The sequence below is a fragment of the Hordeum vulgare genome, chromosome 7H (genome assembly GCF_904849725.1).
Source record: "Hordeum vulgare subsp. vulgare chromosome 7H, MorexV3_pseudomolecules_assembly, whole genome shotgun sequence".
Lineage (NCBI taxonomy): Eukaryota > Viridiplantae > Streptophyta > Magnoliopsida > Poales > Poaceae > Hordeum > Hordeum vulgare.
In genome coordinates this window covers 11,227,637-11,298,942 of record NC_058524.1, presented here as the reverse complement: position 1 = coordinate 11,298,942, position 71,306 = coordinate 11,227,637, and the positions used below count along the sequence as shown (strand labels likewise).

Here is a 71,306-nt window from a genome sequence, read left to right as displayed (position 1 = left end):
TAAATTTCAGCGTAGCGGAAGATAAGAAGAAGAAAGTCGAGGAGTGGGCTTTGAAGAAGATGGCCACACAATTCCAGAGGTGGAAGAAAGACTTGTGGAAGAAATATAAGGACGAAGATCCAGTTTTCACTGGGCACCTAGTGAAGATAAGAGACCCTTGGCCTGATTTTAAGGCATACAAGAAATCGGGTGTCTTTACATCCCGATCAGCCACAAATACGGAGAATGCGAAGAAGAAGAAATATCACCATATTTTGGGGTCAGGTGGCTACATGACTGCCCTGCCTAGGTGGCGACGCTATGAAGATGCGCTTCTGAAAAGAAATATCATTCCACAGACACATGACTCGCCCGATAGGTCCAAGTTCTGGTTGTTCGCGCATGGGGCAACGTTGGACACTGAGACTGGGATGATTGTTGCGGAGGGACCATGGTCGGAAAAAATAACACAAGTCGTATCAGATCTAGAGAAGGCAATAGAAACTTTTGTTCCCGATAGAGAGAACGACGAGTTGACGAAGGCACTCGGGAACCCCGAAAAGTGGGGACGAACACGAGGCTTTGGAGCCACTACCCCGTGGAACCAAGGGTTTCCGGCGGACCTTGGCACTTACAGAAGCCGTGGTAGAAGCAAGAGGAAGGCGCTGGAACGGATATCGACATTAGAAGAAAAGGTGGCGTTTCTCTTGAAGAAAGGGGGACACCCTGTACCTGACACTGAAGAGGAGGAAGAAGATCCTGCACCTGACGCTGATCAGCAGCAATTAGAAGACGATCCTGTAGCAGATGCCGTCCCATCTCAGCATAGAAGCAGCGTAGGTTCCACGTAGCTGCAGCTAGAAGACGGTCCTGCAGTCGAACCGTCGGCGCCTCACTACCCCATGGATGATGTCACGGAGAAGACAAACTGTGAGATACATATGCCAATGGGGAACATATCCTTCATGGTGGCGTCAGGCTATGCTTTACCGAATCAACCTGGAGCAACCTACCATGGTGGTCAGATTCCAGCATCCCATGCTCGTGTCAGGTTGTCAACAATTACGCCGGGATGCCAGTCAATTGAGCTTGATATTCCTGGAGGTGAAGGCGAGAAGACACTGGGAGAAATGGAGCTTGGTATCATCTTGTGGAAGAAGAAACACATCGTGTTTCCTAACGCGGCGCCAAGGCCACCGACTCCTCCAGGTACAAATGCACCACCTCCAACAATTACTGAATGTTGCACCACATGTAAGCCTATTTTTAATAGTTTTTTCACTTTCGTACAGAGAATGCACGACCTCCAAGTCCACCCCCCAACGCACCTCCAAGTCCACCCCACAACGAAGATAGGGAGCCCGAGGCCGAGAGTCCATCGCCCGTGCACTCCAGTGAGCCGACGGATGCGCCCATTACGGGTACGGCAAAGCGGAAGCTGCAGTTCAGAAGAAACGGGACTCCTCCCAAGAAGAGAGAAAGGAAACCCAATAAAGTCAAGACTCCCCCGAAGTTACCAGGCCTGATGACTCCGGAGGAACTAGACGAGGCCGTGAAAGCCAAAAACAAAGCATGGTTCGCACGGTTTCCCCTGAAGCCCCCTCCAGACATCTGGAAGGAAACTCTGAAGAACGTACCAAAGTGGAAAATTGAGCGCACCATCGACAACTTATATTATCCTGAACCGCCGCCACCGCCGCCCCTTTCAGACTATGAACGGTTCATTGAAAAGATGCACACCGCACAGATGAAGCAGGCGGAGCAGACGAAATGCGGGAAACAAGTTCCCCAGCTCGGACAACAAGAAGCACAGTCAATTGCCCCGCTCAAGGTGTTATCTGACCAGGCTTCAGTGTCCGGTCCACGCATGGGCGACGTAGGTTACGCTATTGCTGATGTGGTATATAAATATAAGCCCGAGCACCCTCTGGTCAAAAATCCTAGTGCTCTAACAACCCAACTATGGAATTTACATGGTTGGTACTTGGAGGCCGCAAGGCAAAAGAGAGACTGTATCATGGCGGCAGTTCAGGATCAACACTACTTCGGAGAGTACGGTGTGGAGGTTGGGTTCGATGATTTTTTCCAGATGTACAATCAACGTGCCCTCGACAAAGCTATCGTCAGCTGCTACTGTTTGTAAGTGATTTATTTGTGTAATTTAATTATTTAGTTAAGCTCGCATTCATTGCCCGTATAATTATCACTCACGAGACATTCTTTTTGTACGCTACTATGCAGAATGAAGATTCGTGAATGCAGGCTGGCAGGAATCTGGGACTTTGGGTTCATTGACCCGTATTCGTTTCATCAAGAGACAATAGAAAAGTTCAATAAGGATACACCGGATGATTTGCTAAGGTTTTTGAAGCGACAAAGTACCAAAAAAGAAATACTTTGGCCCTACGGATTCAAGTGAGTGTTACTGTCTTGTACACATTCCATTTTGCTTACCTGATGTTAAGTATAATTGATGAGTATGCATGACTGCGTGTGTACACGTGCGCAGGTCCCACTTCATATTGTTCATCATTAGAATCGATCAAGGACAAGTTGAAGTCTGGGACCACTTAACCTGGGACGCTGACAAATGGAAGAGCGCGCGTCAGATGCTTCAAAGGTATATATATCGGCCTCTTTCGTTCATCGGCCTCTTTTTCGTTCATTTTCTGATATCAAGTAAGTAATAATTAACTCTTGTATTCATTTTTCTTTGTCGGCCAGGGTTTGGCAAATGTTCATCAAGGAAGAACCCGGTACATGGGCAGACAAGCTCCACTTTCAGATTAACAAAGTAAGTAGTACTACGTACCCTGGTTTCAATACCATTACCATTCTCTTGATTATTATTAATTTGACTGAATTATGTCCTCGTATATAGGGCGTCCCGCAACAACCACAGGGCACTGATTATTGTGGATACTACGTTTGCGAGTACATTCACAGGATTATCAATGAGAAATCCCGTACTTCCAGAAATCTAGAGGTACGTAACCGGATCTTCACAACTTTATTTATGTTGCCATCAATTATGTTAGTTTTGTTCATAACTTAATTGTTTTCATCTACTTCTTTTAAAGCTGCAACGAAAGCGGGCGATGCTCAGACCAATCCAACGTTGCAAGGCAGTTGCAGAGGAATTGGCAGGATTTCTCCTCACGCAAGTCATAGATGAAGGCGGAGAATTTTTCCATCCTATGAACCAATAGCTAGCTCCCTTCTCTATGCAAGTATACAGCTATAGGAAACGAACTTCAAATTATGTAATGATAATCGGTCCAGTACTTCGTGTTACATGTATATATGTACTTTTATTTGGTGCATCAACATTTAACCGCAAACACGGAATCGGAAATACTTAACCGCAAACACGGAATCGGTGTTTCCGAATACGTGTTTCCGATTACGTGTTTCCAATTCCGTGTTCGTAAAAAACGGAACACGGACACACGGAATCGGAAACACGGAATCGGAAAGACGTAAACGGAAATACGGAACCGGAAACACGTAAACGAAAACCCTGAAAATACGGAACACGGAAACACCGAAATACGGAATCGGAAACCCTGAAAAGAAAAGGAAAAAAAAGAAAAAAAAAGCATTAGGACCGGTTGGTGTTACCAACCGGTTCTAAAGGTCCTCCGCCTGCGCACACTCTTCGGCGTCCACGTGGAGGCGTTTAGCACCGGTTTGTAAGAGACCGGTGCTAAAGGGGGGGGCCTTTAGTCCCGGATACGTAGCACCGGATGTGTATCCGGGTCCAAAGGCCCTTACCAACCGGTTCTAATACCCCTTTCTCCACTAGTGCTCGGATCCAGTTCTTCAGGCGAAAACCTTAGGCCCGGTTGGGTCGGACGACGGCGTCGGCATCGTCGCTTCCTCCTTGGGAGCGTCGTCTTGAAGAGTTTTGGATCTCGTTTGCACTCACTAGGGGTTGGACGCTCGTGACATTGCGGTCGGCTGGGGCTCGTCCGGCAATGTGGATGATCTGCGCAACTTCTTGTGTGGCAACGATGGCCCCTTCAAGCGGAGTAGGATTTGTTGTTGGGTTCTAGTAGTCGGTCTCATCCGACGTATTCGAGGGGTTACCGTGCCTCTCTTGTCTTCTGAAGTCGGAGCTGTTTGAGGAGGAACCTTACGGCGACGATGACGTGAAGACGGGTGGTCGGTTCTGACGCTAGCTCGGCGCAGGTCAAGTGCTTTTTATCCTACAATGCTCGTCGGCTGAGTCGCGAAGCTACCTTGTCGCCGGCGCGTGTGGTGGACTGTTTGACGGTGTCCGACGCAGGCCTCTACGCTCGTCTGCGGTGGAGGCTACATCAGTGGTCGTCGATGGTGAAGTCGGAGTCGCCCTCGCGGAGGCGTGATAACGATGCCGCCGGATTACAACCTCGACGGAGCTCTTCCCCTTGGCGGCGTGTGTGCGTTCTTGTGTAGGTTGATAGGTCGCCCTGTGCGCCTTGTTGTGGCGGGCGCATTATAACGGTTTTAGCCCAGTTTTTTCCGATTATTAACCGGGCAACTCTCTTCGACCTTTTTAATGAGGTCGGTACCTAAGGGACCGCATTTCAAAAAAAAAGAGTATATATGTTAATCTTCTTTTGGTTGAAGCTCAACTGTTCTCCTTATTTGAAAGGAGAGCACTGCACCTGTGTGCACATCACTTCTAGCACTGTGTTGAACTAAAGGTGTTTTATGGATGGCTACATTTTAAGAATTTAAGCATATGCACATACAGTGCATGTGTTGTATTTTGATCATGGGGATCAATATCATGAATAATTACAAGGGTTTCTGAAGCACCCGCTATTAAGCACTAAGGGTATATTCAGATACAGAACATCCTGACAAGGAACTCGCTGTTGATTTTCCATAACACAGATATCATGTTCATGCTGACCCGAAATATGATTGTTGGTAACTTGAGATGAATTATGTGGAAGGGTCTCGAGATTTTTCCTCCATTTTTCTCTGATGGATGACATGAATGCATCTCTAAAACAATTAATTTAGAAGATGTGACATTCTTCCTTTGTCAGAAGTCTGTTATTGATGAGGAGCCGCGGAAAAACATGTGTTCTGGGATGACCCGTAAGATTCCAGGTGTGAGGTGATTAGTGAATGGACATGGATAAATAATATCGCCGTAACTAATACTACCAATAAGATGCAGGGACCACAAATCTGTCAAAGGTAGATAGCTAACTAGCCAAGTCATACTGATAATGAAGGGCAGCAATCATGAGTGTCGAGCAACCACAGGTCTCAAACCTCAGTAGTGATTATGTAAATGTCTTATTACTTAATAGTTAATAGTGAGACACAGCCAGAACATACAGGCAATACCCACTTCACATCTTGTTTCATTAGCGGAAGCAACATCAGAACAAACAAATAAAACAATTTTACTTGCCTAACGCTGGCAATCAAAGCCAGACAGCTCAAGATGAGAACGCTTTGGATGACGCTTAATTAAGATCGAGGCCATGGATACAAAAGATAATCTGGTTTAGATTTGGTGAAGTTAGAAGTTCAAATTCTGCCCATGTTCTATGGACTGCACAAAATGGGCACGTATATCTGCATTGACCTCGCTAAGATATTGACAAGAGAACTAGGAACAAAACCAAATTAAGGGTAACACACCTGTGACTTGTAGATGTAGAGCCGGCCTGATTTGGACTTGGTGTGTCCTCCTTGTGCGCTTCAAGATCTAAAACATCAAAGCTGGGTCATGGCATATATGGTGAATGGGGTATGCTAGTCTTGCTGAAGCCATCAACAACAAGACAGAGAACCTGCAAGTCAAGGATATGCTTGGCTTGCTGAGTGGGGGTTGCTAACTTGTTTGTAAAGCAATCAAGAACCAGACAGAGAACCAGCAAGTATAGTACGTATATGCTAATCTCTTGTGAGACGGAGGAAGTATATGCTAATCCTCTTGCGGCTGAATTTCAATTATTTTCTTCATTTGAAAGCAGGGTACCTGAGCCTGTGTGCACACCACTTCTAACAAGCACTGTGATGAATTAAAGGATTCCATATATAATATACTAAAAGCAATATCCCTACTTCAGTATTCTGCATGTAGCACATCACAGCCACATGATGCTGGATGTTCCTTATGGGGCCCTCTTTTTTTTCTTTTACAAAGGTATCTTCTGGGAGAAAATTTAGCCATTCTGAAACTTCTAAAACTGAGCAGCTAACTAAGCTATATGCATACATATACAGAGAAGAAAATTACTTTGACAGAACACCCTCAAACAAAACGGAACAGATAGAACACAAGTTTGGTGGAAATATGTTTCAAGAGACTGAAACTCAGTGTTCATTTGCCATCACACAAACAAAATGTTCGCTTGCATCAGAATTTTGACTGGACAGCTAGGTCATGCTGGCCCGAGAAACCAGTATGGGTTTATGAACATTGCTTGTTGATATTCTAATGTTCCTTTTTATCCTCCATGATTCTTGAACCACAAGGGGTTCAATGTGTCTGATTGCTGGGTAGGCTTGCTATGCTGCAGGTACAGGTTTTCTCATAATTTATTGCGTCAAGCAGAATAGCAGAAGTAATTCTAATTCCAGTGGATAAAATGGCCCAAAATTGCTAGGTGTTTACCTTTGTAGCCAAATCAGGTTTTTAGTTTCTGTAGCAATCTGTCAACCTTAGTCAGGGCAGCATGGTGTGTGGAATCTATATAGGAAGTTTATGAATACTTTACGTATTTCCGGTGCAGACATCAATTTTCTCTCAAGATATTTCCAAAACACTCAATTTTGGTTGTTTGCTTCAATATACTTGTCACAAGATTGCTCGCTGTTGGTATGCTTCAGCAATCTGTTTTCGTATGATGCTCCTGGTAATTTTGTTTCTACAGAAGTATATTTATCTTTTGAGTGTTAAAGTGTTGCTGATTATTACCATATCTGTGTATTAGGACAATTTTTTTTTCTTTGCTACCTGAACAATTATCTTCTGACACATTATCAGTCGGCTACTTTGACGCTGCAATATAATATAATTTTTACCTAGTTTCGATTCTAAAACAAAGTTCATTTTGTCTTTGCAGGTGCTGTTAGTGCATCACAAGGAAAATGGGAAGCAGAGCAGGTGGTGAACCCATAAACGAGCAAGTGGTTGCAAATACTTATGCTAACATGCGCACTGAAATGAACCAGCTCTACACCAAGATCACGGAGCTGGAAAAGGAAGTCAGCTAGCACTCTCTTGTTATTGGCGCCATAGAGCCCTTGGACCCCTCGAGGCGTTGCTACAGGATGATTGGTGGAGTCTTGGTCGAGAGGACCATCAAGGAAGTGCTTCCCGCGGTGCACCGGAATAAGGAGGGCCTTGAAGAGGTGGTGGCTCGCATGAAGGAGGCCCTGGAGAGTAAGAAGAAAGAGATGACCGAGTTTGAGCTCAAGTACAAGATCAGGATCCGGAAGGGGGGCGGCGGCGGTGCCGATGAAGAAGGCAGCATGAAGGAAGCCTCTGCGCAGGGTGTTCTTGTTGGCCCTGCTAGCCAGTAGAGCAGAATGAAACGACTTGCATAGTTCTTTATCAAAGCCAAATTGCTGTGTACCAACCTGACTGACAGTTTTCTCGTGCAGTTTATCATGCTACACTTATGCAGTAGTCGTGTGTAAAACTAGCTAGAGATTATGCTAGCTATATCAGGTCTTTGCTGGTAACTGCAGATTTTACGCAGGTTGTGGCATAATCTTGTGTCATGGTTCTATATTTTGTGCTTGAGAATTTTCATCCGTCGATGACTTGTTTTGGTTGGCGATATCAGATGTTTGGATTTGTTGTCTAAATGACAGGATAGATGATTTTTCTAGATCAGAGTTGAATAGGGACCCGATGAGGCTTTCCATGTAAGTCGTACCGCTCCTGAACTATGAACTTTAGTTCTCAAGCCCGTGCCTGGCCCAAAGCCTGAAATACAAATAAAATAAGCCCGAGCCCGGCCCGAACTACCTTTCAGGCTGCAAAACATGGCCCGAGCCCGGCCCAGGTTTTTCGGGCCGGGCTGCCCATGCCCGGGTATTAGCCAACCGGTCGACAGAACTGCTACTGAAAAGTATTATGCACATGTACCATTAGTATTCTTCTCAGCGCTTATTACAAGGACCACAACAGACCTTGTGGAGAAACAGATATATTTGGGCAAATTACAACTGTTATTAGGGCCCCTTACCAAACAAATGAACAAATCGAGCAAACAGAGTCAAAAGGCCCTGCGCTCATCGTGAGCCTTTTGCTACGATCCGGCGCTGTATCTCAGAAAATTCCTTCACATCTTCTCCCCACAGCCTAAAATGATCGACATCAGTAATAATCAGTTAGTCAGACGGCCAGCCACCGAACCAGATATTCAATACTCTCCTTTTTTTCGATAAATTAAATACCCGATACTACTGAAACACGATATCTGCACAGGGAAGAAACCACAATGTACAAAAGAAAATTGCATACCAGCACTCGAGTCCAATAGCGTTAGCACCCGCCTTGTCTGCAGTTTCATCATCTCCTACATGTACTGCATTGCTGGCTTCCACGCCAATTTGTTCTGCAACACATGAATATGAGAACCAGTTACATAATTTAGCCCTAACAAGCACACTGCATGCTGAAACTTCTTGTTTGTGGCTCAAACCTTAAAGCACAAACGTGTATCCAGAATCAGGCTTACAATTGTTACACTTCAAATACGTATGTAAAACTTAGCTTGAACAAAGTAAACTCTGCAATACCTAATGCTATTTTGAAGATCTCTGGAGCAGGTTTCTCATATCCAACCTCCGATGATACCACAATGGCATCAAACCTGGACAACTCAAGACCTTTTAGCGCATGGCCATTACTCATAGAAAAACAAAACCAATCATAATGAACCAGGATAGAGGTATTCAGACAGTAGTGGTGAGCACTTACATGTTGGAGACGTTGAGGTCCTTGAGCAATTTCCTTAGCCGTGTGTCAAAGTTAGATACAACAGCTAGCTTAACTGAAACCGAGACATTATTATTAACATGAGACATCCGTACAGATTAATTAGGGTCATACAAGAGTCTCAACAAACTACTGAATATCATAAAACGAAAAAGAAGAAGATACATGGGCTGTATGACCTCCAGCATCCTTTAAATCACGCAGTGTTCTGTAAGCTCCATCAGGCAGACGCCATGCATCTCCATGTGCATAGTACTAACAGATACGAACAATTCAATGTTAGCTAGTACATTATACAAGCAGCAGAGTCCAGAGGAAACAATACCGGTCTTGAGATACCTGATATACTTCTTCAAAATAATCACTGTTTGTGCAGTCAGTTGCTTCCGCCACGACAATCCTCCAGAACGGTCGCCCATCACCCTGCCATGACAAGCCAGTCCAGCATATCGTCCCCTCAACAACAATCAATCCACAGTTCTGCAGTCCAATATATGTATGCAACATTGCTATTTTATGATGCAATTATATTCCGTACACGGGGGTTACCTGGTACCTAAGCGTCTTGGGCCATGGTGCTGAGAAAGCCCGCTTGAATCCTTGCATGATATACTCTTTGGACTTCATCACACCTGGAGAAGAACGGCGAACAGCACAGGACCTTAGCACACACCATGTGTTCGATGAAATGGTCGAGCGAGATACATGTGAAAACAAAGCCGGTTTTTCCGGGGGATGTCCGAACCGTATGGACGGCCGAGGGTTGCATACGTCTCAGCGACTGGCTGCGCCAACTGCAGCAGCGTGCCACCGGCGTCGAGCAGCAGCCCACGATACGCCGGTGATCGCCCCTGGCTCCCACCCCCCGCGGCTCTGCGCACAGACCGCATGCCGGAGGAGGAGAAGGAGCGTCGGAGGGCGGCCGCCGGGTGCCGCCTGAGGAGGAGGGGGCAGCGCACCACCGCGGCGGGCATCTCGAGAAGTTCTTGCCGGAGAGACGAAGGTCGTGTTTGGTTGATCTGTGAATTCCCACAAATCTGCTGTGAGCTGAGAACTGCAGGAAAGCTAGAAGTTATTTGGCTGTGACCACTGTGGTAGGAATTGTCTGTAATACCACTAAGGCGTGAAAAAAATGTTTAGATGCTAATTGGCCACAAAGCAGTAGTAATTTGTACACCAGTTGACATTTCAATGACCATTTTGAACAGGAAAAAAGCATGTTCAACAACCATTTTTTTAAATGCTGCACACATATAAATTATATAAATCAGCATTATATATTATCGCAAGAGAAATGGATCACGCAAAATACATGTGGTTCACATGATGATGTCCTCCATCAACACAGCTAACATATCTTCCTCTCGCAGAACAAGCATCAGCTACTCTAATACATCATCACTCACAAAACTAAAGAGCATAAAAAATGTTAAACAGGGGAGACGAGCATCACAATAGTAAAATTACAGAGTATAACAGTTAGCCAAAGAATCGGCTGAACTTTGTTTCGGCAGCATCGTTCTGACGATAAGCAACGAACCATACTCGGAGAAGGCTGTAAGAAACAGATCTCTTGTTTAGGCCACACAAGCTGCACAGGCTTGTTCAATTTTTGGTCTTGTTTTTGCACAGGTATCTATCTTATCCTATAGTACTGAACAGCATAGGAGCATCATCAGTATAACGACCACGAAATTCATTTGCTAGACGCATTAAGAAGAACACAAAGTTGTGGATCTATCCTGGTTTAGCAATACAGAGTTTGGCAATTTCAACATGTGCTGTATGTTACAAGGTAGTTTTTCAGTGCTGGCTCGAACACAGTAGTCATTGGCATATGCAGTACTCACAGACAACTCCATCAGTAAAAATTAAAAATCAGGACAAAAAAAAAGAGAGAGAAGATAACAGAACAGAGCATGCCGCGGGAGGGGAGGGAGGGAGGAGGGCGGGCCGGACGAGGGAGGAGCGGCTGGCGCTGCCGGACTCGTGGGCGAGCCCGTTGGAGCGGGAGCTGCTGGGCGACAAGGGCAGGCTCGGTTCCTCCTCGGCCCCAGTCCCGTCCCCAAGAAGAGGGGGGAGGGAGGGAGCGTGTGGCGCGGCGTGGCTCCGGCGGCGGCTTGGGGTTAGGCGGGAGCGGCTGCTCCAGGGAGAGAGTCGCTGCTGGGCGGGAGGGGATGGTCCAAGGTGGCGGCGTCGGTGCTAGAGGCTCCGGCCGGATGGGTGGCGCCGGCGGCGGAGGCTACGAACCCTCCCCTGTTCGTTAGAAAAAATGATAAGGAGCGAACAGTAGGCGGAAACGGTTCCTAGAGAGAACACTCCATAGCACGGTGATTTGCTGCGATTTTTAATTTTTTACACAGTAATAGACACGAGCGCTCATATACACGTACATACACTCATCCCTATGAATGTATACATGCACATCCTATTCCCATGAGTATCTTTAAAAGACTGAGCCAACATATCATCTTAAGATTTACAAAGTCGCCATAGGCATCTCATCGTCAACTGGAACGTCTCCTTCCACTGAAAACGTATTGCCGAAAATCCTAAAATAAATTCAGGATTAATACAAGCAACAGAAATTAAACCCTTGTGGGTTAAGGATATCACTTTTCGTTTAATCATTCAATCACAGCTTGGTTTGCTATTGCCGCAATTTCTGTAGACGTACCATCTACCATGCATTAGTGCTATGAGCGTTGGAACTAAATAAGCTTTATAGCTCGCGGACCACTCCCACGATGTACTATAGGACCATCTGCAGTCGGAACCCTCGTACGCGTCTCAAACGTTCGAACAGACCCTCTGGTCGCTGGTCACGAAATTTTGACCCAATTGGATGCCTCAAACGGGTCTCAAAATGCTCAGGCTGACGAGCACCCCTGATCATATCCAGCCCAAATATAAAGTGGATATGGAGGAGCCAGTGCGCGCCCGGACACGCCCACCACGTTGATCTGGGTCACGCCGGCCCGCATCAACCACACATATATCCTCTATCCAAGCTAACCTCCAACCACCTTTGGCCTTCTTCGGCATGGCGGGTAGCAGATCCGAGTCCTTCAACTCCAGATCCATCGATCATGAGCTCATCCCACGCGGGCCCAAGGAGGAGACGGTCGTCCGACTTGTGCTCGGCCGCTACTGGGAGGCAACCGCCTGACGGCAGCACTCGGATTTGTAGCTTCGGGAACCCATTGCATCGGCACAACTGGTGCTTCGATCCATCGTCGCTGCCTCATCGGAGGCGGTGCGGTCTGTCTGGCGTCCAAACGGCATGGCGGACACACAACCCCTTTGTTGGCGCGTCGAGGACGCACCATGGGCATCGTCGGATGCTAACATGGCGCGGCGTGACCGTCGTGCGAGGCAATGCGCTCGAGGCGACGGAGGCCCTCGCGGCAGTGGACGTTGGAGAGGCAGAGTCACACTCTTTGGCGCCCCATATAATGCAAAGGTGCAGGCCCAGCAACCGCATCGTGGTGGACATTTTCTCTGCCGAGGAAGGATCCATCATCGACGTGACGTCCACCGGCACTGTCAGGGTTATGGGATCCGACGAGGAAGAGTACGGAATGGGAGACGGGGGGGGGGGGGGGGGGGGGGCTCGCCTTCCCTGAGCCGAATAGTGTCTCATGTCCTACTCTATCTTGCTGGTGACCAGACCGACACTACGAGGGGCGCAGCCTGCCGTCGGACATGGGGACAATGGAGCTGGACGAGCTTCGCTTGTATTAGGTTTATGTTGCTTGTAATAATATGTATTCGAAGTTTCTAACTTGAGGTGTCTCATAGTAGAATTGATTATTTAAGGCGTGACTAATCAGTGTTCGCGAAAGCGCCCGGGCGCGTCCCCGGGCGTTTGAGGGATAGGATTTATCAAGTACGGCTGTAGACGTTATAAGGGAAGCCCATAAGGAGGACCTTTTGGCTTAGAGCACCTACAAACGGATTTGGCAAATCCGACGCCCTATATGCCCGCGGGCGCGTTCGGGTGCGTCCGCAGACGGCGGCTGACGCTCTCTTAAATGTTGGGTCGTACATTTACATATCAAATGCAATTCTCAAATCCATGCAATCCATGCACGTTGATCATCCGATACAAATTGTCTGAATTCAGCAGTTCCAACCAAGCAAATCAAATCACAGTTCAACAAACCGGACATGCCAAAATAAAATCAATGTTCGAGCGAGAAAGGGTGTTTGTCGGATCACTGGTCAGACGCGGTCATCCATGCCTCCTTCTCATGCAGTTTGTCCTACTCCGCCTGGGCAGCCAGATCCACCTGCATCTAGGGTGTGTGCTTCGCATGCATCCTAGCCGCATGATCCGCTTCCGCAGTAGCCCTTGTCGCATCTTGCGCCCTAAGGTCATTGATCTCATGCTTCTTCTTTGCAATTCACTTCTACGCATTCTCATCTAAGAGTGTTTCGTTCGTGACCCGTGCGAGTTGCGACCTCTCCTTCTTCGTCTCGATCTCTCTAAATGTCTTGGCCTTCTTGAGTTCCCATTTCATCGCCGCCTCTTGCTTCTCCAACTTGATCGTCTACCTTTTCCAGCCTCTTCTCCATCCTCATCCGATCCCACTCCATCCTCTCCTTTTATGCATCCAATATGAGCTTGTACATCTCCTCTTTCTTGTTCTCCCATGTCAAAAAAATGATTGTCCATGTGCACTACATTTTTGTAGCCGTGGCATCACGGGAGAACCTTGCCTTCTTACACTTGTTTTCCGTGACTTGTCAGTTATCCTTTGTCACGGTAGCTCTTCCATTCGTGATGTGACAACATCGTCATCTTCATCGTCCAACCCAATGGATTGGTGGTAGCTTTAGCCATCATTCCTCTCCTTGCCGGCTTTGAGATCGGTCATAACTTGTGTTCACTTTAGCTTGCCATTGAATATGACCCAACAATGGCTAAAAGAAAATATGTTCTTCTCGAGCTCGTGATACATAGTAGTCGTCACCTCTGTCTAGCAAGCAACATACGTACATGTGAGCACAAGAATGCAAACACAAGAATCATATTCTAATGACAACGAGATGAGGCAATTGAGCTTATGTGAATTGTCACTCCCGTCCCACTTTGAGGGCGTTTTATCACTTCCATCCGAGCCTAATCATTGTGTGGGGCATCTCACAAGCATATCGAAGCTATAAAATATGTGCACAATGTTGCATGTGAAGACATGCCTTTATTTGTCTCGGAGTTGTAGAAAACTACATCTGGGCCGTTCAACGGACCAAATTAGGACCACCGACCACGTTGAATGACAAACTACATCCGGACAGCTTAGTGCAGACACTTACGGGAGATTTGAGGGTCCGCTTTGAAGATGCCCTTGTGGACAAGTTTTTTGCGTACACCTAGTGTGGATGTCTTTCTGTTGTGTGTTCACCAAAATATTCTCTAGAAGAAGTTTTAGAGATTCGGAAGGTTTGGAAATGACAAGGACTACAACATTTTTAGAATTTAAACATATGTACATATAGTGTGCATGGGTTACCATGGAATCTTACAAGGGTTTTTAGACACTCACTGTTAGTTAATACTCCCTCCATTCCTAAATAATTGTAGTTGGGGAGAAATAACACTAGTTGAGGGAGTCGAGGAATCTGGGGTCCTCGGGTGGTCGGCTAATCAATATCGAGTGGCCCACCGGGCCGCATTGTAGAAGACCGGGCCTTATAACGACCTCTACTCGGAAAGGAATATCTCGAGGATTGGCGTGTACCCCAAGCTTGGAAGGACTAGATCGGCTCATCTATCCCCTCGCGGTAGTCAGTAACTTGTAAAACCCTAGGGTCCCTGGTGTCTATGTAAACCGGGAACCCCAATCTGTGTAGTAGAGGCTGAATCATCTAGGGTTTTAGCATATACAATCTCAAGGTAGAACCACTCTGTAATCATCTTCATCAATATAACCGAGAAGGACGTAGGGTATTACCTCCACAGGAGGGCCCAAATGTGGGTAAAACCACCGTGTCCCCTTCTTCCTGCAACCCATTGATCCTAGATCCACAATTCGGGACCACCTACCCGAGATCCGTCGGTTTTGACACCGACATTGGTTCTTTCATTGAGAGTTCTACTGTTGGATCGCCAAACCGATCGATTGGTTGTGTAATCGTCACAATAGGATCAACAAGAGGGACATCTTCGTCTCCGGACAAGTCCTTTCGTTCTGCAGCATCACACTGGATGCAAACTTAAGGCCACCCATTAGTCCTGGCCGGAGTCACCAACCGGAACTTAAGGGTGGGGTATATAACCGCCCGCCGCCCTCCCCCCACCAATCTTCCTCCACTCCCGCGACGCCAAACCTACGCACGCCGCCACCTTGCTGTCGGAGGACATCGCCGCCATCTCCACTCCTCCCCCCAACCCCGCCGCCGCCATCTCCACTCCTCCCCCCAACCCTGTCGCCGCCATCTCCACTCCTCCCCCAACCCCGCCGCCGCCATCGCTGCTCCTCTCATCTCCGACCCCGACGCCGTCATCGCGGCTCCTCTCATCTCCGACCTCAACACCACCGTCGCCGCTCCTCCCCCCGACCCACTCCATCGACCCCGATGCCAGCCACCAGGAACCTCCATCAACTCCGCCGCCTCCTCCCACGGTGTGCCTCCGCCTCCCCCTCTCTGTTTGCTCCCTCACCGTGTGCGGCGGTTCCTCCTAGATATCAAAACAATGAACGATTTTTTGTTTGGAGAATTTTAATGTGATATCATGTTCATGTGTTGTCATTTACTTAACTCTAAATGTTTACCAAATGTTAATATTTGGTGAAGCCATAATGTAAGATCCAAATTTTATTTGGAGAATGTTCATAATATGTCATTTCCACTATGGATATCAGCTTATTGTTTACTGAGTGAGATGCTATGATGTGAATATTCAAAAATGAACTTTTTATTAGATAACATGTTTGCCGGTCATTTTGGATTACATCATATTTGATGTTTTACGATAATGTTGGCTATTAGTGTATTAAATAAGGTTGCTGGTCATTTTGTGATTCGAAGTTTCTTGAATCAAACAAGAATTTTTTTATTAGAGATTCATTTGTGAAATCCAGTGTGAATTAGTGAAAAAATTCAGTGCAAACCATAAACTCCAGAAAAATCAGTGAATAAAATTCAGTAGAAGTGTTGTTGTAGAACTGTTTCCGCTCGTAATGTCTTGGAAATTGATTCAGAAGTTTGCAATGTTGTAATCTGATTAATTGAACTGCGAGAAAATGATGCATAGTCCATGAGTAAATGTCAAGATCCAAGATACTTGTATGCATGCCTTCTTGGCTATAGTTTATTTTCCTTTCTTTAGTTTGTTTCGGTTGTAAATAAAGAAAGCATAATTGTAATAAAATAATAGCTAGTTATCTCACTGAATCTAAGAATAGGCAGTTAGACTATAGTTTCTTTTCCTTCCTTTAGTTTGTTTTGATTGTAAATAAAGAGAGCATAATTCTGTTTTTTCATTAAATACACATATGTTAATCTTAGAATCAATGAGCATTAAAAAAAAAGTTGCCGTCGATTTTTAATCTTATATAGAATCCTGAACATGGGAAATGGCGTGGTCCGACGATGATAGGATCCCTTCATGCTATTTGTGTTGGGATGACATGGGTATATGCGACCGTTATCCTCACCTAGACAACGGTTCGTCCTTCACCGCCAAGCTAACGGATCACTTTGATATTATTACGGTATGTAAAGACGGCATGTATTTTTTTATTAGTGAAATATGATGTATGCTTTTTTGCTTTAGTTAACCTTTAATTTTCTTTTGTACATTTCGACTAGTGCGTTCCCTACCATGCAAGATTTGCTGTCTTGGACAAGTTTTATTTTAAAGAGAAGGAGAGTAAAGAGCCTAAGATAGCTCACCTAAGAACGGAACGTTTCCCTTTCGTTGTGAAGGTAAAAAATGAAGAAGATGACACATATTTTGGTCGTTCTAATTGTAGAGCATTATGCAAGGCACATGGGTTGAATAAGGACATGAACATTAACTTCGATCTTGGTATGATGATGTCATGATAATAATATAGAAATTTGGGTACATGTGGAGGATGACTTGATTCCAGTTCTACCTGAGGTGCGTTTGTCAACAGATTTGTTAGGTAATTTATATTGATTATTGAAAAGTATCTGGTACTCATCCCGACTAAATTTCTTTATTTTCAATTATTAGCGTATTTTCGTGTTACAAGAACTACACGACAGATAATAGATCGGACCTACTACAGTTATTGCTCCGAGCTTACTTGGTTGGAGAAAAATCATCTCATCTCATTTATTCATGATGTTGACTATCGTGCTAAAAATTACATGACTGACAATGTTTATCATGGATATGTGCCACTAGTGCACTAGTTGAGCCCTTATAACATCACTTCAGACAACTTTGTAAGCATTTTTTTACCATTGCGTCACTAGTCCATCTTTTTTATAAATCGTTCTTAAGAAAAACCAGTTTGCTAACTATATTATTATTACTAATGTTCTTCAACAGGTACTGCCGCCAGCGACCGTGCCTAAATGGATGTATAGAAATGGTGATTCGCAAATGGTTAGCTTACGACCAATCCTGATTAATTACCATGGTAAATGCTCCCTCCGTTTCTAAATATAAGTCTTTTTAGAGGTTTCACTAGAGGACTACATACGGATGTATATAGACATATTTTAAAGTGTTGATTCACTCATTTTAATCCGTATGTAGACCCTTAGTGCAATCTCTTAAAAGACTTATATTTAGGAACGGAGAGAGTACATGATATCTCAAAGTGAAGAAAAAAAACAAAGGATGGAGAAATGCAATACAAGCATCCACGATACCGCTTGAAGAGGAATACTTGCGCATCCCAGAAGTTGGAGATAGATTGATCTGTTTTCTTCAATGGGAAGATGTCGGAGTTCGCCTTTATTATGCTTTTTTTTTACCTAAGAGAGAGCAATAATTAGTGTTTCAACCTTGTGATAACTTGGTAACTTGCTGATATGATAACAACCAGAGTGATGAGGAGTTTACCTTTTTATGATATTTTACCTAGAACGATGACGAGTTTTTTCACTAGTATAATAACAAATGCAGTGATGAGGAGTTGATTAAGATGATGATGAGTTGTTGGACGTTGAATGATGATGATGAGTTGTTATATGACATGTACCAGTACAAATTAGATAGATGCAATAGACCAAGTTGAATTAGAGGAAAATCCGATGTTGCGATTGCGGACTTCGGTGAGGATGAAATATGCAAGTACACAAGGATGAAATACCTTAAGATGCGATCTGTGCAAAAAGAACAAATTCATGGACTTTTGGGATGAATAGTATCATGTGTTAAAATGTCATAAATTTGTCTTTCTTGCATATACCTCATTTCAACGTTTTTTGTTCTAAAAATTTACACACATGTGTGTTATGCCTCTATGTATATTCATATTTATTTTCAAAAAAATTTAAAAATTAAAAATACAAATTTTGATGAATTTTGGATTTTTCAAAAATAGGGCTCCATGGAGCCCGAGCTCCAAAATGCCCCACTCCATGAACCAGTTATATGAAGTTGCCACATCATATATAGCTACTATATATAGTCCACTTGTATAATAGTTAGCTATAGACATTTACTACTTTATCACTTGACCTACTTTTTTCTCTCGTAAAGTTTTTTGGAGCTCGTGCTGCAGCTGACTATTAATCTATGGTCTGCCTTAAAAAGAAAAGAAAAAGGTGTAGTTACTTTGGAAGGGCCGTGAGTTTATTCTCCGGAAACTTGGTTTTAAGAAAATTAGGGTTGTTGTCTTCTTAGCGAATTATCGTAGAGCTGAGGGGACGAACCATGTGTTGGTTGCATCACTCACTGTACCTTGTTACTATCATAGATGAATACGACTGTATGCTTTCCCTTGCAAAAAAAGCAAACAAATGATAAAAGGGGGATGTGATAAATGAAACTATTGATGGAAATAACGAGTGATCATGTATTGAAGGTCACATTTATTGAATGGATATGCATGCTATAAGGATAGAGTTAATAACGTCCAAAGAAACAAAAAAATAATCAGTGCACATGGCGCTATATATTGACATAGCTGCTATGGCAAATTGGCAAGAACAATACAAGGACAAATAAAAAACTAGCAAAATACTCGAGTACTCCTTATGGCGCCTATCAAGAACAGCGTGCAGGCTATGTGCCTGATGGCTGTTGTTGTCATGTCTATCACTTTCTTGCCCTCTCATGGGTATATTTATTCCGTCTTCTTTCGTGTTAATATTTGCATACACCGTTGGATGTTATTAATTGGGAAGTTGTTGTTGTGATCCTCGTCCTTTACGTGCAGATACGATGGGCACGACGGTCCGCACGTCGTGTGTTGTTATGAAACACTGCACAATCGGTCAATGCCAGAAGAATTGTTCAGCGCGTGGATATGATAAGGATAAAAGCAGTTGTGTATCCTTTGAAGATAACAATTGTTGTTGTTTCAGTAAGGGAATACCGCCACCAAGATGACTTACAAACCAGCCTTGCTAATGTCAAATAAGAATATTTTACGTAATTGATGTGGTAGATTCAATGAACTTTAAACTTACTCTGTGAATGCAAGGTTTAAAAGGAAATTCATCGATGCATATAAAAGTTCATGCTCATTCAGTGATAGGCATGCATATGTCTCGGCGGAGTTGCCACGACTGCCTCTCTGGAACCGTTGTCGACATCCTCCCCTCCTTTATGAAGGTTACCGAGGCAGAAAACAGCGAACAAAATGTCAATGTATACATGTTTGTTGATGATTTTCGATGCCCACATGGATGTTTGTTGATAATTGTTGTTATAAACATGTTCGTGATTCTATTGAAAAAACAAAACGATGCCATTTGCTTCCTATCTGCAATGCAGTTTTTTTTATAGCATTCAAGTTCTATTGAACAAATTCCTCCATACAAAATTTATGTCTATTGAATTTAACTCCATCGATTAATGGATTGTCAATTAATGCAGTTAATAGGATGAATCACCAATTAATTGTTAGTTTCAAGACGAGCGAGCAACTACCAGTTGATGATTTCCTCAACGTTTGTTGCAAGTAATGCAATTTAATGCACGGTTTTGCTTCTACGAGAGGCACGATTTTGCTTTCACGAGAGGTACAACCGTGCCTCTCAGAAAGAAAAAAAATATGATTTTTTTTTCTTTTGCAAGAGGCACGGTTTTGCTTTCGCGAAAGACGCGATTTTGTCTTTAAGAGTTCTGTTTTTCTATCGCTAGAGGCATGGTTTTTTCATCCGATTTTTGTCTGGTTTTTTTCGTGAAAAAAAGTTCTTCAAAAGCTATCAACATGGGATCTAATCTTAAAGACCTCGACAACGTGAAAACTGTTCGAATTTGGACGCACGGTTTATAAGATAAAATGTTTTAAAAATACGTATTTATGAAAAAGAGAGAACTTCCAAGTTGCAACAAGTGACACACATACAGCGCGTCACTTGTTGCACCTAGAAAGATGGGAAAGGAGTACTCCTTAATTAGTGATTTCGCAGCAAGACCAGCGTTCCTAAACCCAATTGGCCCATTCTTTTTTGTGTTGTTGGTAAGGTGAGCCACATGTTTCAATCTCTTTAAAATTTTAATAAAGGTCTTTATATTTCTCCAGAAAAAACTTTATATTAGAATAAATATTAACTTGAAGTTCCTTCCGGACAATGGATCTCGGAACCGTAGTTGGACAGTCTGCGCTGGTACTCTATGAATTCTATTCAAGACTACATGGGCACAATTGTATCAAAGATATTGAAAATATGAGCAATTTACCATAGGATTTTATTAAAAAAAAACTAGAATAAACATAACCACCATGATAAAGACGGAAGAAGGCATGCAATGTAGAGATGAGATGACAAAAGACATATATGCACATATGATCTAGAAAATAAACATATGTGTAACCGTTCTATATAGACAAGGTATCATATGAAGTGATGAGCAGAAACGGAACATATCTAGAAGAGATACTATAGCAAAAAGTTGCGGTAGGAACTGAAAGAAGAAGAACATGAGTACGTACTGAGTTGCAGCAGCAGTAGGATTGGTGTTGGCGTTGTCGTTGGCCATGTTACCAGAGAGGTGGTCGACGTTGGGGAAGTAGTCGTCATTCGGGAAGAAATCGTCGGTGTCCGCGATGGAAGCCAGTAGTCGCGCTGAGCGCTCCCCAAAAACCTTATCGCCCTTCTCCCGTACAGGACTCGAAGAGACGGAGTTTCGGAGCCTACTGTCCCGACGAACGATGCAAGCCGCAAGACGGGATGGGGAAGAACGTAGCAGTAGCACAGGAAAAGGAACTAGTGGCGAAGGGAACTTCTGATGCATAAGCTGCGTGGCAAAAATTTAGTTCGGCTCATTCCCGCAACCCACGTCGTGACGAGGCGGGCGACGGAGGAGGAGCGCGCGTGTATGTCTCTCTTGTTCTCAAGCTCATACATATGTGGAAACATCCTCCCTTATAAGAAGGTCCAACTCCCACTAAACTAGCAATGTGCGACTAAACATTTCCACCTCTTGCCTTGCATAAATGGGCTGCATGGGCCTCTAGGATTTATTAGTAATTTTCTGAAATTATATATATTAGGCTGACCCATATTTGAACAAAATTCCAGCAAAAGATTCATACATGACCTACAGACTAAGCAACATAGAGCTCCGATCTGTTTTCTAGGAAAGTAAGAAGATTTGTGGTTTGTCTGGTAGGTGCTAGTTACAATGCGCGCCCATGCACCATGGTTCTGTGTGTGCTTCCGACTCAATTTTCCAATACATCCCATTCACCCTAGTGCATGTCATGTTGTGTGACAGGCAGTGCCATTCACCCAACTCCTTATTGGTGCTCACCTCCCATGCTTTGCCATCCTCTACCAGTCTCCTAAAGTGATCCATCTATATGGGAAATAAGCTAGCTATTTATAGGAGGTCACGGATTGATCAACCATGTGTGTGGCCAGGAAATCATCATTGCTTCACCAAATATCTCATTCCAACAATTGTTATTGTTGCTGACATTCATACCACTCATGGCATTTCTAAACATGAGAGCCCTTCTTGTGTGAACTATCAACGTGACTATGATTTATTTCCTCACGAGGACAAACACACTACGGCAGTGGCGGATCCAGGTTTTGAAGTTACCCAGGGCGAACTTTACAGAAAACTTGGGCATGATCTGTATACACAGTGACTTCTCCATCTAGCGGCACTGCGTCAGCTGTTGGACTTGGGCAGTAGCGGCGAGCCGACGTGTGCCGAGACGTAATTATTTTCTTTTTGGAGCAAAACGTGATAGATCGAGTGTGGGTTGGATTAGGAATTGGAAACGTTCAGACTCAAAGGCCTACAGAGAATAACGGGCATTTATCTAATTGGGCCTTTACTACCGATTTACAGTCACTTTATAACTGGCCCATCTCTAAGCATAACGAAATGTTTTCTTCTCTTTCTCGTCGTTCTTCTCGAGTCAAACCTCACAGGCTATGGCTGAAACAGATCCCACGTCTAGCTGCCATGACATGGGCATCAGTCAAGTAGTAAGACGTACCTAGGTACGAAAATTTTACCCGAGGCGGCCGCCCCTACACGACCCCACGCTGGCGCCGCCCCTGCAGAATGCCAAGCAGAGAATCAATTGAGGTAGCAAGGGAAAGGGGAAAACTAGCGTTCAGATGAGAGTGTAGAGGAACAACGTGAATATGAGATTATGAAGGGCGAGGATGCTAGAACTCTTTTTTGGCATGTCAGTATATATAAACTATAGAAAACCCGCTAGTTATACTGATGAACGAGAAGCCGATGAATGAGGGGCTAACGGTGTCCAACGAGATCCACATACCATTTTATATTTTTATGCAGAGACCATAGTGCTTCCTCCGTTTCTTTATATGAAGTGTATTTGTTTTTTTATGAAATTTCATAATGTAAGGTGCATTTCTTATAATTCCTCGTAAATTTTCTTTTAGCCCCTACGAAAAAAAAGGAAGTATCTCTCGTTCGATTGCTTGTATCTTTCTTTGTAGAGAAAAAAAAAGGAAAATATTATTGTCCCGTTTATGTGTACTCGTCCTTTCCTAGACTGAAAGATTTACTTAACTCTAATAAATGATTTAGCCGAGGTTAATTTTGTCCTAAATTATGTATAATTATGTGCCTTGGTCATCGTGTCGAAAATAATAACCTTACACGAAGAAATAAAGGAAGTGCATGCTAGGGTTGTAACCAAACTAGTCAAGGGAAGGCGAAATGTTGCTTCTTCTCAAAACCTACTCGACCAATCAATCAGTCGGCCAGTCCCACCCATTCTAGGATTCTTCAATTACACCGAGGTGAGAGAGGATGAAATCAGGCAATGTGATTCAGATATCTCTCCCCCGAGGACAAACACACGATGGGGTACCAAACAAAGAACAGATGGATGTATGTATGGAGGAAGGGGAGGCGGAAACCATGGTTCAGGTGAGTGTGCAAAGGAACTGCGTGAACCTTGTAGAGCGAGTCTGCGGCGGCGATGTTGATAGAGAGGCGGGCTGATGCGGTGCTCGACGATGGCTTTGTGTTGCTATTCTCTGCTCTTCCCCTCTGCTGCTACTTTAGAACTATATTTTCTCTAATAGAAAAAAAATGGTTTGGATGGGCACCATTTACCAGGTTGCTCCATACAAATCGGGCTGAGCTCAAACATAAACACTTGCTGGTACGATAAAGTAGCTCGACCGGATACATATTGACGACCAGCCTCTACGGTAAAGTAGCTCGATTGGATACATATTGTTGACCAACCTCTTTTTTTTCCTTCTGGGAAGGTGAGCAATGGATTAAATTCTAAACTAGTCCAATCTTTGAAATCATTGTTTTAACTTGAAATAAAAGGTTAATCCTAACCAACTACGGCCAATATTACGAAATAGATCGATGAGCTGCGGTAGTATATGGTATTGTCCGATAAATTAGGAGATGTGGTGGTAAACAAATGTGATAAACAAATGTTTATTTGTAAATATTGACTTCATGTCACTGAGTGGATAGATCATACGCTCATGTGGTTGAATTACGTCGTGTCACTGCTATTCTGCTAATACCTGACATGTCTATAAATCACGGGAGATCATCCACGATTATGAGCACGATGATGTAGAAGACAGAGGCGTCATTAGATCCACTCTTATGCAACTTGACTGATGCAATCTACGTACATTTGATAACACAAAGTCACATTTGATAACACAAAGTCACATACATTTGATCGCATACATTTGATAACACAAAGTCACATTTTGTTTGCCTGTACAGCGATAAGAGCTTTAAATGGTTCAGTCCCTTCTAGTTACACGCATCATGAAATTATGCTTCTATATGTGCCACTACCTCTAATTCCCAATGCATCTCATTCTCCACCAGACTGTGCTATCTAACTGGTGGTGCCATTCACCCCGCTCGTGATTGGTGCTCTCCTCCCACGCTTCTCATCCTCTGCGAGTCTATCAACTAAATGTGATCCGTTTACATGGGGAATAAGCTATTTTATACAGCAGGTCACATAATCGGGACATCAATATTGCTTCACCAAACATCACATGCCAACTGTTGTGGTCATTTAATTCTACTATGAGTTGTGTAGTTTCCGACATTTATAACACTCGTGGCATATCTAAATACAAGAAACCCTAAGTTGAATGTTCCTAGTGAACCATGGGAATGAAGTTGTCCTGAACTCAAGCTATTATAAAGGATTAGGGTTTGATGAACCATGTATACAACCCTGTAGGAGTTATTATATAGTATATTACTCAATACAACTTTTTTCAATCATGTTTAGTTATTTTTAAATATGTGATTTAATTGCCTTGATCTCCAAAACTTGTATACTTCAAGAGGGATATGGCAATCTTAAACATGTGAGGTAGTAACCACACCATTTCAACAATCCCTCAACCATACTTATTTAAGTAAAAGACTGCTGAATTAAATTCTATAGGAATTTATTTGCATTAGCATTTACAAATTAACTCCGTAAACTAAACGTATTGTTCTAGTGAAGTGACTGACAAAACTGCTCAACAAATTGTTTTATACATATAATATTTATATACAAAAAAATCATGAGTCCAATAATTAAACCTATTTTGGAATAGTAGCTGCCTTCGTTAGGTATTCAGAGAGACGTGGTTAGAGTCTTGAGAGAAACATATGATTAGATCATTTCACTAACTGAGTTATAACTATGCAACATCACAGCTACACAATTTCCTAGCAATGAAATCAATATGCAGATTCAGTTACTTGGATAGATGGATGTTCTTTGTTTATAAGATGATTTCCCAATTCACACAAGTTTATCTCGGTTTCTAGCTTTCAAGTGCGCTCTCGCATGTCTCAGTCATTTTCTCCTTGTTGTGAATACTTATGTGATTGCGTAGAGTCAAATATGAAGCCACAGATGTACTTATCCAACTGCACAGTTCATTCATGTGCCCTTTTCTTTTGATACTTGAACACCATTGTCATTGTGAGCACAATATGTCACATTTGATTGAAATGTGATAGTTATGCATGGAAACTGATGCAGGTTTACTGCTCGAGCACTAGTACTTTTTTCTCGATAAAAGACAATATGTTAATATCAAATTGAAACAATGCAATGTCAAAATCTAGCTGAGACATGACAACTAGAAATCCCCATTTCCCCCACCATTTCAAATGTTCTTTGGTAACGATGGAAAAAACACTATGGAAAAATAAGAAAGAATATGTCCATGACGTGTGGTTGGCAAAACTATGGAAAAAAACACTTTCTATACTAACTATGAAAAAATGTGTCCATGACGTGTGGTTGGCAAATTTATGGAAAAAAACACTTTGTATACTATTCAATTCAGCTTCGTAAGGTGTGTGTGTGCGCGCGCGCGCGTGGGCGCGTGCGTGCGTGTGTGTGTGTTTGAACCATCGACCGTGCTAGAACCTTGGGGACGGTTTCCTTATTCTCATTCTTCTCTTTCTTTACTTGAAGATCAAGCCCTTTGTCTTCCTTGTCGCGGGAGGAAAAACAAACTTTGGAAAGCTCTTTGCTATCCTCTTCATATTCTAAATTTTCCAAAAATCTCATAAAAACGAAATTAGCAAGTAAAAAATGTGAGAAGGTCAAGCATATAGTAATAATATCATGCATCAAAGGTACTTACAACATACTAAAATCAACATGCAAGCTCATTTTCTAAGTCAACAATAGCAGCAAAAATAGCATGATGTAGAGCATTATTCAAAACAAAAGTAATTGGATAAATGGAGGAGTCACATACCTCCAACCGAATTTGAAAATAGTGTGAGGAGCAAGCAGATCAAAATGGCGCATCAAAGCACCAGGAAAATTTTGATAATTTATTTGGAATATTGTAAGACGGTAGGGTACATATTTTTCCTCGGGGGTATTTTTCTCACCATGTTTTCCTAAGGATACGTAGTAACATAGTTGTTTCCTTACAGTTTTAAGAGTATTCATTAGGACCCCGCAAAAATAAAGAGCATTCCTTGGGGCCTTTTTCATTCAAAGGATTTTTGGAGGATTATAATCCTTAGAAATTTTCCTACGCTGGTCATCTAATCCAATAGAAACTTTCTCTGAAGTATCATTTGTAGTACATATCATAGAAAAAACAACGTCCACTTAAAATTCTTGAAATAAAGCCTTTGATGGAATCAAACAAATGCAAATCATGTAGGTTTCAAATGCGCCTTTACAATCCTGGAATATCCTGACACCGTATATCGTGGAGGCTCGTCCCTTCAGAGTCTTCTCTGTTGGCTTGGCATATCATGCTTTGTGCCAAAGGCCGTCTATGGCCTGGACATCGCCGTTGTGGAAAACACCCTTACCATTGAAAATTAAAGAAAATGATTGCCAATTGTTGAGAGACCACCTACCATCTAGGACGTAGGTGACCAAGAGACACAACCCTGATAATGGGTTGTGTCGTCTGTGTTTTGTTTGTGAGGCACTGGGCTGGGCTGGGCGATCCTAGCCTGGTCAGGTTCATGCAAAGCTGTGCCAACCAATTCGGGAACACGAGATGGCTCTTCTAGCTGGTGTTTGCGGCACTGGGTTCGACGTTGTTGACGACACGTAATAAGATGGTGATCTAGCGGGTGTTTCTAGGCGGGCCTTTGACTCCATCTTCATATTTGCATTTTTGCAGCACTGACATCCGTTGTATAGGTAGTGTGATTGCGGTCAACTGAGCCTTAAAGATGGATCTGATGAATGTTATTGTTCCCTGACTGGCCTAGCCGCAGACTTCCTAAAACACTGGCCACTCGGTAATCTTTTTTCATCTTTTCTTTATACTTTATTAGGGCGTGTTTGTGTTGTTGCTCCAGCCGGATATTTCAATTGACTCTCTTGCAATAGACTTTCGCCCTGCTTTATATATAAAGCAAATATTCCAGCATCCACACAACCACAACCCAACAAAGTGAAAAAACATAAAATGACTGGGGCCACAGCACAGTCACGCCCAAGAGAAAGAAAAGGAAACATAAAAGACCACCATAGGGGCAAGCTAAGATGCAGGCGAACGGACGGAGAGCCGTCGGGCGGACGTCAGCAGTGCGTCCAGATAGAGCTGAAGCCAGACACGGTCTCGGGGCCTAGCGAGCGGATGCCAGAGCTGCAAGAAGGCAAGAAATTTGAAGAATGAGTCAGAGGCATGCCGCTGGAACACGCGCTCAATCACTATTTTATTGCGAGTAGTCCAAAGAGTCCACATCATTGCTGCGAAGACCAGCCAGAACAATCGACGCTTACGGCCAACCTGGGTGGCCCTTATCTACAGAAACTCTGCAAGATCATGAGCCTACCACTCCGGTCCCAGAGCCTCACGCACAAAGCACCAAAGGGCATGCGCAGCTACCCAGGAGAATAGAATGTGTGCTCCTGTTTCCGAAACGTGGCACAGGGAATATTTCAATTGACTGCACTTGAACTTGTTGTTTGGACGTGATGATGGTGGTGATGGATTTATTTATAAATAAAACGGGGCGAAAGCCTATTTCGAAAATTCTCCACGGTAAATGAAATGGGAAATTCTGGTGGTGGTGAGGTAGCATACATCCAAATCTCCCCTAATAATAAAGCGCGCAACGCTTCTGTCGTCCGTCATGACTGTTTTGCAAAAAAGCCCCTGAGGCTTATCGAAATCAACCCGCAATCCTATAGTAAGTGGAAGAAAATGTTTTGTTTTTTTGTAAAAAAGCCCTCCGCCGCCGCCACGAGCCAGCCCTGAGCTCCTTCTCCTTCCTCCCGAAGCCGCACACCCGATACCGCCTCCGGTGGGCGTTCACCGGAGCTCTGCCGCCGGAGCACCGACAGCTCCTCCGCCCGGATCCCGACCATGGCAGCCCGCGCCGCGCCTTCCTTCTCCTTTCTCTCGTTCCCTCTCTCTCATCTGAGGTCTCGCTCTTCCCCCGTTCCGCAGGACCGCCATGGCCATGGTGCTCCGCCGCTCATCGTTGTTCTTCGCCAGATCCGGCCACAAGAGCAGTCGTCGTCCCGCGCTGGACCCTGCATCGCGTCGCCGCCTCGCCGACCCGATCTGGATCGGGGATCCATATCGCCAGCGTCGCCTCACCCCGTTGACCTCACCAGCCTCGCCAGCGCTCCTGGACCTAACGGAGGAGGTGTCTTCTCGGCAGTGCGTGACCAGCGCACAGGTTGATCGCTGAGAACTCCGCACTTCGCCGCCGGATCGACCAACGCTCGCCCCATCTGGCATCGCACCATCGAGAAGGACATCCCCGTCCTCACCTTCGATGCCACACGCGGGCCAGGAAGGGATTCTTCCCTACTGTGGCCATCGCCTCTCTCATAGACATTGGCGGGATTCGGCCAGACCGTCGACACCCCAAGGTGAGCCCTCATAGCGGCATTGGCCAGGCCTCGCCAATCACCAGTGAGCCCGGTCTCACATCTCCACCATCAGGGCTAGCTACCAGTGCAGACCATGCTGTTACAACATTCAGCGGCCTGGATGGAGAGTTTTTCACAATGAGGTCTCTTCTAATTTGAAGTTTTGAACGATGAATGTGGACCGCGGTCGTACGAAACGTCGGGAGACACAGCGCCGGGACCAGTCGCGTCAGGGCTTTTGTTACTCCTCCCCATGGTCAACACCATCACCTGCTCAGAATCTCCGATGGGAATAGTATGAACCATTAAATTCCATTGCTGAAGCGTCATATCTCACTAGATTTTACATTATACAACTAACAATGTTTGTGCCGCAATGAACTTTCTTTATTCCTAGCTGAAATTTATCTGGTATTGTTTCACACCAGACAATATACAGTTTCTAAACTAAAAAAAAGATAGTACAATTTCTGCTCATATTATGTTTTGCCTTCTTGGTCTGTCATTGATGAAGTAGCAATTGTTAGCAATGTCACGTGCACGGTGATGCAGATTAGCGTTTTGTATAAATGTTGATCAAAGATAATGTTTACCTTTATCTTCCTTGATATCTTCTTTTAGACAGGAATCATGTGATTTACATGTCTTCAGTAATGGAATGGAAACAATAATCATTGAAATCATGTCAACTTTCTGGCATGTTCTGAATCTTTTTCTCTATTATATCAAAAATAGTGCTTATGATGCCTAATAAATAATCACACTGCGTTTATGTACAATTTGGATGATCAGGTCACTTGATGGTTCGAAACTGAAACCTGCCCATCATGGGTTGGATAGCCATGCCTACCATTCCATGCTATATTATTAGTTCGCGACCTGAACATTGATTTGACGGTGATCTACATCCCAAATACGAAATCAACGGCTCACGAGCAAGGATGCGTGAGAGAGCTCGGAATAGGTCCCATGTCTTCAGTAATGGAATGGAAACAATAATCATTGAAATCATGTCAACTTTCTGGCATGTTCTGAATCTTTTTCTCTATTATATCAAAAATAGTGCTTATGATGCCTAATAAATAATCACACTGCGTTTATGTACAATTTGGATGATCAGGTCACTTGATGGTTCGAAACTGAAACCTGCCCATCATGGGTTGGATAGCCATGCCTACCATTCCATGCTATATTATTAGTTCGCGACCTGAACATTGATTTGACGGTGATCTACATCCCAAATACGAAATCAACGGCTCACGAGCAAGGATGCGTGAGAGAGCTCGGAATAGGTCCCATGTCTTCAGTAATGGAATGGAAACAATAATCATTGAAATCATGTCAACTTTCTGGCATGTTCTGAATCTTTTTCTCTATTATATCAAAAATAGTGCTTATGATGCCTAATAAATAATCACACTGCGTTTATGTACAATTTGGATGATCAGGTCACTTGATGGTTCGAAACTGAAACCTGCCCATCATGGGTTGGATAGCCATGCCTACCATTCCATGCTATATTATTAGTTCGCGACCTGAACATTGATTTGACGGTGATCTACATCCTACATACGAAATCAACGGCTTACGAGCAAGGATGCGTGAGAGAGCTCGGAATAGGTCCGGTTTTACTGTCCTTAATGGCGTATTTGTGTTTGCAGAAACCAGAACCGCATACTACTCTCCCAACTAGACTACTGGTGCTTAAGTATTTTTAATCAAGGTAATTCAATTATTGTTATGCCCAAAAGCACAAACGTTGAGTTTACAGAGATATGTAAGGTTCGGCTACCCACAAAAAACGTAAGATTGAGCTGTGAAGCTAACGTTAAGTTTTTTCTAACCTTAAACATTATACTCCCTCCATTCCTAAATATAAGTCTTTTTAGACATTTCACTAGAGGGCTATATACGGAGCAAAATGAATGAATCTATACTCTAAAGTATGTCTATATACATCCGTATGTAGTCATTTTAATAAAACCTCTTAAAAGACTTATATTTAGGAACGAAGGGAGTAGAAGTTAAGCTGGTGCGGTTCAGTGATATATTCTTAGTCCGTCACGCGTGTTTTTAAAAAAGTTCCTACTCTTTTTGACAGTAATCATGCAATCCAGTAAATAAGTGAAAAAAAAGTCTTTTAGTTTGTATGTCATGATCGAACGAATTATTGGCCGAGCGACACGATCAACCGAACTTATGACCCAGTTACCGTGTTGTTTGCCTTCCTGGGCCTTCCTTCTGCTTTCTACAATAAAAGAAAAAATATTGCTGCCTCAATGGATAAAACTCATGAACAACTACGTACAGTATTGTTGAAGTCCACGACCAGCTGACCTCTCATGCCCACGTAGGATTGGAGCGCCGCCTATGCTGAGCAGTCACTGCATCGCTGCTATTGCGTAGTTGGCTGCGTCGGTGCAGAGGTATGAGCATCGGTCTTAATTGTGGACCCACATTGCTTGGATATAACGCAAGGAGGAAGATGACAATCTGTGTTGGTGTGCGATCGGACGGCCACACATATTTTGATCACAGGGCTGGCACATATATCTATTCTTGGAGCATGCATGGCACGAGGGATCGACAAGAGAATTATTATACAGTGAAAAGGTTTTAGCATGGTTTCCGGTGTGTGATAGCTAGGAGTGTGTCATTCGGCCTCCTTATAAGAGCATCTACAATCGGGACTCCTAAATTCGTCTCAAACGCTCAACCGGACGGTCTGGTTAATGATCGATCAGAAAAATCCGATTCAGATGGGCGCCTCAAACGGGCCTCCAAGGCCTAGGCTGACCGACGCACCTCATATCGAACCCAAATAAAGAGCGGATATGGAGAGGCTCGGGTGCGTCGGTCACGTCGGACTAACAGCCGGATCCCACATGGAAACACTTCGAAGCCCGGTCTGAAGTTCGTCTCCTTCCTCGGATCAGTGGCACCGCATGGCGGCGCTTAGGCGGGCCAGGTAGTGCCCCATCCCGGCTATTTAAGCTAACTTGCGACACTGAAACCTTACCCAAATCCACGATTCCCTCATCCCGTCTGTTGCCACCGCCACAGTTCACTCATCGTCCGCCTCCAGTCGTAGCCATGCCTCCATGCCATCGAGTAAGGCACTACCCTTATCTGATGCTGGTGGTCTGGTTGGAGCGCCTTGAGCATATCCGAGCAAGACGCGAAGCCCGGATCACCTTGGGGATACCTCCGGATGCGGTGGGTCCGGAGGACTTGGAGGAGGAGGAGGAGATGGTGGGGGAGAACGGAGAGGATGAGATGGAGGAGGACATGGGGGATGTTGGGGACGCGGATCTACAGGCAGAGTAGCAGACGATCCTCGATTCCCACTGGTCGGAATCGGCAGTTGATGCAAAACGCCATTGTCTGCAGCCGGCGAAGGCGAGGCACGATGCGGATGTCGACAAGATGCTCGCGTACATGGATGATGATGAGGAGGAGGAGGAGCCGGAGCCCTCCCATGTGCCTGTCTACCTGGTCCCTGGTACTGATGTCGTGGACATCTCCGTCGATGAAGCTTAGACAAGCGCGGACATTGAATTTAGTTTGCATGCTTTATTTGGATATAGGGGATGAATATGAGGTGTTTGGATGCATATCACTCAATATGAGGTGTGACCGTCGGTGTCCACAGACACGTCCGGATACATTCACAAACGTTTGTGAGGCCGTGTACGGTTGTAGATGCTCTATTTTTTTGCATTATTGATAGAGGATGTTCCATGATACTATGTGAAGATGTAGTCCTGATACAAATCATTTAGAATCCATAAGATTTATTCTGAGGATGCTATATTGTTGTGTATCCCTTGAAGAACCATTTTATCTTTATGCTTTTGCACAAAATCATTTATCGTGTTTTCTTAGAATAACTTATCATGTTGTTTCTCATCTGGCAGCATAATGAATTTTAAGAAATTTGCTGATGTCGTCAAGTGTGTGTTTAAAGGAGGAGAGGAACTATTTTTTTCTTCCGTCGTAACGTACGGGTATTTGTCCTAGTTACTGCAAAATACCTTCGAAGGCCAATCTTATGGTGTGGTCTAACGCACGGCCTGCTTTCGATGTTTTCGAAAGAATGCATACCATATTTGTGGTTCCCGTTCTCTCGGTGAAGCAACGATAGCGACGTCAACCATTTGGCTGCCCAGTTTGGTTTATGTATCTATCGGATGTTTGGCAGCTATACCTTATGACCATCCATCCAATTATTGGAATCTACAGCATATATTGCCGTGTGAGATAGTATGGAACCCAGCCATCCGCAGATCGGTATGCGCATGGCCCCAGCACGTACGAATGGCTTTGACTTCCATGGCCACCATGGTCACCATGAACACATGGACATGGAGAGATGTACTGTACGTGTGCGTTCCTCCATACACTATTTATTAGATAACGTGGTAGCTGCCATCAGCTCTCACAACCACCAGAGCCAATTCCATCCAGCCTAGCTAGCCATGGAGACGGAGCCACCCAAGATGCTCGCCAGCGTGCTGGCGACGATGGTGATAATGGCCACGGCCACTGCCACCGCCGTCGCACTTGTACCAGACACGACGGTGCTCGCACGACAGGCGAGGGCGCTCCTCGTTTGGAAAACCAGCCTCGACGACCATAGCCAGCACACACTGCAGTCCTGGGAGAACATGTCGACGCCCTGCAGCTGGCGTGGCATCACGTGCACCGGGCAACTTCGCCGGCCGGTGATCAGCGGCATCTCTCTGCGGGGGATGCGGCTGAGAGGGGCGCTGGGGCCACTCGACTTCTCAGCCTTGGCGACCCTGACGCGCCTCGACCTCTCGCACAACCATCTCGGCGGGAGCATCCCTGCCGGCATTGACATCCTCCGAGACCTCCGTGCTCTACTCCTACAAGGCAACCAGATAAGAGGCTTCATCCCACTAGGCCTAGCAAATCTCACAAAATTACGCTCCTTGATGCTTCATGAAAACCAAGTCTCCGGTGAAATACCAAGGCAAATAGGCAACATGAGTAATCTTGACACTCTCACCTTGTCGGTCAATCACTTGGTTGGTCACATCCCCTTTGAAATAGGCCACCTAAAGCACTTGGTTACATTAGATTTTTCCGATAATAGTCTTTCCGGCTCAATCCCAAGCAATATAGGTGGCTTGACAAAACTCGCTACCTTGTACCTCGACGCCAACCAACTCTTTGGACGCGTCCCTCGAGAGCTTGGTCATTTGGTCAATTTAAAGGACTTGGGTCTTAGCCGAAACAAGCTGACAGGTTCCATCCCAAATAACTGGAGAAATTTAACAAAACTCAATGCCTTGTATTTTGGACAGAACCAACTTTCTGGGCAAATTCCACAAAATTTAGGTTATCAAGTGAATTTAGAGGTCTTGGATCTTTGTGAAAACACATTCTCAGGTTCCATTCCAATAAATTTGTTTAATTTGACCAAGCTCACTATCTTATATCTATGGGGCAACAGACTCTCTGGTCAGATTCCACGAGAATTAGGCCGCCTTTTGAACTTGGAGGAACTAGAACTTAATACAAACACACTCTCGGGTTCTATCCCAATCACCATAGGCAATTTGACCAAACTCAATAGATTGCACCTTTTCCAGAACCAACTTTCGGGGCAAATTCCACGAGCACTAGGTTATATGATGAACTTACAAGAATTGGCTCTATATGAAAACACACTCTCAGGGCACATTCCAAGAAATTTATGTAATTTGACAAAGCTCACTCTCTTACGTCTTTGGGGCAACAGATTTTCTGGTCACATTCCACGAGAATTAGGTTACCTTGTGAACTTAGATGTCTTGGATCTTAGTTCAAACACACTCTCAGGTTCTATCCCAGTCACCATAGGGAACCTGACAAAACTCAATATATTAAGACTTCCTCAGAACCAACTTTCGGGGCAAATACCACGAGAGCTGGGTTACCTTGTGAACTTAGAGGAGTTGGATCTTAATATTAACACACTATCAGGTTCCATCCCAAACAACTTAGGAAGTTTGATAAAGCTCACCACGTTACGCCTTGCACAAAACCAACTCTCTGGATCTATTCCTCAAGGAATTGGCAAGTTAATGAGTCTAGTTCAACTGCAACTCGCTTTTAACAACCTCTCTGGTTCCTTGCCATCTGGTCTTTGTGCGGGAGGTCGGCTACAAAATTTTACCGTTACCGATAACAACTTGGTTGGACCCTTGCCGTCAAGCTTGCTAAGTTGTACAAGCCTAGTGAGGGTTCGACTTGATCGGAATAACCTCGAAGGAGATATCACCAAGATGGGAGCTCATCCAAATCTTGTCTATATTGATATAAGTTCAAATAAACTATTTGGTAAACTATCTCATCGTTGGGGTGAGTGCTATAATCTTACCGTGCTACGTGCATCAAAAAACAATATAGCCGGAGTAATACCGTCAAGCATTGGGAAATTATCCTGGTTGGGGATACTTGATTTTTCATCAAATAAGCTTGAAGGACAAGTTCCTCCAGAAATTGGCAATATGAGGATGTTGTTTAGTTTGAGCCTTTTTGGCAACTTGCTCCAGGGAAATATGCCAGAAGAAATTGGATCACTGAACAATCTGGAGTATCTTGATTTATCATCAAACAACCTAACAGGGAAGATACCAGGATCAATTCGGCATTGTCTGAAGCTTCACTTTCTAAAGTTGAGCCATAATCACCTCAATGGTACCATTCCTATCGAGCTAGGGATGTTGGTAAACCTACAAGATTTGTTGGATCTAAGTGAAAATTCAATTGATGGCGCTATTCCAAGTCAACTAGGTGCTCTTACTATGCTTGAAGCCTTGAATCTTTCTCACAATGCACTGAACGGTAGCATTCCACCATCATTTCAGAGCATGAACAGCCTCCTATACATGGATATGTCGTACAACCAATTAGAAGGGTCAGTGCCGCATACTAGGCTTCTTGAAGAGGCTCCAATCAAATGGTTCAAGCATAATAAGAAATTGTGTGGTGTCGTAACAGGTTTGCCCCCTTGTGATCTTCCTCGAAGTAGTGAACAAGGGAAAACGTCTGGAGCTATTGTACTCTCTGTAATAGCCGCTATTGCATCTCTCGTGTTTTTCACTGCACTAGTAACATGGCGCTGCAAAAAGAAGAAAACCAAGACAGAAACAACAGATGAATTACAACAAACTAAGATGTTCGCCATCTGGAACTTTGACGGGGAGGATGTGTACAAGAAAATTGTTGATGCCACAGACAATTTCAGCAACGCTCATTGCATTGGATCTGGAGGGAATGGATCAGTCTACAGAGTTCAGTTATCAACAGGTGAATTGTTTGCAGTGAAAAAGCTCCATAGGGTGGAAGATGACGAGCAATTTAACCGTGAAGTACATGCATTGATGCATATTAGACATCGCAACATTGCAAAGTTATTTGGTTACTGCTCCGCAACCCAAGGAAGATTTCTTGTGTATGAATACATGGATAGAGGAAGCTTATCAAAATCTTTGGAGGATACAGAAACTGCAGTTGAATTGGATTGGCCGAGGAGGTTAAATATTGTTTGGGATGTTACTCATGCTTTGTCTTACATGCATCACAACTGCTTCGCACCTATCGTCCACCGAGATATAAAAAGCAACAACGTTTTGCTTGACCTGGAATTTAAAGCCTGCATCTCAGATTTTGGTCTAGCGAAAATACTAGATGTGGATGCATCAAACTGCACAAGTCTTGCGGGGACAAAAGGATATCTTGCCCCAGGTAAAATTATATATCTATGTTGGTTACATCAATAATCTTCTCATTGTTTCAAGTACCTCGCTAGGTTTTAACTCCCTAATGTTGTTTGTTTCAGAGCTTGCATACACAACAAGGGTAACGGAGAAGTGCGACGTTTATAGCTTTGGGATACTTGTTCTAGAGCTGTTCATGGGACATCATCCAGGCGATTTCCTTTCTTCCGTGGACAACAACAACAAAAGTACATCGATTGAGAAATTGCTGGACACCCGGCTCCCACTCCCTGAAGCTGAGGTCGCAAGTAAGATATTTCAAGTGGTTGCCATCGCTGTTCAGTGCATAGAGCCTGATCCATCACACCGTCCGACGATGCAGCAAGTAACCAAGGTGTTGTCAACAGCTGAACGTCCTGCTAACAATCTTGATTATCTCCACACTAGCATTGCCATCCCTGCCTGCTGGTCGTGAATGTTCATCTGATTATCACATCATTTTATTCGCTAGATAGTTTGTTTTGTGCTATATATCTTTCGCAGCTGCTGTTTGGCAATTAGCTGCATATAAATATATTCTTGTATGGCAGAGCTCCTGCTATTTCTGTAAAACATTGATAAATAAATCCATCTGCATCCTCTCTCGGACGTCTCCTTTTGGTCCTTGTAGCCTTACAAGATGCTCAAACCTTTTAGCCTTTGACCAAATTTTTGAATGACAACATCTCCAACTGGGGATGCAAAGTTATGTTGTTCCGATAAACGCATACGGGTATGAACTTGTCAATTCATCTTAAATGTAGTGCTCTCTCGAGTTATTTGGTATTTAATTTCATGCACTCATGTGACGATGGAGCGCTAAATTTTTCAATAACTAGCGTGAGTATTTACACCAAGCTCATTTCTATACATGTTGCCATGTTTTTTATAACAATGTTTTATAATACATAAATATGATGGTTTTGAACCAAGGAGGCGATTTTTGCTACATACTTTAAAGTATGAAGGGAATGGAGCTCTAAACAATATCCCAGAGATGGAACAAAGCATGTAGAGAGAATCGTCAAAGAATAAGTAGTAGATAATGTTGCTTAGTTGTTGTTTTTTAACATTTTCTAACTAATTAGAATATATTTGCAAGATAATAAATTATGTAAAGACATGTGTGCTGATCATGTGTTACACCACATCGTTGGGCATGACACACATTTCAATAGCTTAGTAAAAAACTAGCTGCAGAGAAATAAGATTCAAAATAGATATTTCCACTATAGATTATGATACGTCTGTTGTGCATGATTACTAGTGGTAAAAAGAAAAGAAAAGGAATCGTAAACCGAATTCTTAATTGATTTTACAAACAACACTGCATTGTGTTAAGTAACGTTGTTTACATACATATAAAATACATCCGGAGGTTGAATAAGCCATACATGATAATCCTCCGGATGAGAAACTCGAAAGCAAGATAAACTATGAGGTTTTATATTTTATGTTAGGGTCGACTCTATGTTTTCAAGGGCCCCTAGGTCCAAGTCGGTGACTTGGTCCCTTAAGGTTGTGTACTACTGCTAAGTAATACTCCATCCGTTTTTAAATATAAGTTTTTGTAGAAGTTTCACTAATGAACTATATACGGATGTATATAGACATACCATGGAGCGTAGATTCATTCATTTTGTGTTCGTATATAGATCCCTAATAAAATCTTTTAAAAAAACTTATATTTAGAAACAGAGTGAGTACTAGTACTAGTGCATTGTGAAACCACTAGTTGAAGAGAATTTGACAGTAGCCTAGTAATACACCATGCGGCCATGATTCGACACCCGTCGAGAGCGGATTTCTGACAACTCACCCGCATGAGCATCTTCTATAAAAGTATGTCTTGAAAGTTACTGCTTACGGATCTACTCTCTCCGTTTTAAAATAAGTGTCTTAAGCTTAGTACAACTTTGTATTAAAACTAGTACAAAATTGAGACCGTTATTTTGAGACCGAGGGAATACTTTTTTTAAAAACCATTAGGGTAAACTTCCAATATGAGCAATTAACCTAGTGTATCAAAGTTTCAGGTCACCCACGATCAGATACAGTCGTCAAAGCTAAGCAGAACAAAGTTTGCGGCCTTGACAGAATATGTGGACGGGAACAGTAGAACTGGCTACCATTGTTGTATACTGGACTGTCACAATTAAGATCTGCAGAAACATGCATCAGCTAGCTTGCTTGACGGACTTACCTTACAGCAGTGCAGGGTGCCGGTGGCGGCGAAGGGAGCTGGTGACGACAGAGAGGGGTACGGCACTGTTTCCATGGAGGGCTTCGGCGGCGGCGGCGGAGGATCGTAGGGCACCACCGAGGACGGCGCCGCTGCGGCGCGTGTGCGATCGACCAAGGTGGAGACCGATGGCATTCTTTTCGTCCCTATATGGGCCACGCATGAGCCGCAGGCTGGGCCTTACGTGGCCGCTTCTCCAGAACTGACCAAACTCGGATATTATACTAACACGAGATTTTCCAAAAACAATATGAAATTATTATTTTGCACTAAAAGCAGAAAGCAAAGTTCAAGAATTTAGAAAAAATGGTGAGTTTGAAAAACTATCATTAATTCTGAAAAATTATAGTAAATTTGAAAAGCAATCATTAATTTTGAAAAATTATAGTGAGTTTGCAAAAAGTTCATGGATTTTGCAAAATTTCACCAATTTCAAAAAAGTTCAAAAACTTAAAAGAAAAAAATTGTTGATTTAAAAAAAACATTGAATTTGAAAAAGTACATAAATCCTGAAAAACAAATCATCAAATTGAAAAATGTTCATCAAATTTTAAAATAAGTTCATTATATTTTAAAAAAACTTCAATTTGAAAAAAAAAGTTCCTTGATTTTTATAAACATTTCATCTAATTGAAAAATCGTTTATCGATTTTGAAAAAAGTTCATCGATACTGAGAACAAGTTCATAAATTTGAGAAAACTTCACAAAATTAAAACAATAATGAAATTTCGAAATAAGTCGACCATTTTGAAAAACGTTCACCGAATATGAAAAATGTTCATCAAATTTTAAAAAAGTTCGATGAATTTCAAAACAAAGTTCATCCAATTAGAAAAGAGTTTATCATATTGAAAAAAGTTCACCGAATTTTAAAAGTGTTCATAAAATTTGACAACAAAGTTCGTGAAATTACCAAAAAATCATTGATTTTGAAAAAGTTTCATTGAATCTCAAACAAATTCATCACAATTGAAAAGGAATTCAATGATTTTGAAAAAACTTCACAGAACTTGAAAAAAGTTTATCAAATTGGTTCAGATTGTAAAACATGGAAAAATTTCGCTGACTATGAAAAAAAGTTCATACATTTGAGAAAAACGTTCATCCATTTTTACAAAGGTCATCAATTTTTGGAAAAATTACATCAATTTTTAAACAAATCACAAATTGTTTTTAAAAAGATCATCCATTACGCAAAAAATTCATGAATTTGAAACAAAATTCATCAATTATGAAAAAAATCATGAACTTAAAAAAATTCATCAGTTATGACAAAAAGTTAAGGATTTTGAAAAATAAATCATCAAATTTGTCAAATATTTATCAAATTCGAAAAGAATTCATGTATTTATAAAATGTACATCTATGTAGAAAAAAGGTTCACGAACTAACAAAACAAAAAAGGATAAGATGAAAAGAAGCGAACATGAGAACAGAATCAATACCTAATAATAAAGCGGTTATTGTTTTCATCGGAAAACCCACCATGACATTTTATAAAAAAAAAACCTGTATTTTTTGTTATTCAACCCGCGCTCCATCATTTATCTGCAACATAAACGGAAAAAACGATTCGCTGCAAAAATTATACCCGTACGCATCGTCTCCTCCCGTCGACCCTGGGGCACCCTGGCCTGTGCCGAGGCCGCCGCCACACCACTCGCCGCCGCGGCCGACCTCAATCGTCACCGCTCCCGATCTCAACCCACCCGCCTCCGCAGCCGTACCTCTCCCCGCTCACTGCCCCCGTTGCGGCGCTCGAGTGCATCGCGTCGACCCTGGTCCACCCTAGTCTGTGCTCAGGCCGCTGCCACACCACTCGCCGCCGCGGCCGACCTCAACCACCACTGTTGTCGATATCAACCCACCCGCCTCCACGGCTGTACCTGTACCCGCTTGATGCTCCCGTTTTGGCGCTCGAGCACAGCTTCTGGATCAAATCAACACGACAGCTACAGTGACTGGGGATGATGCGTCTTCACGATGCAGAACGGCGGCGGCGCGCGGATAAGGCGCGGCGGAGCGAAGTACTTGCAGGTGGAGGAGGGCCTCCATGGCTCACACGGGGAACTCGGAGGTTATGACGCGACAACGACGACTCCTTATGGCCAGATAGAGGCGCCTAACCCTTGCTCCCCTCATCGTATCCCCTCCTTCGTCAGGAACTCATCATCTGGTGAGATCCCCTCCCCATGCCTCCAACCGTGTGCCAAGCACCGACAAGAAATTTATTTTCTAGGGATTTGTTTGTTGATGAATGAATGTATTGAATGTAAGATTGTATTGTTGTAGAGACAGAGAATGGAACACCACCTTCAGTTTGTCATCTGATCCCATATTCTCTATCCCATGAGTGAAATAAGATAACAGTCCATTGATTAATTCACGTAGCCTTTTTGTTTTGCTTTGCTTGTCCTGCTCAATTTCTCATCATGGTGGAATTAACAATGGACGGGTTGATTTTTCAACAAAATAGGATAGGACTGACTACATTAGTTATTTAGCTTATTATTTTAATAAATCAAAATGATTATAAAAAGATTAAAAGCGTGTGGTATTTTTTTCTCCCGTTACAACGCACGGGCCTTTTGCTAGTATAAAAGAAAGAAAGAAACTATTGAAACAAATATGGGGCGAACCAATTCGAGCCCTGGCTGCCGCACTTATTTTTACATTTCTAGAAACAGGAAAATCATATTATACAAATGGGCCTGCGCAGCTGGGAGTGCTGCAGGCGCCGGTTTGTAAAATTGGCAAACCGGCGCTCGTGGCGCTAAATAGGATTCCCTTCCTCACGAGCCTCCTAATGATCATTTCCAGCCACTGTCACATGTAGCATTTTATATTAATTCATTTTTTTCATTTTCTCTACGTGTTTTTGCTTTTTAGATTTGTTTTTTCCGGTTTTTTAAAAATTGGCGAACCTGTGGCGTTAAATAGGATTCGCCTTCGTCACAAGTCTCCTAATGATAACTCCCACACGTCGCCATTTTTTATGAATTTTGTTTTTTATTATTTTTCGCACGCGTTTTCGTCTTTTTAGATTTGTATTTTTTGGGTTTTTTGTGTTCCGGTTTTTCATCGATCTTTCTTAACTCTTGGACGAAAATAAATTCAAAAAAATATATTGCATGAAAAAATGCATTTTTAGTTTTTTCCGTGAGAGGAAATTTTTTAATTTCGCGCGACATTGTCGTGCCTCTCGAAAAAAAAATTGTTTTTTTTTCATGAGAGGAACGATTTTACTTCCGCGAGAGGCACGATTTTGTTTTTGTGAAAGACTACCGCATTCACTTTAAAAAGGGCACCGTCTAAATCCATTGAGACGATATCGTATGAATTATGATTTGGGAAAAACCAAAGATGACGTTTCTAAAAGTTTGGAGATGCGATGCTTATGTCTAGAAATTTCAACCTGAAAAGCTCGAACCCAAATCGAAAAAGTACGTCTTCATAGGATACCCTAAGGATACTATTGGGTATACCTTTCATCTCGGATCCGAAGGCAAGATCTTTGTTGCCAATAATGGATCCTTTCTAGAGAAAGAGTTTATCTCGAAATAAGTGAGTGGGGGAAAAGTAGAACTTGATGAGGTAATTGTACCCCCTCTTGAACTGGAGAGTAGCGCGGCGCAGGAAAATGTTTATGTAGTGCCTGCACCGACTAGAAAGGAAGTTGATGATGATCATCATGAAACTTTGGATCAAGTTACTACTGAACTTCGTAGGTCCACGAGGATACGCTCCACACCAGAATGGTACGGCAACCCTGTCCTGAAAATCATGTTGTTAGACAATGATGAACCTTCGAACTATGAAGAAGCAATGCCGGACCCGGATTCTAACAAATGGCTTGAAGCCATGAAATCCGAGATATTGTCCATGTATGAGAACAAAGTATGGACTTTGGTAGACTTGCCCGATGATCGACAAACCATAGAAAAATAAATGGATATTTAAGAAGAAGACTGACGCGGATGGTAATGTGACCGTCTATAAGGCTCGGCTTGTCGCTAAGGGTTATCGACAAATTCAAGGAGTTGACTACGATGAGACTTTCTCACCTGTAGCGACGCTGAAGTCCGTCCGAATCATGTTAGCAGTTGACATATTTTATGATTATGAGATCTGGCAAATGGACATCAAAACGGCATTCCTTAACGACTTTCTTAAGGAAGAATTGTATAGGATATAACCGGAAGGTTTTTTCGATCCTAAAAATGCTAACAAGGTATGCAAGCTCCAGCGCTCCTTCTATGGGCTGGTGCAAGCATCTCGGAGTTGGAACATTCGTTTTGATGAGGTGATCAAAGCGTTTGGGTTTGTACAGACTTTTGGAGAAGCATGTACTTACAAGAAAGTGAGTGGGAGATCTGTAGCATTTCTCATTTTATATGTGGATGGCAATATTGTTGATGGGAAATGTCATAAAACTTTTGGAAAGCATAAAAGCCTACTTGAATAAGTGTTTTTCAATGAAGGATATTGGAGAAGCTGCTTACATATTAGGTATCAAGATCTATAGAGATAGATCGAGACGCCTCATTGATCTTTCACAAAGCACATACCTTCACAAGATATTGAAGAAGTTTAATATGGGTAAGTCCAAGGTGGGGCTCTTGCCTCTATTGCAAGGTGTGATATTGAGGACGGCTCAATGCCCGACCACGACAGAAGATAGAGAAAAGATTAGTATCGTCCCCTATGCTTCAGCCATAGGCTCTATTATGTATGACATGTTGTGTACCAGACCTGATGTGAACCTTGCCATAAGTTTGGTAGGGAGGTACCAAAATGATCCCGAAATGGATCACTGGACAGCAGTCAAGAATATCCTTAAGTACCTGAAAAGGACTGAAGACATGTTTCTCGTTTATGGAGGTGCCGAAGAGCTCGTCGTAAAGGGTTACGTCGATGCTAGCTTCGACACAGATCTGGATGACTCCAAGTCACAAACCGGATACGTGTATATTTTGAATGGTGGGGCAGTCAGCTGGTGCAGTTGCAAGAAGAGTGTCGTGGCGGCATCTTACATGTGAAGCGGAGTACATAGCTGCTTTGGAAACAACGCAGGAAGGAGTCTGGATGAAGGAGTTCACCACTGACCTAGGAGTGATTCCCAATGCGTCGGGCCCAATGACTCTCTTTTGTGACAACACTCGAACTATTGCCATTGCCAAGGAGCCCAGGTTTCACAAGAAGACCAAGCACATCAAACGTCGTTTCAACTCCATTCGTGGATACATTCACGATGGAGATATATATATTTGTAAAGTACATACGGATCTGAATGTTGCAAATTCGTTGACTAAACCTCTTCCACGAACGAAACATGATCAACACCAGAACTCTATGGGTGTTTGATTCATCACAATATAACTAGATTATTGACTCTAGTGCAAGTGGGAGACTGTTGGAAATATGCCCTAGAGGCAATAATAAAATGGTTATTATTATATTTCCTTGTTCGTGATAATTGTCTATTGTTCATGCTATAATTGTATTAACCGGAAACCGTAATACAAGTGTAAATACATATACCACACCATATCCCTAGTGAGCCTCTAGTTGAGTAGCTCGTTGATCAATGGATGGTCATGGTTTCCTGACCATGGACATTGGATGTCGTTTATAACGGGATCACATCATTAGGAGAATGATGTGATGGACAAGAGTCAATCCTAAGCATAGCACAAGATCGTGTAGTTCGTTTGCTAGAGCTTTTCTAATGTCAAGTTTCATTTCCTTAGACCATGAGATTTTGCAATTCTCGGATACCGTAGGAATGCTTTGGATGTATCAAACGTCACAAGTATCTCCGAAAGTGTCTGTTGGGTTGGTACGAATCGAGACCGTGGTTTGTCACTCCGTGTGACGGGGAGGTATCTCTGGGCCCAGTCGGTAATACATCATCATAATGAGCTTAATGTGATCAAGGAGTTAGCCACGAGATCATGTGTTACGTAACGAGTAAAAAGACTTGCCGATAACGAGATTGAACAAGGCATAGGGATGCCGACGATCGAATCTCGGGCAAGTATCATACCGATAGACCTTGGAGGACACCGCATGGCTTAAATAGTCGGGCCTTGACCTTGGGGGACGAGCTGAAGCGGCAGCACGCGAAGGTCACACCATCGCCGGAGGAGACGCCCATCGTGCCGATGGATGGTTTTCCGGACGATTCCTTTTAGGACGCGGTCGTCAGGCCGACGTGGCGGACACATCTATGCCTTTTCATATGCGTCCCGTATTTGGGCTGGATATATGGGACGTCTGCCAGCACAAGCGTCCGAGCCCCGTTCGAGGCGTCTGGCTAGATCGGAATTTCGTGATCGGACAATGACCGGACGACCTGTCCAAACGTATGATATGGATACGAGGGATCCGGGTGACAGACGTATGAGGTGGATATGAAGGGTGGGTCCAGCTGTAGCTGTAGATGCTTTATTTTTTTTAATGTACTAGCTGTGGCCGGACCCCGAGAGGGAAGGGAAAGGGAAAGGGAAAGGGAAAGGGATAGCGCGCGGGCATCGGGAGGGAGGTGAGCGGGAGCGAGAGATCCGTGAAACCGGGCACGGGAACCACGTCCACACGTCCCGGGTCCGGGCCACCTCCTCCTCTGTTTCTTTGGGGCTCTCCTCTCGCTTCCTTCCACTCCACTCCGCCCTCCTCGCGCCCCGCCCCGCCCATCCCGACGCCACCGCCCACCCCTCTCCCCTCTCCCCTCTCCCTAGAAAACAAACCCCCGCCATCACCGACCACGCCATCGCCACCGGATTGCCTCGGAGGATGACGACGCCCATGGCCTCGCTCGACCCCTCGCTCGCCACCGCCGCCAGGCCGCGCCTCGCCGCCCCGCCGCCGCCGCCCTCCGCCGCGGGCGCGGGCGCGCTGCGTCGCGGCGCCGTCCTCCAGCGGGGACGGCAGCGGCGCGGCAGGTTCTCGTGCCGCGCGGGACCCGCCGCCTCGGAGATGTACGTAATCCCTCCCAGCCCCTTTTCCCCCTCCCCTAATCCGCCAGTGTAATTCGGGGGCGGAAGCATCCTCTCCTTCTCATGGAAATCCCTTACACCAGCTCTGCAATGCGATTGCACATGGTTGCTCGATCGCCGTCTCATCATTGGCAGGTATTCCTAGTAGCCCAGAAACAATGGTGGTCTGCGCTCTGCAGCCGTAGGTCCAATAACAATGACCGGGAGCCCGTAGACGTACTGAACAAGCACGTACCACCACCAGTGGCGCCGGAAGTGCGTATAGATAGAGGTATATAGCGCAGCTAATGATAGCAAAGCCACTGAACAAAAAAAACAAACAACCGATCTAGCGCCTTCGATCCTAAACCGGCTTTGCCATTCATGAATCATGACACTGGCGGCAGGGGTCAGTCCAACCAACCACCAATCCAGGGGTGAATTTAATGCAGTTCCACACAAACTCGGGGTCACAAATTCAGTGTTTCTGAAAGTGGCATGCAAGACATTTCCCATTCCACAGTAGCATTTTAGATACTGACTAAACTGAATCTGATGCGCTGGACCCATGTTCAATGCCGTCATGCCAGTCAGGTCATTCTTAATTCATCACCATGCTGTTTTTGCCCTTCACAAATGGTTACGCCTCTATCTGCCTTATGGGGATCGACCGAGTAAAGTTGACAAACTGAAAGGGTTCGTCTCAACTAGTTCTCTTCTGCACGAATGCGGCTGTGCAGTTTATTACCCACTTCCGTTTTCTGGACAATTTGATGACTACAGCTCATATGTTTTGCCGTTTACTGCAGAACAAAGGAGAAAAACAGAGCAGACCCTTCAAAGTCGGGTTCGGTGCTGCTCCGGGTTTGTCTAGAGCACCAGGTTAAGTATGGCGAGCATGTTTGTATTATAGGTTCGACAAAGGAGCTTGGGGCATGGAAGCAACACGTCGAGCTGGATTGGACAGCGGATGGCTGGGTCTGCCAGCTTGAGCTCCCTGGCGAAGCAGCTGCGGAGTTCAAGTTTGTGATTGTCTCAAAAGGAGGAAAGGAGAAAACATGGGAGGGTGGTAACAACCGTGCTATCGAGCTGCCAAAAGGTGGTACACTTGATATAGTATGCAACTGGGATAGGACAGAAGAGCCCTTAGGTCTTTCGGGAACACCAAAGGCTGATAGAGCAGCTAAATCTGTTGTGCCACAAACGGCTGGAGATGTTTCAGTCGCCGATTTAGCACCGGAGACTGGCTCGAGCACATTTGGTGGGCAATGGCAAGGTAGCGAAGCTGTTTTCATGAGGTCAAATGAGCATCGGAATAAGTCGAGTGACAGGATGTGGGATACAGCTGGGCTTGGTGGAATGGCACTGAAATTGGTCGAGGGTGATAAATCGTCTAAGAACTGGTGGCAGAAGGTAAGTTAGCTTTATTTGGTTTTGACCCTATCAAAAAGGTCTAGTATTCCATATTCTATTATTTTAAAAGTGAAAGCTCAACACTGAAATTTAAATATCAGCAGATGGAAGTGTATGGTACTTTCAGGACCCACATGAGCGGATGCAGCAATGTTGTATAGTTGCTAGTTATCTGTTTCCCTTTTGGCAGTAGTTTTCATAACTGAAAGCATCTCTTGCGAACATGTTAAAGAAAAACTGGTTTATGTCTCTAAGCACCTTGCATTGTATAAGGCCTAAGGCTCCCACGTTGGTCATTTTTGTGTTTAAATATTTTTTAACCTTCCTTTTATGAAATTAACCAAAGATAACAATCAGTGGATGGTGCAGTTCGCACCCTGTGACTTGATGTATTTTTTAGAAAAATTACATTGAATGTAATGCTGAAATAGCTTCCTTTAATAAGCGTTTTTTCTTGCAGTTAGATCTTGTTCGCCGGCTTGTGTCAGAACCTGTTGATGACCAAAGTAGTAGATTGGAGGCTCTTATATGCTCTGCTATTTATTTAAAGGTTTGTCCAACTGCACTTTACTATGCTATTTGCCATTATGTTTCTTGGAAAACTAATTTTCCCTTCTAAAACCATTCATCTGAAAACATATGATATGCTATTTATTTAAATGTTTGTTGAATTGCACTTCAGTATACTACTCCTTCCGTCCCAAAATAAGAGACTTGTTTTGGGATGGAGGGAGTATTTGTCAGCATTTTCCTGGAAAACTAATTTTGTTTTGTATATTGTTAATCTGCAAACAGAGACTGGTAAAAAGTATAGTAATATATTTTTTAATTGGTTCCCTCTATTGCAGTGGATTTATACAGGTCAGATATCTTGTTCCGAAGATGGTGGTCATTACCGACCCAACAAACATGCTGAGATATCAAGGCAAATTTTCCGTGAAATTGAGAAGATGTACTACAGAAAAGGCATATCACCTGAGGTTTGCTCATTCCATCACAACTGTTAGATAGCCATCATTAATTCCAAGTATTTGACTATTTGTAATTTTGATCACTGTGCCTTTAGCTAAGATGAACTAGTCTGACTTTAGTACTGTCACTTTGTTACTGTTATATAATTCTTCTGCTAACAATGCAATGCTTAAGTTTACTTAAATGCGCAATCCAATACTTATTAATTAGCAATTATTCACCACTTACATATTTCCATGTACATTCATGCAGGATGTGCTTGTGATTCGCAAAATTCATCCTTGTTTACCTTCATTTAAGTCGGAGTTTACTGCTACTGTCCCTCTGACACGAATTCGTGACATTGCTCATCGCAATGACATCCCACATGAGCTCAAGGTGATGATCTCTTCCGAGAGTATAGAGTAACTTCCCATCGGATTATTTGCAACTCACTTCATCTTGTACTGTAAACAGCAAGAAATCAAGCATACCATACAAAACAAGCTTCACCGAAGTGCTGGCCCTGAGGATCTCGTTGCTACAGAAGCCATGCTTACTAGGATTACAAAGAATCCTGGAGAATACAATGACGCTTTTGTTGAACAATTCAAAATATTTTATAGCGAACTAAAAGACTTCTTTAATGCCGGCAGGTTGTCTAACTCTTTATTTCTCATATTTTCTATCCAGAATATCTATTTGCTAAACTAAACTAATGAAACTTGACTCTTTCTGAACTTTTTGATCCTACTGAAAGATATTGATATCCGTTTGGAATTTCTAATTCCTGACCTATTGGTTTAGAAGTATTGATACAGAAATACAATCTGATACTGATAAAGAATTAAGGACAGAAGATTGCACCAAATCAATAAACAAAAAATTAATGGCAGAAAACTTCTTTTTTATAATATGGTAGAAGACTTGTATTCCCTCCGTTCCTAAATATGTCTTCTTAGAAATTTCACTACAGACTACATACGGATGTATATAGACATAATTTAGAGTATAAGTTCACTCATTTTGCTCTGTATGTAGTCCATAGTTGAATCTTTAAAAAGACAAATATTTAGGAACGGAGGGAGTATGTCCTTAGGGACCTTATGGAACTGTTCTCATAAAAAAATAGAAAGGAGCTGCCCAGAAACAAGAGAATAGAAGATTTACTGCAGTTATTCTGGTAGTAAGCATTTCATATATTTACCATGATACTAACAAAGTTATAAACAATAATTCAACATGAAGCACAGTGGCATAAATTGGAGCTAGTAAAAGATATCATTATAACTTAAACTATATATTGATCATGCCTGCTCTGATGTGCAAGTAAGAATCTAGAATACTAAATGTTAGTACTTGACTAATGTATATTAGATGTGTAGTATGTACTGCTAGAGTGCTAGTTTTCACGCAACCTTGAAGCTAAAAGAGACAATTCAATGAACAATTATAAAAACAGCCCCTTCACTGAGCATCAAATGTTTTCTAAACACTTATCCGATGGTCATCAAATGGTTATGTATAGGAATGATAAAATAAAGTTTATTTTAATGCATGAAATGTAACATGGTATTTGGCAATTCTGCAGCCTGTTTGAACAACTGGAATCCATCAAGGAATCTTTGAATGATTCTGGCTTAGAAGCACTGTCATCATTTGTCAAAACCAAACAGGTAAATTTTACTGAAAACAGTGTTTTTTCATTCTTTCATATTTCAGTGTATTATACAAGCTAATAATCTGCTGCTGGTACTTCACTGTTTTCAATTATTCAGGCACATTTCTGTGCTTTCTTTTTAAATTCAAACATTTCTGCCCTCTGATCATCTAGTATGAACAAGCAAAAAATGTTTAGAAATGTGAATTATCTTACCAAGTTCTGCATGACGTTATTCTGTATGTTTGCAATTGTATGGGAAGCATCTAACTCCAGCTTTTTTCAGTGGCGTTCACGATGCACTGCAGTCTTGTGAATCTGAATACCTTCATAAGATATGATGCTTACATCTACGTACTCAGTAATAGACTGTCCTTACTAGCTTATTGTGTGTCATGATAGTCTACTTTCTACCATTTCATTTGTAGAGCTGTAGAATGGACCCATTGCTTCAGTTATCATGTATCATTCGTATATTGTCTTATGGAAGTTCTTTTATCGAGTATTTTCAGAGTTTGGACCAAGCGGATGCTGCGAACATTCAAGTTGTGATGAAGACCTTGCAGTCATTGTCTTCATTGAGATCAGTTCTAATGAAGGGCCTTGAAAGTGGCCTTAGAAATGACGCGACTGATGCCGGTGTAGCAATGCGACAAAAGGTTATTTGATCGAAACACAACTCAGAAAGTTTGTTCAAATTTGCTGCATACATTTTCAATTATATTTACTTATTGAAGTTCTGCAGTGGCGCCTTTGTGAGATTGGTCTTGAGGATTATTCTTTTGTTTTGTTAAGCAGGTAATGGATTCATTAGCTTAAACCAAATTTTGTGCTTTCTTACAAATCATATCATGTTTTTTCAGTGAACGTTATTAATTTGGTCTTCATCAGTTATAATTTGCAGAACTGTAGAATAAAGGGCTATTTGTATCATTGAGCTACAAGTCATAGACCAAATTTGCAGCACTGTAGAATAAAAGGCTATTTGTATCATCAAGCTGCAAGTTGTATTGTGCATCATAACTCGCAACTGTCCTGACCATCCTGACAACCATCGCCCTCAGGCCCCTCCCACCCCATGCACCAATTTAGTCCTGGGCCAGGGGCACACCAAATTAAAGCACCAAGCCCACCTACTCTTCTTCCTAGGAAACCATCCGCTTCATTCCCACCTCTCATACCCTACCCACGCAAACGAAAGGTACGCCCTGAGCGCACCTACCCCATGAGGGAGCATGTCTTACTGGCATTCCTGAAGGGGGAAGGCAAGGTTCTGGAATTGCTGGTCCAGTAGTACAGAATGCTAGGAATTCTGCCATTCCCACCCTGCATTCCAGCTCGAGGTTGCGCTGTATTTCCAGGATGGAGGAGAATAGGAGATGTTGTGGGCTTGTTTCTTGGTGTAACATATCATCACCTACTTATTGAACTAGAGCAGATGGCAGTACATGGTAGCGTGTCAGGCACCTGCCCAGCTTAGCTAGACATGCACAATACTTCAAGGGCGCGCTGGAGAATTGGCTTATGTAAGTTAGTTCAGGATATGGTTAATCTGGTTAGCTATCATATCTCTAAGCTAGATATGGTTGTTAGCAGCACCAACTTAAAGACGTTGTCATCAGCCGATTGCTTGGTAAGAAATAATCAAATCCAGAGTCTGCTGTTACAGCCAGGAACAAGTTCTGCCATTGCTGGGACAGCGACTCCTTGCGTACACCATGTTGTTATCCGATGTGATCAAAGCCTGAGATCCTCATTCTTCTCTGCTGTTGATTCCCTTCCACTAAAGCTATAGCACTCACTGCATAGAAATAAAACAACCCAATGCTTCTGATACATTTTAGTATAAGGTACGCTGGTAGGTAATTGACTTGTACTTTCTTTAGCTCACTTATGTTAATAGATAAATAACACTATCGCTTATGTCTTGTACGCTGGAACGGTACCAACTGCTGCTAATTTATTTTGTAAGTTGTTTGAGTTCATTTGCCTGGCTATTTTAACATTTTGAGTAGTCAGAATAAAGGATCTACCTATATAAACTTAGATTCTTCTTCTGGGGATACATTGAGTTTATTTGCTTTGCTCTTCTGCCATAACAGATATATCAATGGTCTTGAAGCTTCAGGTGGATCAGCTTCACTTGCACAATGTGTGGCTGGAAATACAAGTGTATGGGACGACACCCTTGATGCCCTTATTATTGGCGTCAATCAAGTTAGCTTTTCAGGTTGGAAGCCAGAGGAATGCATTGCTATAGGGAATGAGCTTCTTTTTTGGAAGAAGGAAGGTCTATGTGAAAGTGAAGGTGCCCTTTTCTTCTTCAATATCTATCGTGAATGTTTCATCCTTTTTATGTTCCTGTTATAGTTAGGAGTGCCCTGAAAGCATGTCATGTATACAGGCAGTGAAGATGGCAAGTATATTTGGGCACTAAGACTTAAAGCTACACTTGATAGAGCAAGGAGATTAACGGAAGAGTATTCTGAAGCACTTCTTTCTGTATTCCCTGAAAATGTCAAGGTGAGAGTTTTCCCCAGTGAATGTGTCCTCTGCCTACCGCTTGATGGATTAGAACTGCATGGTTTGTGCCCATACTGGTTCGTCAGACCACCTGATTAGAATGTTAGTCATGGACTAACGGGTAATTCAGGTTAGAGAAAGTTTTAACTCCTGGGGTATTTGGTTTGTGGAACCACCCCATCATGGGATTACTATCTCTTGATTTTGGTGTTATGATCCCATTCCCCATTTTACTACTAACTTTATGCTTATGGGGGATGAGCTGGAGCCATTCCTTAAACTAAACAAATGCACAAGGAAATGGTTGGCCAGACCAAACACCCTAGCCTTTATATACATTATGTAGGGAAAACAATTGCTATCCAAAGTATTGGCCATCTTGGTTGTGCCATCGATGTTCCTAATTTTTGCCTTCTCTTTTCACTTTTGTTCTGTTTTTGCCATTGACATTACTATTTGTTAGCGTGACCGCTACTTCCTTGCCAGTATTTTCCAAAAAGAAGGCCGCTTAAGGAAGTTGCATCCATGACACACTCCAACTAACTGAGCTTGTAAATTTTGCTGCTTCACCAATAGTAAACTGGACACTGTTATCACAAATAGCACCTTAAACATTTTGTAACTGTCTGCTTCTGTAGGTCCTTGGGAATGCCCTTGGAATACCAGAGAACAGTGTGAGAACTTACACCGAGGCTGAAATTCGTGCTGGGTAATCCTTTTTTTCTCTTCCAAACCATAGTAGTTTATTGTTGCATATAATCCTGGCAATCCTAACTTCATATGTACTTTCTAGTGTTATTTTTCAGGTCTCCAAACTTTGCACTGTACTTTTGAAAGCTGTTCGAGTAGTAATTGGATCGTCTGGCTGGGATGTTCTTGTTCCTGGAGTAGCCCATGGAGCTCTGATACAGGTATCTTCTGGAACTATGCAGGAAAGCAGGAAGATTCTTACGATGAGCTTCCGTATGTTTTGCTGCCATGTTGGCATGATGTTGTTACTTAGGAAAATGCTACTATTTTGAGGGGGAAAAACCTGGACTCTTATTTTGCAGTGCAGCAGGTAGTTAATCCTATTGCTACTTACATACTGTGATCCATGCCATTTGAAGATATCATTTGTGCTATAGGCCAGCTTGATGTGAATACTGTAGCCTGCTGCAATTTAAAGCCCTCCAGCGGGGAGCCACCTGCTCTAGGCTAGTGCATTCCCAATCAGCTTCAGATGAGTTGCATGCATAAGCCACTTCATCGCGTGCTATGTAGAATGCCCACAAGTTGTTGAACATCACGCCTAAAACAGAAATATAACCAGTGTCAGTTGGGTAAACGTTTCATATTATTCAGAAGGGTGAGCGTGTGCGAGCAAATTAAATCCCAGTCAATCCCTTCAACCATAGTCGCATTTTGCAAAGAAAAATATATTTTTCATTGGCATATATAATATATTTGTTTGGTTTCATAAAAAATATTTTGTGTAAATTCTTGTAGACTTTATGCCTAACTTAATTAGGTTTGGGCCTGGGCTACGCGAGACATATTTGTGTGAGCACAGGCTACAGGATTTTTTTACATGACATCAGGTCAGATACTTGAATTCTGTATGGCCTCATGTCAAATTGATATCTAGTCTGGCCTAGAGATAACCAAAGGGATATGAAAATTAATTAGTAGTGACCAGCCAAATTAAACTTTGGTTTTGAATCTGATCGAAGCAGTTTCTTCTTTTAAAAGCACGGAGTATTACTCCTTAAACAAATTATGGAACCCTTGCTATCCTTTCTGGCTGTATTACCGTCAAAACTCAGGCTTCTATTGCAATGGTTTGTTTATTTAGGTAGAAAGAATCATTCCTGGATCATTGCCTTCATCCATCAAAGGACCTGTGGTTCTACTTGTAAATAAGGCTGATGGAGATGAAGAGGTACTTTGGAAACATCAAAATTCTTGATTTACCGATCATGTCTCCCCAAATCAGTTATATAGCCAGGGTTTGTTCTTTATTTGACAGGTCAAAGCTGCTGGCGATAATATAGTGGGTGTTATTCTTCTGCAAGAGTTACCTCACCTATCACATCTTGGTGTTAGAGCTCGTCAAGTTAGTCTTGCCAAACCTGTTTTCTTATACTTATACTGGCAACAGTTCCTGAAATATTGCAACTGCTGGCATGTTTACAGGAGCAAGTTGTATTTGTAACTTGTGAAGATGATGACAAAATTGCAGATATGAGGTTGCTTGAGGGAAAACATGTCAGGTTATGCTCTATTTTCGTATGCATGGTTTTTTCTGTTTAACGTCAAGAATTTGATTGAAGGTGACATCAGTATAGAGGTCCAGGTTTTTCGTGTGCCTGTGGGAACTAGACAAATTTCGCTTTGATTTATTACAGGTTGGGAGCATCATCCAGTGATGTTGAGTTGTCAGTTTCTGATGGAAATGCCAGCGACATATCTTCAGAGCCATCCATTATACAGAAACCATCAAATTTGTTCTCTTCACCACTGGCTACGGACGACTTGTCGAACGTGTCTGAGGTATGTTATTATTCTTCATCGTTAATACACATATAACAGACATACATGTCTCCTGTTCATTACATGTTACACTAGATGTTCCTAGGATCCTGCATATTTTCTCTGTTACTTATTCATTTTCTCTGTTCTCCATGGGACAACATTTCAGCCCAAAAGCTATACTTCAGGAGAAAATGGTAGTTCCAGTGTTCTGGAGCTTGCAGAAGCATCAGTTGAATCATCTGGTGCTAAAGCTAAAGCTTGTGGAACTCTTTCTGTGCTGGCCTCACTGTCAAATAAAGGTATGTTTTTTCAGTAACTTTCGTTGAAGTCGTGTCTATATTTGTTTTCCAACATTCTTGTGAATGGAAACTAGCAAGTGTTGCAAGATCATAACTCCTAATAGGTTTAGGAAGTTGACAGTATTATTTTTAAAAGCCGGGCATTCTGAATAGTGAGATGCTCTTTAAATTTTGTCGGTGTCAACTAAAGATTCAGACATTCAGTCAAGTTGCTTGAATAACTGGGAATAAATATAACACATTTCTGCTCAAAAGCAGGGCATTTTGAATAGACTCTCCAACTTTCTTATTGTTAACTGTTAAGTAAGCATTCACTTTTGAATAGCTGGGTGTACACTTCTGATTAACAACAGGGAAGCCAAAAGTGCTTAACATAAAATAGTATATAATTCTAATTCCACATTTTCATCATATTAAGACAAAGTACACCCTGGTCTTTTGCTGCAAGTGCCATTGTTATTCGGTATTATTTTGGTAGAATCTCAAATTCTCAATACATCGATGGTAGATCATCTAATCCTGTACCTATCAAATATATAACTCATTTCATGTATGTAGTGCTATCCATCAATCCATGGTAAGCAGTGAGCATTTTTTATTTATGATGAAGGTTCTGCTAATGGTAACGATATAGTTAAGATTGTCGCCTAACGTATCATAACTCATGTAATAGAAACATTTTCTCCTAATTATTTTGTGCAAATAGTTTGTGATCTTACTTTTTTTAAATCTTTTGTCATTGGTTAGTCTACAACGATCAAGGAATTCCAGCGGCATTCAAAGTTCCTTCTGGGGCTGTGCTTCCATTTGGATCAATGGAGGATGCGCTCAAGAAAAGTGGATCACTTGAATCGTTTACAAGCCTTCTAGACAAGATTGAGACAGCTGAAATCGAAAATGGCGAACTTGACACCCTATCATCCGAGCTACAAGCAACAGTCTCACTGCTTTCACCAACCGAAGATGCCATCAAGTCTCTGAAAACAATCTTCCCTCAGGATGGCCGGCTTATCGTCAGGTCCAGCGCTAATGTGGAGGACCTGGCCGGGATGTCAGCTGCGGGGCTTTACGAGTCCATCCCCAATGTGAGCCTCTCGGACCCAACCAACTTCGGGTCTGCAGTAGCGCGGGTCTGGGCCTCGCTGTACACTCGGAGGGCCATCCTCAGCCGCCGGGTGGCTGGCGTGCCCCAGAGGGACGCCAAGATGGCTGTCCTGGTGCAGGAGATGCTGGAGCCAGAGCTATCCTTCGTGCTCCACACGGTCAGCCCCTCGGACCACGACACCAGGGTCGTCGAGGCTGAGGTTGCCCCGGGGCTGGGCGAGACCCTTGCCGCTGGCACCCGCGGCACCCCGTGGCGTCTCTCCTGCGACAAGTTCGACACCGACGTCGCCACCCTGGCCTTCGCCAACTTCAGTGAGGAGATGCGGGTGCTCGGCTCGGGCCCCGCCGACGGCGAGGTGGTGAGGCTCACTGTCGACTACAGCACGAAGCTGCTCTCCGTCGACAGGACCTTCAGGCAGAAGTTCGGTCAGCGGCTGGCCGCCGTGGGGCAGTACCTGGAGCAGAGGTTCGGGAGCGCCCAGGACGTGGAGGGCTGCATGGTCGGGGAAGACATCTACATAGTGCAGAGCAGGCCACAGCCGCTGTAGAGTCATCCGTAATAATGTTTAGATGAGCAAAGTTTTGGTTGGTGAAATAAAATTTGCCGAAAATCCCATGGCAAAATAAGTCAGGTATGAGGAGCCCGCCTGCGAAACCAACTGATTCTAAATAATGTTTTGAATTCGTGTTTAAATTTTGGGACGTGAACAATGATTTCCTTGGAATGCATGCAGTGTAAGTTTTATATATGGCGTATATGAGAAGAGCAGAAAGGGCATGAGGAACTCTGCGAACATTAAGGGCTCCTTTGATTCAAGACGAAGTCGTAGGATTTTTGTAGGATTTCAACCCGTAGGTGTATTTTTCGTCGTAGGGTTGAAGTCCTTAGGAATTTGCACTGCATTGTATTTTGGGGGAAAATTTTCCAACCGCTCAAAACATATTTTTTACAATTCCTTTGTCGTTTTTTCCGTGCCATCAAACATTCTTGAGCCTTGTTTGACATTCATAAGATAATCATGGGAATAGAAAAAATCATAAAAAGGTGGGATAACACAGGGAAAGAGATGCCATCTGGATTTGGTTCACATGATAGGGCTTTTGTATTGGGCTTAGGGTAATGTTTTTTATTTTCCTGCAAATCAAAGGGATCTAAAGAAAATTTTCCGCAAAATTTCCTATCCTATTCATTTATGAGGAAACTACATATGGAGGAAAATTTTACGTAGCTCTCTTTTATTTTAGGTTGGCAATTGTCACTCTATCACATTCCTGTACTACTACTAATTCCACGTTGTGATTTCCTTCAAACCAAATGAGCCCTATAAAATCATTTGTACTCACTCCGTTGCTAAATATAAGTTTTTTAAGATATTTCACTAGGAGTCTACATACGGAGTAAAATGAGTGAATCTATAATCTAAAATATGTCTATATATATCCGTGTGTAGTCTATTAGTGGAACCTTTAAAAAGACTTATATTTAGGAATGGAGGGAGTAATTTCTTTAGGATTCCTATGAATAAAATAGGGCGTTAATGCAAAAAAAATAAAATTAGTTTCCTCATGAAGCACAATGAATGATCATAAACCAATGTCTTGTTTGCTCCTTGAAATTCAGCTCTACTCTAGAAAACACAAGCCAAACGGGATGGCTTCATGACTTGTCACTTTTGTGAAGCTCTCTTTAGGAGGTGAAAGTCACTTTAGATCATAGGTGTATTCACCTATTCTCTAAATACACATTTTCAAAAGATACAAAAAAAATCCACCATACATCCGGATATTATAAGTTCATACACAAAGTTTCGGTGTAATATGATACTTTTTGTCGCTTGTGTGAAAAAGACAATTTTCGATGCCCGGTTTTATCTATTCATAAGAATTTTTTTTTATACATGGTACAGTAAATGTTTTATTTTCTTTACAAAATTTTGCGTGCGAACATATATAGAATGTCCGGATATACACTGGAAATTATCATTTGGAATTTTTAAACATTTTGAAATGTGTTTTTATCTATATTTCATAATAAGTGTATCTACATCTATGAACCAACACACCACTCTCCTTTGAGCATATCCAATTGATGATCTGTAGAGCGACGCTTAAAAAAACACAGCGTCGAAATAGAGTTTTAACCCGGGGGTGGAGTGGTTGCTTTTCAAGACGTTCCAAAATTTACGGAGTAGAGCTATCCCAAACAACCCCACCGGCCACCTGACACCCAGGCCCCACCGCCACCTGCCTGGTCAACGGTCTTCCCGTCCATCGCACCTGCGCGCGCAAACAAAACCAAAATAAAAGACGTGTGACCACCGGCTGACGGGTGGGCCCCACGGCCAGTGGCCACCACCTGACCACCGGACCCCACATGGGTCGACCTCCGGCTGACGTGCGGGCCCGGCCAGGGATGGCCCTCCCGTGCCACTGCCACTTTCCCCGAGAGCAGATCGGCTTCCGCTCCCCCCGAGCTAATCCCAACCTCCCTCCCTGCGCTACGCGCACCCAAAACCCTCCTCCCCCCCGCCGCTGACAGCCATGGCCCACCGCGCCCCCGCCCCGCTGCTGCTCCTCCTCTTCCTGCTCGTCGCCGTCGCCGCGTCGGGGGAGGAGGGTGCTGGGTCGGCGGGGGAGGTGGTCGAGGGGGAGGCGGAGGCGGGGGCGGGGATGCTGGAGCGGCACGCGGCGCAGCTCGCGCGGCTGGAGGAGGTCGCGGAGTCGCTGGCCAGGTCCGTGCGCGCGCTGGAGGCCGCGCTCGCCAGATCCGCCGGGCCGGGGCCGCCCTCGCCGCCGTCGCAGACGCATCGGCAGCCGGAGCAGCAGCAGGGGGCGGCGGTCTCCGACGCCGTGGCGGAGGAGGCGCCGGGCGGGGGCGCAGGGGGGCGGCGGGCCCCGCAGGGCGTGGCGGTGACAAAGCGCCGGCCTTTGTGGTCCGAGCGGTTCGTGTTCGCGGCGGCCGTGCGGCTCGGGGACGGCGCGCACGCGGCCGCCCAGGCGGCCCTGCCCTACGAGGACGCCGACGGGCTCACCAAGTACTTCGCCGTCGGCGACTCCCTCGGCCGCGTCTTCGTCTTCTCCGCCGCCGGCGACGCGCTGCTCGAGCTCGGCGTGCCGCCCCCCGGCGACGCCGCCTCCCCGGTGACCGCCCTGCTCGCGTACCTCTCCCCGCGCCGCGCCGACTGCCTGCTCTTCGCGGGCCACGCCGACGGCTCCATCGCCGCGCACCGGCTCACCGAGTCGTCCCCGCACGGCGACGACTGGCTCACCCTCGCCGCGGCCTCCTCCCGACTCCTCGTCCGCGGCCTCGACGGCGCCCCCGTGCTCCACCTCGAGGCGCACCACGCCGGCCGGTCACGCTACGTGCTCTCCTGCGACGCCGGCCGCCGCATCCGCGTCTTCACCGAGAACGGCACCCTCTACGGCACCGCCATCGCCTCCTCCACGCCGCTCGCCTTCGTCAAGCAGCGCCTCCTCTTCCTCACCGAGGCCGGCGCCGCCTCCCTCGACCTCCGCTCCATGACCGTCCGGGAGACGCCCTGCGAGGGCCTCGCCGAGGCGCTCAACGGCTCCCGCCCCAGGTCCTACTCCTTCGACCCTTCCGAGCGCTTCAAGGCCTACGGCTTCACCGACGCCGGCGACCTCGTGCACGTCCTGCTGATGGGCGACGTTGCCAACCTCAAGTGCCGTGTCCGGGCTGTCAAGAAGGCGGAGGTCGACAGCCCTGTCGCGATACAGACCATCAAAGGCTACCTCCTGGTGGCCAGCCAGGACAAGATCATGGTGTACAACACCTCGTCTCAGTACTATGGGAGGGTCGGGGCGCCCCGGCCGCTGTTCACCACAGCCATTCGGGACATCAAGGCTGTGTTTGCGGGTTCTAGCGCAGTGATGTCTGCCGCACCAGCTGGGAAGCCTCTTATTGCCGCGGACCGTGAGAAGCTCGTCATCTTGGGGCTCGGGGACGGTTACATCGCCATCTATAGGTCCAACTTCCCGGTATACAAGCCAGAGAGCAATGCTGTTGTGTGGAGTGGCCCGGCCCTGCTCTTCCTCCTGTTCTTGATTGGCATCTGGCAAGTATATGTGAAGAAGAAGGATTCACTGGGGTGGACACCAGAGGAGACGTTTAACACCTCGGTCACAGCTCCTACAGGGAGCATTCTGAATCATCCAGCCAGTGAACGAGCATTTGCAGACAGCACGACAAGAGCTGCTGATCGAAGCTATGTGGACGGCACGACAAGAGCCAGCGACAGAAGCTATGTGGATGCCACTGCAAGGTCTACTGACCGAGGCTATGCTGAGGCTACCAGGGCTGTGGACCTACGTGGCGGGGCGTTGAGAAGTGCTCCAAGAAGGTATGTGTCCCCTACCAGGTATGCAGGGGCAGCCGGAATTCCGTATCGACCTGTTTCGTCCGAGCCTGGGCTTAGAGGTGCCACTCCAGAACTGAAGTACCGAGGCCCAGGTATGGAGCCCCCTGGTTTCCCTAAGAAAAGGGAGACATTGTACTCGAACAACCAAGCCGTAGTAGATGATCACGGTGAATGAGGGTGCCGGACTGTCGATGCAGACAGCCGCCGTAAATTTTTGTTCTGGCTTGAAGTTCCCGCACCTAAGAGGGATATATGCCACTGATCCACACGCCTGTTGTTGTAAGTTGTAAAACTCGGGAGATGTTTGTATTGTACGAGTACATTATGGCCATTTAGGATATGCTGCTGCAAATGGTGGAATAACACGAAGACTATGGGTGCATCTGTGCATTTTACAACTATCTATCTATGGGTAGGTCTAACGGTCCAAGCATGTTTACTTTGCTTTTCACCTTTAGCATTGTATAAGAAAATCACTCGGGTCTCAAATTTACAATAATCTCCAGTTGTGCTGGGATGCTTGGAATTCCTCTACTTGTGGAGTGGTTTTCTAAGTAGCAGCATTAGATTCTCTTTTTATGGTAAGTAGCAGCATTAAATTCTCTTTTTATGGTAAGTAGCAGCATTAGATGTCTTAGCTGCATGTCAAGATTTGCGTCGGCATTTAAACTAGGAAGAACCACTATATTCAGTCAATTACAGTAGCATTCTGTTAGCCATAGGCCATATGTTCAATGTTGCTGAAGATGCAGTGACAGGCTCGCGATTTGCACACTCTAAAAAGTTTGGTGTGTCACGTGCTGCATTCGAGCTTTCATTTCCTGTCGCTATCTAATCCCTGTTCTATCTTTTCTGCATCAATGTAAGGACGATCTGCTCACTTTCATTGAAGATACTTTGCAGGTGCTTGACAGTACCACTTTACCAATTTTGTTGACATCGACATGGGGACTACATTACTGCTATCCATTTTTGAATTTTTGACTCTTGTCCTTTTGTCATCATTTGTGGCTCATTTGATCTGCTTATCCTCTTCACATTTGGATGATAACAACATTTTGTCTGCTTCACATATCTATCCATGGGTTGCATCTGTGCATTCTACAATTATCTATCCATGGGTACGTCTAACGGTCCAAGCATGTTTACTTCGCTTTTCACCTTTAGCATTGTAAGGAAATCACTATTGGGTCTCAAGTTTACAATTACCTGCGGTTGTGCTGGGATGCGTGGAATTACCCTACTTCCGAAGTGGTTTTCTAAGTAGCAGCATGAGATAATTTTTCCAATGGTAAGTAGCAGCATTAGTTATCTTGAAGATTCGCCTCAGCATTTAGACTAGGAAGAACCAATAGATTCAGTTAATTACATTAGTACTGTGGTAGACATAGGCCTTATATATGTTCAGTGTTGCTCTGAAGGTGCAGGTTTTCCCTACTGAAAACTTGTGACAACATGCGAAGGCTCGCGATTTGTGCATTTAAAAAGTTTGGTGCGTCACGTGCTGCATTCGAGCTTTCGTTTCCTGTCACTGTCTAATCCCTGTTCTATCTTTTCTGCATCAATGTAAGGATGATCTGTTCACTTCCATTGAAGATACTTGGCCAGTGCTTGATAGCGCCCACTTTGCCAAATTTGATGACATAGACATGGGACTACAGCCATCCAATTTTGAGTTTTTTTTCTCCCTCTTGTCCATTTCTCATTATTTGTGGCTCCTTTTATCTCGTATCTCCTGCACATTTGGATGATAACAACATTTTTTCTGCTTCGTATATGTACATAAATATCTTCCTTTTAGGGAAATGCACATACATATCTTGTGAGAAGAAGGCTTGGTTGCATCTGTGCATTTCATACTATCGGTGGGTAGGTCTAAGTCATGGTTGATATGTTTTTCACCTCAAAATGTTGCTATCAAGTTCATAATTGCCCTCAACTTTTATGGGAAGCTTGAGATTGCTTCGGATCTGACTGTCTAAGAAGCAGCAGTAGGTGTCTTAGCTGCATGTGAAGATTTGCCTCGGCATTAAAGTAGGAAGAACCAGTAGATTCAGTGAAGTACTTTTAAGCATTGTGGCGGCCATGCATAATCCATATGTTCGGTGTTGATTCAAAGATGCAGGGACATCTCTTTTAACCCCGATAACTTGCGACGAATGAGGGGCGCGATTTGCGCACTCTAAGAGGCATGTGCTACATCTGATCTTTCATTTCCCTGTCTTTACAGGAATCTTTCATTTTCTGTCATTGTCTAATCCCCTGCTCTGCCTTTCCTGCATCAATGTGAGGAGGTGCTCACTTTCATTGAAGATTTCTTTTGTCACTGTTTGATTGTGCCACATCACCAAATTTATTAAGACATGACTGCAGTCATCTGATTTATGTGTTTCTTTTTTTCGCCCGTCATTTTGCCATCATGTGTTGTGTGGCCCCTTTGATGTGCTTCCCATCTGGAAGCTCACAAAATTTGTTCTGCTTCATTCTTCATATATATGTGTGGTTCCAGTTTTACAGAAATTTGCTGTACCATTCCAGCGGATAGAGAACATCATAGTATGGTAGCTGTATTTTAAACTTCTGCGCGACTCCCAAATTGGAGTACAAATCCAGTCAAAAAGTCGATTCTTTCTTACTCTGACCAAATATATGGACCAAAATATCAACAATTAAATACTCCGTCGGTCTCAAAATTCTTGTCTTGGTTTGTTTAGAAATGGATGTATTTCTTGTCTTTGGTTTGTTTAGAAATGGATGTATGTAAATATTAAAATGTGACTAGATATATTCATATGAATTTTGGGACGGAGCGAGTATTGAATAAATAGATTATGAAAATATATTAAATGCTGGACATATTGATATTGATTTGATATTGTTTATCTTAATATTTTTTTATATATACTTGGTCAAACCTAGAGAGCATTGACTTTTTGGTGAATTTATATGCCATCTATTTGGAGACGGAGGTAGTACACATTTTAATACATTTTGTACAAAATGCTACTCCCTCCATCACAGTTTATAATACATGCACGTGTACCTAGGTCGTCAATTTGACTTATATAAAATATATTATTTAACATAAAAATTATATCATTAGAAAATAGAACATCTAATGTTTCTAATGATATATTTTTTATAATATATGCCTCTTATTAAGTTGGTCAAATTGACGACCTAGATACACGTGCCGGGTTTATAAACTGAAATGAAGGGAGTAGTTTCATATTCTGTATTTAAGGCTACTGTATATTTTTAAGGAAATTTAAGGCCACTAGTTTTTTTTTTGAGACAAATTTAAGGCCACTAGTGCACAGGCATGTACTAGTAGTGTTGGGCCATAGTTGGGTTTCAGTGGGCACTCACGTACTCCAGGACTCCAGCTGAGTCGAGCATTTTCAGCAAGACATCACAAAATCATATGCAATCTTGACAACAGCTGATATATTCTTATCAATAATAGTTTATGATTACGAAATAAATTAGCACAAGCTGGGTGCAAATGCAACATAAATCCAGCGGGAAAAAATTCAGAGTGCACACTAGCAAGCTACTTCCTCCGTACCTAAATATAAGTCTTTTTTAGAGATATCACTAGGGAACTACATACAAAGCAAAATAAGTGAATCTATATTACTAGCACAAATGCCCGTGCGTTGCAACGGGAGAAAATAATCCTTCCTCTCCACGTCAAGTTGAGTGAGGAATCTAGCACAGAAAGACACAAATACGGCCAACACAACGCGCCACCGGAACATTGGAACACATCCGGTCTAGCATTGTCAAGTTGGACATAGTTGAGAACTGTCCATGAGGTGCCCAACTGAACCTGTTCATTCAGATGGACCTCGCCAAGCCAACAATATCTTGAAGCCATCGATGGCTATGGAGAGCTTCCCGAACTGTGCGCTTATTCAGGATGCACGGATTGATCTTCAGTAGCAAGGATGGTATAAAATCACTAACGGCAAAGCCTTTCATCCATTTGTCAGACCAAAAAAAGTTGTACGCCCATCTCCCACATCAATCAATATGACCAAACTATTAAAGAACTGACATACAAAATCATCCACCGCTTCCAGTAATCCTTGCCATGGTCTCTTAGGATCTGATCTTCTCATCCACTCCCATCTCATCCGAAGAGCTACGACCTGTAACTGCAAGTTTTTGACTCCCAATCCTCTGAAACAATATGGTCTGCACACATTTTGCCAAGCAACCAAGCTCACCTCGCATCACAGCTAGCCGGAGGCTGGGGAGCACGCGACGCGTCAAGGGAAGTCTGGGAGTGGCGCGCCGATGGAGGAGGCCAGTGGCTGGGGTGGGAAGGACAGCAAGGTTGCGGCGATGTTCGCCGCGGGAGCCAAGTGGACCGGTCCAACGGGTGATGGAGTGCACCGGGATGACGAAGCCGTCAGGGTTGGGGAAACCATTGCCCAGGTGGAGGCAGTGGGGTGTAGTCCCGGCGGCGCGTTGGTAACAGGTATGGGGGAGCCGGCAGCGGTTGCATCGTCGAGTGTCGTCAGCGGTGGGGGCACTTGGGACAGGAGGGTGGCGGCGCTCCTCCTCCTCCTGGCCGTTGCCCGTGGCGGCGAGGAGCATGTTGAGAAGCCCTTCGTGGTCGACGGCAGGCGCTTGAGTCGGCCGGCGCATGCCCGGAGCGCGGCGGCCTGCGCCTCGACGTCGGCGAACCGCGCGCAGAGGATTTGAACGACACGGGGAGAAGGGCGCGGCGGAGAGGAGGCAGGTCGGGGTGCGCGTAGGACGGCGTGGCGGAGGATGCGGGCGAGCGGCGGGGAGGCGCCAGATCCAGATGGCGGTGGGAGGCGCGGTCGCTCGATCGGGCGTGGGGCGGTGGAGGACGGGGTGGATAAGGTGAGCTGGGGGTGTTTTGTTAACAAAACTTAAACGTTTTTCTTCTTCACTTACCAAGGACCGCGGGTTGCATACCAATAAACTGAGGGGCTTTTTGTAAAATTGCCACGACGGACGGCAGAAGCGCTCCGCACTTTATTATTAGGGGAGATAAATTATGTCTATGTACATCCGTATGTAGTCCTTTAGTGAAATCTTAAAAAAAAACTTATATTTAAGAACGGAGTGAGTAGATAAGGAAAATTAGGCCCCTGACGGTGATGAGCTGATCCTGAAAGCAACTAGCAGTCATCTGTTCCCGAATCATTTACCTCAAAAAGAAAATATATTACATATTCCTGAATCATAATTAATCTTTTGTGCGTGTTGGTGCTGGTGCTTTGGCTGATCTGTTCCATCAAAAAGAGTACATACTAGATAGTGCGCACATTTAATTGTAATTAAATGCCGATCATTTAGTTCAGGGCATCTAAAATATGGTAATGTAGTAACAGAGAAGTGGCGATCAGTTGTAGAGGGAAACTTGTTTATGAAAAGCAATCTTGTCCACGGATGGAGCCGAGCCAAACATCGTTCATCAAGGAATCCCTCTCGATCGGATTGCAACATCTAGCGAACTGACGCTCGAAATGTACAAGGGATGTCCAAGGCAGAGGCCTGGAAAGTAGATGGAAACAAACACTTGTCAGATCATTATGCAAATGGAAAAAAGCAATAAGTGTGATGGGAGAGCTGGGAAGTGACAGAGAACACAAACAAGGAAGTAGCTATTTTTCGTTACCTCTGTCAGTTTCCATGTTGCAGCAGGATTTTTGGGATGGTTCCCACTAACCCCCTGCACTGCTGTATTAGCTCCTCGTTGCCGCATTCCTGGACATCTAATGCTTGCAGTGATTTGGGGAGACCATCCTTGGGCAGTGATCGTACGGACGGACATGATCGGACCTGTAGTCGTTGGAGATTGGTAAGCTTTTGCAGCCCTGCAGGGAGGCTCTGAAGCTTGTCGAAATACCAAAACTCGAGTTCCTGGAGGGACGCCAGGAGGTGAAGGGCATCCTCTTGCTCCTTGGTGAAGCGCTCAATCTTATCAGGGACGGATGCGAGGAGGTGAAAGTGCAGGCAGGTGAGGGAGGAAGACAACAAGCTGCAGATGGGTGCGGCGAGGAGGCCCATGGCCTCATCCGTACAGAGGATGTGTACTTGGGATGAACCCAAAGGGGAAACAAGCTGCAGCTGCTGCACCTCCTCCTGGTCTTCTCCTTGGTGCTGCAGCACCTGTCTGGGATTGGGATCCCAACCAGCAAATGCTCTAGGGCTGCCAAAGACGATAAATTCTTTGAGATGTCCAAGGAGAGGCCCCAGGCCCTTGCATCTTAGGTCCTCTCCACAATTGCACAACTTCAGTCGGGTGAGAGAGGTGAGGTTTGAGAGAGGCTCCAGCGTCCCCATGCCTTCCACACCGTAAAGCTCGAGGACTTGCAGGGAGGATGGGAAAATGCAGCGGCAGGAAAACGAGCTGTTGGCAGATAGTACCTTGGGGCTGTCAAAAATCCGTAAACTCTGGAGGGACCGCAGGGCTTGGAACCCTCCTCCTCCAGCGAGAAGACAAGTTGAAGGGGGTTTCACTTCCACCATGACCAGCTCTGGGCATCTGTTGATGACCAATTGCCTGAGTGAGTCACAGAGATGGGCCGGGAAGAGCAGCAACCCATCATCTTCTTTTTCCTGCTCCACATCCGACGCGGCTGCTGAAGTTGTTTGCTGCACATCCAGCCCCACTGACAGTTGTGTTATATTTTCACAGCTGGCGATAAGTAACTGGGAGAGCCTTGGGAGGTGAGTGAGAAGTTCTGTTAATTCCTTCCCACTAGGACCGCCAAGTGATTCCTGCACCACAAGCAATTCCTGGATCATAGGGTGCTGCCATTCCACATCATCCTCACCTGCTAATGGCCCAACCAGGCAATCTGAACTCCTTACATCAAATTTCTTGAGTGAGGTTAGCATTAGAAGGTGCTTTAACTCCAGAGGTGGGCACTTCACGAGTGCTAGCTGCTCAAGGCCTGACAGTTTATTGAATGCTAACACTTGATCTAAGCTCTGCAGTTGGTCCTTTCCAACAATTTTCAATCCCACTCCATAGTAGGATGATCTTGAGTACTTAAACATCTCTAGTAGCTTTATATCTCGTATGTTGACAGAACACAGTGTTTCAGTCCAGGGTATACGAGGCACTAACAAGAATTCTGGACAGTACAGTATCTCAAGCTCTTGTAGTTTGGGAAACCAATCAATCCTGCAGTCTTGATCTGCAGGGTTAATAATGTGGTTTGAAAATGGCAGCTCCAAGAGTTTAGGGCAGTCTCTAATAATCATTGCTTGCAAAAGAGGAAACATGTGACGAGTGCTCTGTGATGCTATCCATTTTTCAAAACTTCCCAAGCCAACAAGTTCAAGCCTTACTAGCCTGATAAAGCTTTGCTCTATAACGAACTCTTTCATTGTGCCAATATGCTTCAATATTACTTTACCAAGGCCCCACATCTTTCCTAAAGAAGGCAGACATTGCCAAGAAACGCCGGCGAGCTGAAGAGATTGAAGAGCTTCAACAACGAGCTTATCACCTAGCCATGTTGGACAAGAAGAGCCTCCGTGCCCTCTAATGCACAACTCTTGAAGATATCTATGTGGTTGAAGGGTTTCAAGGACAACTTCTTCCACACAAGGCTCGGTATTCGACCGATTACTATCCCAGTCTAATGTTAACCTCTCCAAGTAGTTTTTCTCTATCAGTTTTGCTTTGGCTGCTTCTTCTTTTGTGTGTATATTCTCAAGGTTATACATGCCAAGCTCCCTCAGTTCGGTTAAATGCTCTAGTTGCTTTGCTTCAAATCCTTCCCTTTCTTTATTCAGTCTAAATACTTTCAGCTCTTCTAGGAGTCTGAGTTTCCCCACACTATAAATATCAGAATGAATCTCATCACTCGGGGTATAAAAACGACGCAATTTTGCAAGCTTGCTCAAGTCTCTAGGCAAACCACGACAGCCATACCATGATGCTAGATCCAGAATCCTTAAATGATAAAATTTGGAAATGGCAAGTGGTAATTGCATCTCCCTCCCATACCTTTTTGTACCCAGACATAAGTATCGTAGGTGGATAAGTGCTGAAAAGTTGTGTAACGTGTACTCCACACAAGTTGGCATGTTAACCAGACGGAGAACACGAAGACCATTTGCTTCCCTGAACAGATCACCCAAAATGCTGGCAAAGCTCTCATCCATTTCTCCAAATAACATCAAACTATGCAATTGTTTAACCTTCAATATCGTCTTCAGTTTCCTCAATTGTCCCTTAAAGTTCTCTTGAGATAGTGTATCATCATCATCTATGATTATAGACAAGTGACGTATGGATGGCTTAATCTGCACTGATCCCACATTAGACCGATGTAAACTAATGTATTCGTGAGATCCCATGTGCAATGCTAAATCATGTAGCAGGTCATGCATTACATAACGCAGACGACCATTAGCTTTCTCTTCTTTAAAAAATCCATATGTGACCAGATCATTTAAATTGCTCAGACCTATATCTTCCAATGTTTGATTTGGACCACAAGCTTGTAAAATATCTAGTCCAATCCACAAGTTGATTAGCTCAGTACTACTATACTTGTAATCTTCAGGAAACAATGCAGAATAGGAGAAACATTGTCGCTGATGGAAAGGAAGATAATAATAGCTAAGCTTCAAGGCAGACATAATGTCATTGACACCGGTTTGTCTCTCCCATTCTTTACTTTCTAAGACTCTTCTCCAATGACGCAAATTAAGGTTTTTTCTCAATAATGTACCAACCGTTTTTGCAGCAAGAGGAGAGCCCTTTAGTTTTTCCATTATCTTATCTCCGGTCTCAAGCAAAAAACTATGATCACTTGTAAAGGGCTCACCAACAAACACAAACGAAAGAAACAATTTCCTAAATTCTTCGGATTCTAATCCTTCCAGTTCTATATAATCAGCAGTTTTACCCATATTTGCTATTGCTGGAAACCGAGTCGTGAGTAGAATCATGCTACCTTTTTCTTGTGATGCTTTGAATGGCAGCAATAACCTTTTCCAGTCATCCCCATTATTGAACTCCCATATATCATCCAGTACAAGCAAAAACCTTTTGGATTTTAATCTCTGTTCAATCAGCTCTTCGACTCTGCCAACCTTTTCCCCTTCAACCCGAGGGATATATGTTTTAATCTCATCTAGCAGCTTACTCAAATTGAAACTGAGGGACACACATACCCAAATAAGGACTTGAAAATGATTTTGAACTTGTTGGTTTCTATATATGTATTGTACCAGTGTTGTCTTCCCTATTCCCCCTGGACCGACAACCGGAAGCACGGTTAGATCCTTACTGCAGTATTTACCCTTGGTCATATCATGTATGATGGTATGCATGATATGGTCCCTCCCATACAATTTCTGCTCTGTACTTTGACCAGTGGTAATGGGACGGCTCTCGGAAATATCAGGGACAGTCATACGGTCACAACTCTGCAAAATCTTGGTAACCTCTCTACGCACAGGCTGCAATTGCTGAACAATGCACTTCATTCTTTCAGAGACATCAACCCTATTAAACCCCAGTGGTGTTTCCCTTTGTGATGCACCAGAAAGAGTTGGTTGGCCAGAATGATCACCACATACATGTGGGGAAGATGAGCAAAGGAGGAGTTTACCGAGCTTTGGCATGCATCCGCTGACCACCTGATTGGCATTTGGCGCCAAGGAGGAATCGTCGCATGATCTCTGCCGATCATGAGGCCAAGCGCAACAGATGATCCGTTGTGTTGTAGCTTGTACTTCTCCAGGATCACATGTAGGGCTGGAAGCAGACGAGCTTGCAAATAAACCAACCAGTTTGCCAACAGCTTTGGCAGTGTGACGAGCATTGAGGGAAAAATCATGGACACAACCCTTGGCATGCTGATCTGCAGCATCGTACATGCCGTGCAGCTCGTCGTGGATGCGGAAGTAGTCCAGCTCGTCCAACAAGTCCTCGGCACAGTGCGCCAAGTGCCGCAGCTTCCCCAACAACTCCTCCATAGCCTGGCCTTGGATCTGCTTGCTGCCGGCGAGTTCAAGCGTGGCTTTCATGAGCAGCAGTTCCATCCTAAGGGCCTCGATGTTGAGACTCAAGTTCTTGGTAGCACCCCAAGCCTCCAGCAAGCCATCGGCAATGGGGGCCAGCGCCTTGCCCACCACCCATTGCGCCGCGCTGAGGGCCACGAGCATCTTCTGCTCAGACGCACCAACGTATTGTTAAGGATCTGTAACGTGAGTATGAGGACCTGCAGAAATCAAGAGAAATTTGTTCGGTTATTATTAATGCATACAAATTATGCAGCGGTAAATAAGTACTCACTACAGAGAAAATTGACTGTGATTGCAATTTGCTGCTAGCAAGTATACCGGCAGGATCACAAGAAGAATGAACAAATAGTACCAACGTAGAAGCGGGAGGGGGAGCCGCCTGCCTACCGGCCAGCGTACGTCGTGGATGCAGTCGCCGGTGAGGGAAATCGTCTGCTGGGAGTTGTGTCGGTCTTTTTGCTCCGCTAAGGAAGAGGGTGGAGATACCGTATGGTGCGTTAACTGCAGGGGGAGGGAAGATATCTACAGAGA

The 71,306-nt window shown here is 44.0% G+C and overlaps 5 protein-coding genes and 1 pseudogene across 7 annotated transcripts; 4 read left to right on the top strand and 2 right to left on the bottom strand.

The window, feature by feature from the left end:
- Positions 1–7,080: 7,080 nt before the first annotated feature.
- Positions 7,081–7,515, top strand: LOC123413614 (annotated as a pseudogene).
- A 545-nt stretch (positions 7,516–8,060) lies between these two features.
- On the bottom strand, positions 8,061–10,919 carry LOC123411850 (haloacid dehalogenase-like hydrolase domain-containing protein 3). Of its 2 annotated transcripts, none has more exons than XM_045104809.1 (9): positions 10,901–10,919; positions 9,687–9,995; positions 9,491–9,573; positions 9,281–9,364; positions 9,121–9,196; positions 8,924–8,996; positions 8,743–8,816; positions 8,465–8,558; positions 8,061–8,302 (listed from the first exon to the last, which is right to left on the bottom strand). In XM_045104809.1, the coding sequence occupies exons 2-9, from the start codon at positions 9,913–9,915 to the stop codon at positions 8,233–8,235; spliced, it is 783 nt and encodes a 260-aa protein (XP_044960744.1). In that variant the 5' UTR covers positions 9,916–9,995; positions 10,901–10,919; the 3' UTR covers positions 8,061–8,232. The 2 variants fall into 2 exon arrangements, with proteins under 2 accessions (XP_044960744.1, XP_044960742.1); XM_045104807.1 differs by lacking the exon at positions 10,901–10,919 and adding an exon at positions 10,856–10,877.
- A 22,290-nt stretch (positions 10,920–33,209) lies between these two features.
- Positions 33,210–37,285, top strand: LOC123413217 (MDIS1-interacting receptor like kinase 2-like). Its single transcript, XM_045106162.1, has 2 exons — positions 33,210–36,669; positions 36,764–37,285. The coding sequence occupies exons 1-2, from the start codon at positions 33,390–33,392 to the stop codon at positions 37,114–37,116; spliced, it is 3,633 nt and encodes a 1,210-aa protein (XP_044962097.1). The 5' UTR covers positions 33,210–33,389; the 3' UTR covers positions 37,117–37,285.
- Positions 37,286–45,482: 8,197 nt separating this feature from the next.
- Positions 45,483–57,328, top strand: LOC123413311 (phosphoglucan, water dikinase, chloroplastic). 2 transcript variants are annotated; one of them, XR_006613725.1, is made up of 20 exons: positions 45,483–45,900; positions 46,707–47,310; positions 47,771–47,860; positions 48,159–48,290; positions 48,535–48,660; positions 48,739–48,917; positions 49,853–49,937; positions 50,434–50,580; positions 50,667–50,719; positions 52,024–52,229; positions 52,326–52,444; positions 53,083–53,153; positions 53,238–53,355; positions 54,279–54,365; positions 54,453–54,539; positions 54,620–54,696; positions 54,832–54,976; positions 55,125–55,257; positions 56,005–56,993; positions 57,096–57,328. XR_006613725.1 is itself a non-coding variant. In XM_045106255.1 (19 exons), exons 1-19 carry the CDS (start codon positions 45,716–45,718, stop codon positions 56,907–56,909), a joined length of 3,549 nt encoding a protein of 1,182 aa, XP_044962190.1. In that variant the 5' UTR covers positions 45,483–45,715; the 3' UTR covers positions 56,910–57,108. The 2 variants fall into 2 exon arrangements, 1 of the variants encoding a protein (XP_044962190.1); XM_045106255.1 differs by having other exon boundaries at positions 56,005–57,108.
- A 1,559-nt stretch (positions 57,329–58,887) lies between these two features.
- LOC123408011 (uncharacterized membrane protein At1g75140-like) lies at positions 58,888–61,143 on the top strand. Its single transcript, XM_045101241.1, has one exon. It carries the CDS (start codon positions 58,903–58,905, stop codon positions 60,913–60,915), a length of 2,013 nt encoding a protein of 670 aa, XP_044957176.1. The 5' UTR covers positions 58,888–58,902; the 3' UTR covers positions 60,916–61,143.
- A 4,794-nt stretch (positions 61,144–65,937) lies between these two features.
- On the bottom strand, positions 65,938–70,916 carry LOC123412347 (putative disease resistance protein RGA3). Its single transcript, XM_045105299.1, has 2 exons — positions 66,400–70,916; positions 65,938–66,275 (listed from the first exon to the last, which is right to left on the bottom strand). Exon 1 carries the CDS (start codon positions 70,914–70,916, stop codon positions 66,405–66,407), a length of 4,512 nt encoding a protein of 1,503 aa, XP_044961234.1. The 3' UTR covers positions 65,938–66,275; positions 66,400–66,404.
- Between the last annotated feature and the right edge of the window lie 390 nt (positions 70,917–71,306).

Coding starts and splice junctions, on each gene's coding strand:
- LOC123408011 (XM_045101241.1), top strand. CDS start 58,903: ATGGCCCACCGCGCCCCCGCCCCGCTGCTGCTCCTCCTCTTCCTGCTC.
- LOC123413217 (XM_045106162.1), top strand. CDS start 33,390: ATGGAGACGGAGCCACCCAAGATGCTCGCCAGCGTGCTGGCGACGATG. Junction 36,670..36,763: donor AAAAGGATATCTTGCCCCAG/GTAAAATTATAT, acceptor TGTTTGTTTCAG/AGCTTGCATACACAACAAGG.
- LOC123411850 (XM_045104807.1), bottom strand. Junction 9,365..9,490: donor CCAAGACGCTTAGGTACCAG/GTAACCCCCGTG, acceptor TTGTCATGGCAG/GGTGATGGGCGACCGTTCTG. Junction 8,559..8,742: donor GATCTTCAAAATAGCATTAG/GTATTGCAGAGT, acceptor CATGTGTTGCAG/AACAAATTGGCGTGGAAGCC.
- LOC123413311 (XM_045106255.1), top strand. CDS start 45,716: ATGACGACGCCCATGGCCTCGCTCGACCCCTCGCTCGCCACCGCCGCC. Junction 48,918..49,852: donor GACTTCTTTAATGCCGGCAG/GTTGTCTAACTC, acceptor GCAATTCTGCAG/CCTGTTTGAACAACTGGAAT. Junction 52,230..52,325: donor AGGTCTATGTGAAAGTGAAG/GTGCCCTTTTCT, acceptor TCATGTATACAG/GCAGTGAAGATGGCAAGTAT.
- LOC123412347 (XM_045105299.1), bottom strand. CDS start 70,916: ATGCTCGTGGCCCTCAGCGCGGCGCAATGGGTGGTGGGCAAGGCGCTG.